Source organism: Enoplosus armatus, chromosome 13, assembly GCF_043641665.1.
Source record: "Enoplosus armatus isolate fEnoArm2 chromosome 13, fEnoArm2.hap1, whole genome shotgun sequence".
NCBI classification, from domain to species: Eukaryota; Metazoa; Chordata; class Actinopteri; order Centrarchiformes; family Enoplosidae; genus Enoplosus; species Enoplosus armatus.
Window position 1 is genome coordinate 7618913 of NC_092192.1, and position 72089 is coordinate 7691001.

General features: G+C 40.9%; 2 protein-coding genes across 7 annotated transcripts in view; both read right to left on the reverse strand.

The window, feature by feature from the left end:
• Positions 1 to 7938: 7938 nt before the first annotated feature.
• fnip1 (folliculin interacting protein 1) lies at positions 7939 to 46131 on the reverse strand. The gene is made up of 19 exons (XM_070917620.1): positions 46040 to 46131; positions 31913 to 32042; positions 31588 to 31605; positions 28026 to 28157; positions 27728 to 27828; positions 27301 to 27375; positions 26844 to 26938; positions 25697 to 25780; positions 23212 to 23283; positions 21418 to 21553; positions 20238 to 20439; positions 19632 to 19717; positions 14697 to 14843; positions 12464 to 12633; positions 9734 to 11438; positions 9423 to 9588; positions 8845 to 9045; positions 8596 to 8711; positions 7939 to 8191 (listed from the first exon to the last, which is right to left on the reverse strand). Exons 1-19 carry the CDS (start codon positions 46129 to 46131, stop codon positions 8113 to 8115), a joined length of 3807 nt encoding a protein of 1268 aa, XP_070773721.1. The 3' UTR covers positions 7939 to 8112.
• Positions 46132 to 53753: 7622 nt separating this feature from the next.
• acsl6 (acyl-CoA synthetase long chain family member 6) overlaps positions 53754 to 72089 on the reverse strand; it is a 21946-nt gene continuing 3610 nt past the window's right edge. For 3 of the 6 annotated variants that reach the window (XM_070917395.1, XM_070917396.1, XM_070917398.1), the window contains exons 4-20: positions 71198 to 71299; positions 70691 to 70790; positions 69755 to 69933; positions 68194 to 68226; positions 67445 to 67496; positions 64566 to 64639; positions 64306 to 64383; positions 60328 to 60462; positions 59684 to 59818; positions 58805 to 58900; positions 57918 to 57990; positions 55900 to 55988; positions 55416 to 55532; positions 55100 to 55243; positions 54816 to 54917; positions 54643 to 54714; positions 53754 to 54064 (exon numbers count right to left, since the gene is read on the reverse strand). In XM_070917395.1, coding sequence (XP_070773496.1) covers positions 53924 to 54064; positions 54643 to 54714; positions 54816 to 54917; positions 55100 to 55243; positions 55416 to 55532; positions 55900 to 55988; positions 57918 to 57990; positions 58805 to 58900; positions 59684 to 59818; positions 60328 to 60462; positions 64306 to 64383; positions 64566 to 64639; positions 67445 to 67496; positions 68194 to 68226; positions 69755 to 69933; positions 70691 to 70790; positions 71198 to 71299 — 1722 coding nt within the window. In that variant the 3' untranslated portion in view covers positions 53754 to 53923. The remainder of the gene's footprint in view (positions 54065 to 54642; positions 54715 to 54815; positions 54918 to 55099; positions 55244 to 55415; positions 55533 to 55899; positions 55989 to 57917; positions 57991 to 58804; positions 58901 to 59683; positions 59819 to 60327; positions 60463 to 64305; positions 64384 to 64565; positions 64640 to 67444; positions 67497 to 68193; positions 68227 to 69754; positions 69934 to 70690; positions 70791 to 71197; positions 71300 to 72089) is intronic. The other 3 variants (XM_070917399.1, XM_070917394.1, XM_070917393.1) reach the window with 3 other exon arrangements.

Below are 72089 nucleotides of genomic sequence, written 5' to 3' on the forward strand. Positions count from 1 at the left end.
GTTGAGCTGCGTCAGCACTGAGCAAACCACCGTCTATGGTAACTTCTGCAGAAACACACAGAGCCTCTTCTTTGCATACACTCCAAGAATACAGCATCGACCACACACTGGTCTGCATCTCCTCCTCTGTTCTGTTCATAGCGGCTCGACTGCTTGCTCAGAAAGCAAGAAGTCACCACTTAAGTCTGTGTTTCCCGTCCTCTCCCTCACTTGCCCCTTCCCTAGGGAGCCTGTGGCTTTGTGATGCCTGGAATTCCCATAAATGTCCGATCTGTACCGGGCGCAGCCAAAACTCCCATAAATCACCCGGCGTGATTTGTTGATCTGTTACCACCAGGGCGTCTGGGTGGCACCGAGAAAGGTAGGCAGGGAGGGAAGAGCTTGACGGAAAACCCAAGAAACTGGGAAAGGTTGACGAGGCATAAAACCTGCGGCAGGAGAGATTACCAACTGAGCCAAACATCTGAACGGGAGACAGACGTACCGACGTACCGACAGCACATCCAGGAAATTTAGCTGACAATGTCAACCACAAGGACTTTCAATGAAGGACGAGTGTGAAAACAATACACCTGATTTCACCAAAAATCGTAACTATGTTCGACTTCCTGGTATATTAATACTTATATTATAATTATAATAATAATAATAATAATAATAATAATAATAGGGCTGCAACTAACTGCTGATTACTTTCTTGATTAATCAATTGCTTGTTTTACCTACAAAATGTTGGAAAATAGTTTTAAGATGTCCATCATAATTTCCTTGAGGGCAACGTAACTTACTCAAATTGGTTGTTTTATCCAATCAATAGTTCAACGCTTAAAGATATTCAGTTTAGTGTCATATGTCACGAAGAACAGCAGCAAATCAGTCATTTTTACAAAATAGTTTCTGTCAATCGACTTATCGATTAGTTGAGTAAAAAATATAGCTTGTTTTCCTAAGTATTGAGACCACATTGATTATTAACCCAACGAACCCTAACTCCAAGGCTTATAATAGACTCAAACACAATCAAATTTGGCATGTTTACGCACGAAAAAACATTGCACTTGATACTAAAGCCATTAACTACATCAGTGGTTGAATAGCAGCATCCTTGAAATCTGGGAGAGGTCCCTAAACGTCAGTGTGAGAAGCAAACTCATGTATCGCCTTGTGCCTCCTCCCTCATAACAGGTTCATCTCTAACAGGCCTGAGCTGAGTACTCAACTCAGCCACTCAGATATCTATATGTATCTGAATCTGTAAGCCACATTTCTGCACTGATGAATGAGTCCAGACTCATTAGCAAAAAACATAGTATTTGGTGGTCTGGCAAAACGCAATGCAACCAATGTAAATATGTAAATAAAACACAGGAGGAACAAGAGTACAAGTACACCCACGCTCAAACACAAGCTAACAGCTCCCATCTGGGTTTTGGATGATTGTTAATGGAGGATATGAATACTAAAAGAAACTTCAAGGAGAACTTTCTCATATTTGTCATTGTATATTCTTCTCACACCGAGGCAAAACGGTGAGTCAGTTTTGTTTTATTGAGCAATTGTTTGCTGTTGTGGTTGATTGAGGGTCTGACTTATCAGCGGGGAGAGGTTTAATGATTTTGTCTGGATGCATGATGGTTGGTTACCTAATGCTTGGTGAGAGCCACCATTTATGTCTTAATAGTTACAGACTAATCAATTAATCTCGATTGATAGGCTGTAGGCCCCAACGTGGCTTTTTATAACTGAAAACAAAGAGACATTAACACACTGTCTTCTTGTTCAGGTCGGGTTCTGGCCATAGTTTCAGGTGTGTACTTCAGGTACAGTGTGTTTTACCAAATACACGTACAGGAGCTGATTTGCAGTACTGGTACAGAACTCTTATCCTGAAAAGAAGCATTTTATCTGTGACAAATACTCACAAAACACAAGTAGCCCCACCCCTAAACATTATGAAGAACTGCACAGAAACATTTCTCCTTATTTGTCTTCAGCTCAGCCTTATTAATGATGCTGGTTTTAAAGTTTGAAGAAGGGACAGAGAGACAGAGAGCATCCCTGAAAAAAGGGTGACTCATCCATTGCATTTGGGAGGATAAGGCTAAATTTAGCCACTTTATCAAAGTGCTAGCTATCATGTGCTTGATTACCAAATCACAGACCCACTTCACTGCTGTGACTGTGGCATATATTTGTGGACTAAACAGGGTTATTATGGTTTGTTCAAGTGTGCACAAAAGCCCTCTATGAAGGTGTGAAAGAGGCTTTCTACCGACCATGCACCCACAAACAAACAGAGGATCAGAGCCATAAAAAGGGAGCTTTTCAAAAGCGTTATGCAAAGCTGAAGGCTAGCTGTTTTTTTAAAAAGCATTTTTTGTACTCTGATAGTGCTTTGAAAAGTGCTTGCACTTCAAAACTATTACCAGCAGCTGAACATGGAAGGGAGTACGGCGGCGTGAGCTATTTTTGGGCAGAGAGCGTAACTAAAGCAATGACAAGCCAGCTGTGTTTCCACAGCTTCATGTAGGGAGGAGGCAGAGGAGGGGAGGAGGAGGAGGAAGAGGAGGAGGGATGAGAAAGCAGCAGTGATTAAATTTAACTGGCCTCATTCAAGCTAAAGTTTACACAAACTATCTCCTGGGCTTAGGCAGAAGCCCTCTGATGGGAAGCTGTGACGTTGTGTTTTGTTTGGTAAGATGTATTTGCAGGCCCAGAATGCAGTGCAGTAAAAAAAAAAAAAAAAAAGAGTTATCCCAAACGTAACCATGTCAACAGTTCTTGGCTTGAACCCCTCCTTATACAGAAGTTTCTCTCTTGACTAAAGATGATAAAACTACCCTGAATGTCACAAATATTTTGATGGGGACCCCTGACACCCTCCAAAGGACCCAGTGCGGTCCCTGCACCCCTGTTTGGGTACCACAGAAGCCTCTGATACATTTTGTCCTGTATGCTTTTACTTCACTCAAGACTTTCCCATTTGAGTGTTATTCCTGCGTTGCACAGACAGCCAACCGCTCTACATTAAGTAAACGTTGCCTAACTGTTGTATTTGATCTGATAAGGACTTGTAGCTAACAGGCTTTATTACACTTCCAGACTGTTAGTTAAGTCATGTACAGTGTGTACTAATTAGCATGTGACTGTATGGAAAAGTCCCATTTAAACAAATTACTGTTAACTCATTTCAGTCACACTCCACTGACAGCTGAGTGTCGTTTTCCTACAGCGAGTTGAAGCAACAGTTTGATTTTGGCTAACATTAGCAAGGCGATGCTAATTAAAGAAACATTAGTTTTGTTTACCTCTGCTGTCCGCAGCGAGGGCGGTTTCTTCAAAGCCAGTTTGAAAGACGTTTCCATGGCTCCGGTCATTTTCATAACTTCGGCTCAAATCCACCTCAGGACGTTTACTTCCTCCTCAGGTAACCTCGCTTTCACGTCTCCTAGTTGCTCGTTTAGCCGACCCGAGCTGAAACAGACTCACATCCCCGTGGATCTTGTCCCCGCCGAGCCGAGCATGGATGGAGTTCACTCCAAAACCAGGAGCTCCGTCTTCTCCAGGAGAGAGAGAGAGAGAGAAAAAAAAAACTTCACTTTTAACTACTGCGCGTCCGCAAAAGAGTAGATACCGCCAAAGTGTGACAGAAAGTTAAGTCTGTGGGACCCGTTGTCTTGAGTTCTGTACATCTTTGATAAAGGAAATATCCACCTCGGTAGCTAGCGTCCGTCAGATCCAGGAGTTCAGATTTAGATCCCTCCTCCTCCAGATCTGAGTGCGGAGAGTTGACGACATCTGTCTGCACTGAGACGATGCTGCGTTCACATGCTGTCGGAAATAAGGGAATTTATGATAGTTGTGACACATGAATGACTCTTGAGTGGTAGCTGAATACTGTGCGTGATTGGACTTGCGTGTTTTATGCACGTTATGAAATATTGCTTCATCGCTCAAAATTGCAACAATTCAATGTTAACGTACTTTTTTTTTGCTAATGTGGTAAATCGCCAAAGGGAAACATTTTGATTTAAAGGAAATAACAAAAAAAGTTACTTTTGTAGGTATGGTCCGTGTACTGTATATGAATACTTATAAAGACATAGATTTTAATTAATAATGTAAGGCAGCAGTCTATTTGGACTTTGTGTAGTGGCATTGTTTTTCTTATGTGCTCAGCTATTTAACTTACAGCACTTAAGGATATTTTCCTGGTTTGACCTTTAGCTATTACAAAGAAAATGCTGCTGTTGCTGCACTGGAGTTTTCTATGTCAGTTATTTAAGTCGGTGGAAAACAACAACAGATCATTCATTTTTTTGTTCAGTTCGCTGATGCAATCATGAAATAAACAACAAGACATAAAGCTTAACTTTTTCCAAACTAGTGGCCACAAGGGACGATTACGGAATTGCTAAAAAAAAAAAAAAAAGTGCTGTAACAGTAGCACAAGTAGCCTGTAGAAGAGTCATATATGTCAGTTTCAAAGCAGTATCTATCTAAAGTTAACATTAGCTAGTATTAGCCACCATAATCAGTATGATGTATTGAATTGAGCAAGAGTGCATTTTATTGCTTATGAATGTAATTTTTCATTTGTAATGTGCTATTATTTTTTTTCCAAAAGTAACATAATGTATCTTTAATGACGTTGACTACTTTAATAGTTTTAGAGATCGAGTGTACGAGCTTTCTGGTGTGTCCTTGAATGCAACACGGATCTTCCCCCTGACTTCTGTCACTCCTGAAGTCACATAAACGGACGATTGCTGCTCAAAATGCGAAATAATCAGATTACTGATGTGCATTTAAAAGCATCAGCTCACTCAAGACTTTCACGACTTCTAGGTTTAGAGGAAAATAAAACGCCACGCCCTGCTTTTGACTTTTTATTTTATAGTTAAACTTGTTCTGTAAAAGCACAACCTGCAGAACCATAGCCAGCTCTGATGTGAACTTAGATTCAACGCTTAACTTCACCACCAGTTTGTTTTGTGTCATCTTGTTTTTCTGTTCGCCTCCTAAAATAGCTATTCGCGTGAAGAGAGTGGGATTACAGCGATGTTCTCACTGACAGGAGACTCACTCACATTTGATTGCAGTGTATTTGCTTTCAACCGGGACACTCCTTCCTCCTTTATTGCATAACTGCGGTGTGTGCGTGTGCTTGTTTCGTTTTACCTCCTGTGCCGCGAGTGTAGGGCGGGGTGGAGTCACAGCCCAGTTTCAAGGGTGGTAAATTCAAAGGTAAGGTAAAATGTGTCATCCAGATGTTGACCACTAGAAGTCAAACCACCTCCAATCTAAACAAAGGTGCAATTCTTGTAGACTGATTTATTACTACTTTCCAGTCTTGTTTAAATAATGAGGCAATTTTATATAGCAATGGATAAATTAAAACGGATAAACTATTTCGCATATAAAATTAAAATGTGTACATTTTGGAGGCAAAGAAAAAAGGAAAATAAGACTTGCCAAAGGGGATCACCCCAAAACACTTGTGATAATTATACAATGTTGAGATAGTTTATTCAGTGTTTGTGGGAAAAGAGAGAAGAAACCACAGCTGCTTATCTGAGATTTGAAGAAACACAAACCTGGAGGCCATTAATGCAAAGTCTTCTAAACAAGTACAAACCAGAATATGTCGTCATATCTACCATGGAGTATCTGGGTAATACTAATGTGTGTGCATGCTGTCAGTACAGAACTACAGAGGGGTTTTGGTTTCGTCATCAGTTCCTGGATCTGAATTATAGCTCTTGGATCTCTGGTTTTTCAGTTTTGGGAAAACGATTATATACTCACACGTTTGATTCTGTGACAGAAAACATACACATAAATTCTTAACATCGGCATCTTTATTGCACAACATTCCCATAAAATTGGGAAAAAATAATCTGAGGAGACAATTCTTAAAAGACATTCTGTACAAATACATGGAAATAAACCGAGTATGTACAGTTTACGCGAACCGTTAACACATACCATGGGCAACTAAATAATTTATTTATATACAAAGAGGGAAAAGCAGATACAAATTCAAACCTTTTAAACATAATGGCTGTGTTGTACAAAATGTAGGCTGATACAGCGGAGCATCTTCAATACAGTAACAAGCATGTATGTATATATATATATATATATATATATCAATTTTACCAGCAAAATGAGCTCTCCAGAAGCCTGTGATGCATTCATGCCACATCTCCATTAAGACTTGGGTCATATACAGGGTGCAATTTGAGTTTAGAGAAAGAAACAAACACTGTTCTCAGGGTTACACTGCCAGTTACTCCTGCTTTTTGTAGCAATATAAGCCCTTCTCAGCATACAGTGAAGCCTGAGACACGTTCCACTCTTTAAGTAAGATTTGTAGACATTTGGGAAAGCTACTTTCTGAAAATCACTCAGGTGAGTATTTATTGAGCTGGCTGCTGGCTAAATTAAACTGTGTCCCTCTGCCTGTAATTCCCTTGACATGGAGATGAATTTGCTTGGCAAAAAGCACAGCACAGTTGTAGCGTACTGTGCATATACTGTTTATTTAAAAAATCTTCTTTTGACTGTGTTTTCACTGATTGGGGTATTTTTAACTCACCCTATTTTATCTGCGATCAAACAAAAAAAAGTATAGATTAATTTCCAATGCTGTCAACTAATGACAACAAAAAGTAATAATGAAAAACAATGAAATAATGTCCCATCAGCCCCGCTGCAGGTTGCACTTTATGCCCAAAATCAGAAGCTGTGGAAGCAACTCGCATCCTGCTTATATGGCAAAACAACCAAAATCATTTATCTGTCAATGTCATGGAAAATCAAAGAAAAAACAAAAGAAAAAAAACGGTGCTACTTTAGTTTTGTATTTTGCGTGTTTTTGTGAGTATAACATGTTTGAAAATAGTGTGTGTGTTCCTCTAGTCCTCTCTCTGCAGCAAACGTTGCCGTAAACATCGTATAAAGGTGGGGAAGTTATAAAAGTGTGAAAATATTTCAGCATTTTGGTTTTAAAATATACACAGATGATGCACGTTTTAGCTTTTCCACAGTAGAAAGGGACCCTCCCTTAATCACATTCTGAGGCAAAAAATACGTTTTTTTTCTTCCATGTTTTTGTGTAACGATCATCCTAAGGAATTTAACAGCCTTCCCTTTTTCAAAGAACACAGCATAGAGTCTGCACACAGTTGACGCTGACATTCCTCTGATTAAAAATAGCTTAAAAAGTATACCTCAGGGTTTTCTATGGGGCATCTGTAAATGTGCGAGTCATCCACTGCCCATATGAAGATCTGAGGTAGTGCTGTACCTTTGATACGAATGTCAAAGCCACTTAGCCATTTCAAAACCAGTTTGTAGAACAATAAATCACGGTGTGCATCGATTACCACCATATGGCCAGAAAATAGGCTTTTAAGTCAGGTGTGCATTGCAATTCGACAAAAAAAAAAAAAGTTGTCATTGACATATATCAGGGAAATTTGGCTTGTAAACAAATACATGAAGATAAACGAAATAACATAATTGGCAAGAGATTGATAATGTTCTCAATGATATTTACCTCAAAGTAATGTTTAAAAATGTCCATCTGTTTCCTTTAAATTTCGTACAACTGGGTTTAAGATTGTACAGAGAAAAAAAAAAGCAGTAGAAGAAACTTGTTATTATACTGTAGATATTTTAAAGTTTCATCAACTGGAAAAATGAATAAAGTCTTTGGCTTCTGCGTCCAAAAATAAAAAGAGTCCTGTTTTAAAAGAAACATTCAAACAACAGGAGCAGGTCATTTCAGGGATGCTTCAGTCATCCAGAGCCTCACTCCATGTGTGGGACTGTGGTCTCTAGTTCCCCCCTGTGGTGCAACATCAGCATCGCAACAAATTCAGCAGCAGTGGTTGTGAGGGGGTGGCGCTGGCGGTGGCTGTGGTCCGTGAAGACGTGCACTGCTCAGGCACAGCTCAAGCAAAGATCCCACTTGACCCAGAAAACCATGTCAGGGGTCAGGTGCAGAGCGTGGACGGCCATGTTTTGGGGCCAGAGAGGCACCACCCAGGTCTGACTGGTTTCTTCAGGTAGCTCGCTGCTTGGGACCTCAGTGCTGTTACAGTCTCATAGCAGGATCTGGGCCACGTAGGGGGAGTGAGTGCTAGCCACTGCGGCCAACAGGGGAAGGTCGCTGGACTCAATTCTGCAAAGATACCAGAGCAAAGATCAGGATATGATAAGATCCAAGTGCCCCACTTAAAATTACAGGAAAAACAGACATTATGAACATTTCAATGCCATTTTTCTTTGGCCATAAACCGTGATGCAATGAACATTGTGATTTTACTTGACAATGAATGTAACCTTGTGAGCTACAGATCTGAATTTGATTGGATCCACTCGTCTACAGACTTACCTGGCAAATTTATTTTAGTTTCAAGTTTGCATTTTTTTGCAGTTGTTTTTATATTGAACATATTATATTTTTTACAGATCAGCTTCTAATTGGTCAAAAACTCCACAGGGTACCCTTTAAATAACGAAATCCTAATTTTAACATGCAGCTTTACAGCACCAGTGAGTTAAGAACAAAGGTTAACTGCTTACCCTAAGACCATGCCCAGTTCTTTCACATGGACTCTTGTCTGGCCCTTCAAATACTCAGCAAGCATCTTACTCTTAAAGTAGATTTCCTGCAGGCGGTCCTCAAGGTGCATTATACACTAAGAGGGGAGGAGAGAGACAGAAACATTGTTGGTAAAGCACAAGAATCAAAATGGTGTTAATCAGCATCTTGGCTAGAAAAACCTATGAAACCTATTCTACTTGTAGTGGAAAGACAGAGGTGTAACATACAAAGTTGGGTGAGAGGTTGAGTTTGTAGAGCTGGTGAGTGGACTGCAATAAGCTGGAAACCAGGCTGGACACCAGGACTTCCTTCCCCAGCTTGTTGACGTCTGTGGCTCGTCTCTGACTGCTGGCCACCTGCACTGTCCACTTGTCTGTGTCTGCTATAATGCAGACGGCCTCTGCTATGGGCTCATCCAATACTGGATGCTACAGAGGACAAGAACAGTCATTTAAACCGGTGAAACACAAAACAAAAGAAAAGGGAGCGATTCCTCATGCATGCCTCAAACTTGTTTTACTTGTTTTACAATGAGACATGTTTAAAATGTTAAAATGTGAATTATGGACAGGAAATATTCACAATTATCGTTGATCTACTTTCAGCGGTATTGTCTCATCATGATGTGATCATATTGTTTTATTGTTCTAAAAAATTCTGTTCCTCAGATAAACAATTTAAAGAAAATAGTCATTAGTTATAGAGGGGTTTGGTTATTTTATTTATTTATTATTTATTTCATTTTTGACAATGAAAAAGTAGGAATAGAAAAGAAAGAATAGGTCCAAACACTTGAGTCCTTTACCTGAACAGCATGGGTTAATTCAGCCATGAGGCTCTGCCGTAGCTTCTCTTCGCTGGGCAACCCATGCAGTACAAAGTCTGGCACGTAGGTGGGGCAGTAGCCTCCAAACAGAGACCGGCCAAAATTGGCAATGCTTGGCTTTGAGAAGTTCTCCACCAACTTTGACCTATAAATCAAAACATAAGATGTGATATATTTATTTTTTTGTTTTCAAGTGATGAGGACATATTGTTATTCTCAATTATTCCCTGACTGTTTGGGGACAGGAAGAGAAGTGTGTCTATAAATGAATGTATGTGTCCTCTACTCACCCAGGGAAGGGCACCAGCACTTCCTCCTGCCAGTCCTCTGTCTCCTCACTCTCACTGTCCCCCAGCGCACTGTCTGAGCTCTCGTTGCGCGGTATCTCCCAGTCATTGACGGGCACCGCTTTGCACTTTTGGTCCTCTTTGCTGTTGCTGCTTCCATCCTGGGGGACGGGGACTGACAACAGAAGACCCTTGTCCTGCGCAGCAGAACAGCCCCTGCAGCAGCAGGTGTCGGAGGAATCTGTAGACCCACACCTGCACCTCCTCTGGACATCCAACAAAATATCTCTCTTCCTGCTGGAACCTACCTCTCCACTACCTGAACCTAAACAGAGACCTAAACCCTGACCCCTGACTGCACCCTGGAAGCCGTGACAACCCAAATCACCAGGCCGGGGGACTCCCGAGGGGTCCAGCAAGTCTTTGTGCATACTGTCCGTGCTGTTGGCCTCCTGTTGTTTGGCCACATCGTCTATAGTCCTAGTCTCCACAGGGTTCTCCAGGCTGAAATACTCATCAAAATCATCCACAGAGTTTGAGCTCCACTTGGGCATCTTACTGGACACCCGCTGCAGGGCAGGAGCCACCTTAGTCTGTTTGGTTTGGTCCTCTGATGCACTGGTGTTGCTGGTCTTTGAATCTGCTCCTCTCTGCTGGTGAAGTGGATGTTTGTCCTTGAGGTGTTTCATGTGCTTTTTGATTTCCTCCACTTTCCTTCTGCGACTCTCTGTGTCTGACTCAGGAGACATTGAGTCTCCAATGAGGAAAGTGACTTTTGTTGCCGGCTCCTCCTCTTCTGTTAGAGTCAAAGTCATAGGCCCCGTCACTATGTTTCCTGGTATCACTGGTACTGGCACTGCAGCAGCCAGGTTCTTATCTGGGGGCTTCTTCTCTAGAGGGATCCCCAAAGGTCGAGGGGCCAGCAACTTGGTGGGCTGCTTCCCCATGCCTGCATCCATCCCAGCCTCCCAGCTTTTACCCTCTGTGGTGACAGGAGTTGGGGATGGACTTGATGCGAGGGTTGTGGGTATTGATGGGACAATAAGTTTCAGGTCACCTTTGGTCTCTGTATCCAGCACACAGACCTGCTCCCTGGGGGAGGCAGAGCCAACACGCAGCACCGTCTCCAGTCGGGTCTCTGTTGCCAGAGGGCTGCTAGACTCCCTGCGCAGCTCGCCGGGTTCATTTGCTTCTGCAGTCCTGATAACGGGGTGGTTACCCTGGCTGTGTCCCGTCTGAAGCACACTGCTCCTGGACCCTTGACTCTCACTGCTGTCCTCCTCGTCTTCCTCATCCGCCTCATCCTCATCTTCCTCCTTGGGTGTGTCCTCGGTGCCATGCTCCACCTCTGTGTCTGTGTATGTGCTGCTCTGGAGGCTGTTGTCTGAAGGGTAGCTGCTGTCCTCTGCCTCAGTCTGCCGGCTGTGGGCCCCTTGGGACAAGTAGTCCCCGTTGGGTTTATGGACGGTAACCAGGACATAGTCCGACTCCTCCACCTCTCCTTTCCTTAGGGAGGTGGTGATGAGGGAGCCAGGCATGACTATGGCCTCATCCTCAGCGCTGTCCAGCATGTGGGTCTCCAGCAGCTCGGAGCAGCGGATGAAGTAGGTGAGGACATAGAGGAGTCTCTGGACCAGCTCCTGTCTGCGACCGACCACCACTGTCCTTGACAGCCGCACCGGTGACCCAATGGACCCATAGAGGTCGCCTATGAAAAAAAGAAAACAACCATTAGCATCGCTGAACAGGTCTTTAGATACCATCAGTTTCTTTTAACAGGTAATGTCTATCTAATCATTTATAAGATCTGGAAATAAAATGTTTCATATCTCAGTTGGGTGAGAAATAATGTTGGATATAAAGATGTGATAGAGATAGAATTACACATCCCCAAACTGATAAAGGTAATTATTCGTTATAAATACCCCATTCTTCTTTTCAAGACTATAACATCTGTACTTGCTGATAATACCAATCTTGTTTATCTCTTCTTTTCTTCTATTTCTTCCATCTTTTTTCATAAGTCAAATCCTCTGGTATGCAGTTCTCAGCTATGAGCACTAGGTGTCACCATGAACTCACTTTGTATACCTTTCCCATGTCACTTGAGGTGAAAGTGTGGAATACACAGCATACTCTTAAAGATGTATGTGTATTTATAGGACATCACTACCTTTTAATATGCGCCCATAAATCAACTACAGCTACTTACACATCAGCAAACTATTTCCACAGAGAAGCATCTTATGGACTTCCACTAATACAACGTGATCCACTGGAAGACAACGTGTTGTTTGCACTTCTCATCCTCCAGGGACACACATGGACAGTTTAACAGCATAGATGTGGGAAAAAGTAGCCAATTCATATCCAGTTTTCACACTGCTGCAGTATTATTACACCTTAATTTGAAAATTGCATATCTATCACACCTGAAACGCTACCTTCATGTGAAATGCTGCTACAGATATTATTTAAATCTGACTAGAGGGATTGCATTGCACCTATGACACACAAACAGTTAATACAGATTCTAGACTTAATGGAGTTGCATGTAGAGAAGAAAGTCTAGTCCTAACTTGTCTTCGCGCTGTAATGACTAACAATGGAAGCTTCACCCAAGATGAAGACCAAACACAGGTGTTTTATTTTACACCCCAGCCACCCAGGTGCTTTGACAGAAAAGGTGCATCTAACTCACTGTGTATGTGTGTTTGTGTTTGACTGCCTCACCTAGCTGTGCCCACAGCGGGTTGTAGGGGTGCGTCTTTGCCAGCATGTCGACGCTCTTGGAGGAGTGTTTCTCAAGGAAGATCTTGATTGGAGGCTGCCCATTGGGCATGACGGTGGGCACCCAGGCCAGATGATTGGTCAGGATGGCTGTCAATAACGCGGGGAGGAATCTGGAATATCAGACATGGGTTGGTCAGCAGAGCATAGAGGAGAATCCAAACATGTACTTCCTAGCTGGTTGCACTCTATCAGAAATGACTGTTTCTCAGTTTCCCTCCTGACCTTGTTTGGTAAGGTCAGATATTCTCTCACTTCACGGAAAACTTTGGTTTTCTTGCTGAACTGGACAGCACATTCACACATCCGCTGTTAGTAACACAAACAGACGTATGCAGATACACACAGATTCTATTAGCATGATTCACTTCTCGGTCCTGACCACAAGCATCTACTTCCCTTCCTGTCTCATGACTCAACACGGTCATGGTAGTCAAATTCAATCACGTGCGAGAACACAGATGCGACTGCGGCAGTCATCTAAACCATCAGTCATGGGAATACTGACGGGATTCCTCAGAAAAGACATGATGTGATACAGTAAGAACCAACGGTTGCCAGGGAGACACAATGCTTCATTCGCGAGTCAACATCACACAGAAGTCATTACATGGTAGTCATCCTAACCAGCGCTGGTGGAAATAGTGACTTCAACAGAGAAGCGATGCTGATAAAGAAACACCAATGGTTGCCTAGGAGACGCAGTTTCTATTCAAGGTCAACATTTAGAGAGCGTGCAGGGATTTAGAGAACATGAGAAACTACATTGGACCATGTAGTATGGTACAGATGTTTAAAAAAAAGAAATACACCATTTCTGATTCTGGTATTCCTCAATCTTCATCATCTTCAAAAATGTCCAATTTCCAAACAATGTGGGCAGCACCAAGATGTCTTTCTACATTGATTTTCTGTTGGTCATGTTTAAATTTCCTCTCTGTTCTTTTGACTCTTCAGCTATGTTGGCTGCGGTTGATTACGTTAAAACATATTGCACACTACTGTCATAATCATCAATTTAAGTAATTTATCCATCAAAAATACCAAATATTCTCTGGTACCAGCTTGTGAGGATTTCTTACTTTTCTGTATTTTATATATAATTTATATTTTATATACACTGGGTGCCCATGCAAAAGAAAGTGAACTGCTGCTATAAATAAAGATTGCATGAAAAAATACCTTGGTTATTAACTGTTTTTCACACAAAAGATAAAGGCAGGTTTAACTTGTAATGGGCATACACTAAATGACTGATCAGTTAATAATAATTCATTGTCAGAGTAATAAGTTAGTAAAGAAAAATCGTAGTTGCAGCCCGAGTATTTACCAGGAGCATGAAAGCTTCCAACATGCAGTGCATGTGTTAATCAGTGATCAAGATTAGAAAAACATCTTTTAAACATGTTGGACATTATTCCTGCTCTTTAACGTCAACTTGATGTAATAATTCAGTTCAGTGGACTGAATGCTACTTGAATCAAGTGTACTGAATACGGGTGCTATGTTCAATAAAAGCCTTGCTACCAATTCATACGTACAATTAGCAGTGGTTTGACGTGGCTTTGTAACGGCAACAATAAGCAATTAGAGACTGGCAGGGATCGTCTCATTCACAGCTCCCTCTGAGGCAGACAAATAAATGCAAAGGGGGTGAAACATTCACTGTGTGTGTGTGTGTGTGTGTGTGTGTGTGTGTGTGTGTGTGTGTGTGTGAGGGTAATAAAGGGAGAGATAGACCACATAATGTGTGTATGTGGGAGATGGAATGAATAGTGTGTGTGAACCTGCATCTGATTCTCTGTTGATGCGCTAGTCCAGGAAGTACAAGCAAAAAAAAAAAGAGGTGGAAAAACTATGCATGCGAAACATTTTTTAATGTCTGAGTGTGCATGTCTTTCAGCTTTGTATCTGTGAGCTTGCTTGATTCCTGTCTGCTTTCTTAATGCTTTCCAGCTCAGATAAGATCAATAGGGGTGAACAGTCTGGTTACCACAATAGTGGGTTTGCTGTGCCCATACAACTGCTGAAAACCACTATGTGATATGATGTTTGAAAATGCATTCTGATATAGTTCCCTTGATCCCCGTTTGGGATACAACCCCTTAAACTCCTGCATTTATAGAAATTCAGTGACTGGTGGCAGACCAGGTGTGAGTACAAGCAGGCACTCAACTGGTTCTTGGAGGCCTGCTCCATCAGCAGGGAGAGCTCCCTCATGAAGTGGCCGCAGAGCTGGTTCTTCTCCGACGCTCCAGACATCATAGTCAACCAGACGGGCTCAGCCACGCGGGGCATGGTGTAGAGGTCGCAGATGGTCATTCTGGAGATGAGGTACGGCGAGGGAGTGAGCGATGAAAGAGAGAGAGGGCATGGAGAGAGCGAATGAAAGGGACGGAGGGGGAAAAGAGAGAAAACAGACAGAGAGAGAACAGACACGTTATTGTCTCTCGGGGTAAACAAAAGAGATCTCAGTTCACAGAGCTTCGCTGTCTGCACTGAGGCCATGGGAGACCCTGGTTGTGTGTGTTTGTAACAGTCCGACGAACTTGCGCGCACTCACACACAACCCTGTCTCTTGCTCTGTACAGTGTGTGTGTGTGTGTGTGTGTGTGTGTGTGCGCGCTTGTGTGTATATCTATCTGTATGTGGCTCAGTTGGGGCATTTGTCCATTGAGAAGGACTGGAGTTTCCATGGAACGTGGGGCTTGTTGGTGAGCATGTCTCGGCTGGGGGCCAAGCTTTGACACAGGGGCAGTGGGGAATCTCTGCAGCCAGAGGAATGTGGAGAATCAGGCGTTTTTTAGTCAGAGCTGAAATATGGACTGCAGCTGCCAGAATCTTGGTTTAAAAACGCGAAACTGTACAGATAATCAAAGAAGAAGAGGTGTCAGTTTTTAGAGGATGAGGTGTTTCTGATGGTTTACTCTGCAAACACAGCTAATCCAATATCTTAGCCAGGCTAATTTAAAAGTAAAGTGTAATAAACCTAACCAGCTGCTATCACACCAGGTGATCTGTCACAAGACTTTGCAGGTCCTACTGATAAGGAATAAAAACTCAGTGTTGTTTTCCAAGCTTGATTTAGTCTTACAGGAAACTGCGGGAGATCTCGGACTGTAAACAAGGTTAATTCTGCAGTAAACTCACAACCTCTTTGAACCCAGTGACAGAGGAGATGCAGACAGACTGCATGCTGAGAGAAAGCACAGGTGTCACACAGTAAAAGTGACCTCAAGAATTCCAGTACTCAAGCTATTTTAGGTTGATGTATTTTTCCTAGTCTTTTATTAGCGGTTTAGAAGAAGAAGAACTGTGTGCGAAAAGAAGAACTGATGAATTAAACTGCATTGCAATACAGTTGTTGCAAGTACTTCTTTTTTGACTAAGCTGTTTAGTGTTGTAACCCTACACCTGTCCTCTCAAGATTAAAACACAATGACAGTTAGGAGGAGTTCACTGTGGTACTGTACAAGGATGCCAATTCTGAGAAAATTGCTTGATCGACTGTCCTTTAAACTCTGTTAAAAAAAACAAAACAGCTATATGTGCTTTATGACGTATAAATAAGTATTTAGTTTGAAAAAAATTAAATAGTCAACAAGAACAAGTGCATAAGAAACTTACAATAGACTCCAATATGACTTTTGCATTGAGTGATCACTGCATTAGATCATCTGAGCTTCACTGATCAAACTCTTGACAGGGTTTAATTAATTACTGATGAAACATTAATAAACATAGCACAAAGTGGCCATAGCGGGGTAAGCCAGAATGGACTTGATGTCACTTGTAACTCAAGCAAAACATGTCTCCGACTCTCTTTACATCTCGCTGTCAGCAGGGCAGCAGGGATGATCCGTCATTTGGACTGCAGCATCAAATAAGCTAATAATGCTTTATTCATTCCTGTGTTATAAACGAGTTGACTTATCTGTGGCCTTTTTAAGCCCCACTTGACCCTGCTGTGTGGTGTACATTCACCTACTGAAAGCCCCCCAGCGGAAAGGGGACTGAGGCAGAGCCAGCGCTAGAAGAGCAAGAGATCTGGTCTCAGCCTCTCTGCAGCAGCTGTTCAGGTGAACTTTAAAGAGTGTGGCTGTGATGAGCCAGATTTAAATTACAATTCAAACATTTCTGACCTCATCTATGGCTTTTGACTATACTATGTTCTATGTTTTCCTAAGACAATTTTAAGAGTCTCGCACATATTGCAATTATAGATGCACAGTTATGGTCATTTAATTATTCTGGTTCCAATTACTAATCAAACTGTAATAATTAGGGGTAAAACTGCATTTTTAGCATCAGTTCATATATTAACACCTTCATGCAAGCAACAATGTACTTTATGAGTCAAAATAAATGTGTCTCTATTACCAATTTACCACTCACATTCAGATGTGTAGTGTAAAATTAAAATTGCCACATGGTGCTTTTACCCAAGGTGCTTCAGGGAAGGATAAGTGCACTATTTTTATGTATGTGTGGTAAAATGGGAATTAGACTCCTGAGCCTGGTGTGTTGAGTGGTTTTGCTTCTCTCAGTGCTCCTGCTTTTACTCTTGTAACCCCAGCATAGGCTGGTGCCACTTTTATGTACTCATGCCTCTGCTAAGTGCGCAGCTTATCTTTGCCAGCATGCGTGAGTATTTGTGCGTGCCCACCCTCCATCTACGTCAAAGCAGCAACAAGCAAAGGCATTTCTTCCAGTTTCCTTCTGTAATGTTCCATGAAGTCTTTGCTCTTAATGGCAAAGGTGGCTACACCTATATTTAGCTGCTGTCTAAAGGTGAGATTTTACAGATATTTTGTTTGTCCCGGGCAATAGCCTTCCTCCTGCTGGCACTCGCATATTATTTACTATTCTGGTGCTAGTGGCCAGTGTCTGAGGTAGATAGGGTTGCCACTCAGGAGGCTTGGGTTGCCGTGGCTGGCTGCCAACAGGCATATGACTGCTGCAATGAGGGGACCTCAGACAGGCAACTGCCTGCCAGTGTGTGTGTGTGTGTGTGGCAAGTGAAATTAGTGGAGACAGGCATGCCTGCACACACACATAAAATACGTATGTGTGTTTTATGAGTACTAAACTGTCATACAGTACTGACAAGCATGTCCCACCCATACACACATGCACACAAAAACCTAATCAGTACAAATTTATGATTTCATATTTCACGTCATCACAAATAAAGATTAAATACAACTGTAGGGCAGAAGTGGGGCAGAGTTGAGCAGTAACTGGTAAAACTTTGGTCAAAGAAGCTTCCCTAAAACACAACCAAAATCAAGAACTCCCAGCATGCACTGCAGTTACAATGCAACATCTATGGTTTGCTCAAGACAGGTAGGGAACAGTGTGTTCCTCCTTTCTTTTACCAAACATATTTCAACATCTCTTATTGGGCTTATAATGCATGCTATTAATTATCTTAATTAACAATTAATTCATTTAAGGAACAGCAAAAGAACATGAGGAAGGACAGAGACTGTTAGCATCACGCTATCCTCACACATAAACCACAGTGTGTATTCGTTAATTATTGATTGCTGCGACACCTCAGCACACTGCATCAGTAACTGGAGCAGAATTAAAGAATCCCTTCACTTCACCTCTGTTACCTTCAGATCCCACAAATTCACCTTGTTACACAGACACTAAATGCTTATTGACAGTTATCATGTAGCTTATGCTAACACAGCCATCTTGGTCTTCTATTATTCTAGCTATGAAAAGCAGCATTTCATTCAATTGTTTAAATTAATAGTTCTAACAAAGTTGCATTTTAGAACACATGTATGGTAGCTACGCAATGTAATGTCACCTTTCCCATGTGAACATTATTTGAACATTATTAAATGCAAAAAAACTCTTGATGCTTCTCCTGTCTGCAAACCACAGCAGCTGGTGAATATCAAAAAACGCAGTTTACTGCCTGCTTGATATGGTTTTGGAAAAGAAACTCTAAATGATGCCTGGTAACTCTCTAGCTTAACAAACTATGAGTGGAATGAATGGCATGTGCAAAATACTTCTCAGGTCATCAAAGCTGCCCAAATGTTAGTGCCATAACATGAGTAACACAGGATAAGTATGGGCACTTGGTGACCTACTTTAAGGAACACTAAGAGTTTGCTACTGGTGCATGTAATTGTAATTCAACAAGACTAGGCTTTGGATAAAATGTATCTGAAGCAGTTTAGATATGAGAGAATACAATTCTAACAAATCCTACTTTGGAAAAAGTAAAAAACTAAAAAGGTTAAAAGAAGAAGTTGTTTGGAAGATGTGACACTGGTTGTGGTTTTCCTCTATAGAGTGTGATAAGCTTCATTTCATGCCTATTTTTCTCCCTTCCTTCCCCAGTGCAGCAGCTACCTGCCTTCTAGACAAAGCAATACTTTACCTCTCCTTATCTTTCTATCACACCTGCCTTTCCTGCATCCTATCCTGCCTACACTCCCTCCCTACCAGGAAACAAAATCCTGCAAACCACATAGTTTGTAAATGTCTCATGATGTGCAGGGAGGATGGATATTGACAAAATGAAAGATACATGCTGCAGAGCATGCTCTTGTGTCAGGTTTTATGGTGCAGAGATCTATAAAGTAAATACATCTTGTAAGTGTAGCATCTTTCCTGGAAACAGGATGTTTAAATGTCACATTTTTCCTGAGTCTCCATGATGTGCAGACCTTGCTATGCACCCAGGGAGATAACAAGCATTTGGCCACATTACATAATGTTGGCTTCAGTGAACTGAGTGTTTAAGAGTTGCTAATAAACATGCACTAAAAAGACATTCTGGCTTAAACTATGAGTGATTGTGTTTGGCTGATTTTGTCCCATGTAAAACATCACGTTCTAAATTAAGCTATATTGCCATATTGCAGGATAATCTCAGTTATAAAGGGTTAGGGTTGATCTGATGTTTCCCTATTGTAGGCATAAACACTCCCGAGAGAGTCAACTATTTTGTCAGGTGCTTTCAACAAAAGTATCAGTGTTTGCGTTATGTTTGCACATTTGGTCATAAAAGAAATAAGGAAAGAATAAATTATATAAGATTATTGTCTGTGTCATAGTGATTGAATGTGAGCTGTTGCCCAACCTGAACTCGTTGAGTCCGTCCACCATTCGGCTGTAAGCCAGGGCCCTCTGGCTGGCATCAGCTGACCGCCGACTCATCTTCATGGCCTTGAGAGTGACACAACACACATGCGCTTTGAGATATTTGGCACTCAAGCTGACAAACAAAGTTACAGGAAAGGTGGAGCAAGGAATCTGTGAAGGGAGACGAGAGGGAGGGGGCCTAGAAGGGAAGCTCATCCAGAGCTCCGACAGTGCCAACAACAGACACCAGTAAACAGAGCCGCAGATATACAAGGTATGACCATTGACCAGCCAATCTGACAGCAACTCCACTTATTACAACAGCAAAGGGTGTAAGGTTTGCATTTGGGTACTATTCATATCTCACTGATAAATGGATTTCACTGACAGGCTGATCCCTACAGTGTTAATCAGGGAGGTGATCAAGAATATAAACGCAGGAAAATTGTCATCTCCCATTGAGAAGCATAAAAAGAAACAAATCTCTCACACATCAAAACAATAATCTTTGGAGGAAATAATCAAAAAAGGGGATTCAAGAAGTCTTGAATGCCAAATACAACATGCAATTGCTCTATAGTCAGAGTCAAACACATTAATTCACCTGTTCGATGGCGCTCTTGAGTTTGTTCATGTGGCTTTCAAAGAGAGGGAAGTGGGAGAAAAAGAAATCCTGGAAGCGGGTGTTCTCCTCAGAGTTGGGGGACAGCGTGAAGATGACCCCGATGGCAATCTTCTTCTTCCGAGCCACGCCGAGGCTTGGCCCGCCGCTTTCATCAGACATGTTGAAGCTCTCCTCGACTGACCTGATAAGGACAGGGCACACAGGGAGTCAACTTCAGAGCAGAGGCAGACCTGATTCAGCTTCCAGAGGCTGAAATATTATGTGTGCAGCTGCTTGAATTTCCAAATGTTTACTTGACATGTATTGACATCTGAATCCTGGTACTTTTGGCCATGAAGATCAATAAAGTTATCTTACCTTCTATATTACCTCACATAACTAGTTAGAATAGTGTTTAGGTCTACTTTGCCATGTGTCTTTCTTGTACTTTACATTTTGCGGCAAGTTAATACTGTTAACTACTGCTTGAGTAAATATTCTACATACAGCAAACATTTTTACTCGTTTCAACAGGTGAGCAGAAAAGGATACTTAGGCACGTCTGTTAAGCAAAGAAAACAAGTTAAGAGACTTTTAATCCTAGTCTTTTTTACTGTTGCAGCTGGTAAACAAGATGCTTTGGTGCTGCTGAACTGGAGCGCCTGGAAGATTAGAGCACTCAGAGGACGACAGCTGCGTTTACAGTGACAGGCCAACAAAGCATCCTGTCTAGTCACAGCACCGTGAGAGAGAGAGAGAGTGTGTGTGTGTGTGTGTGTGTGTGTGTGTGTGTGTGTGTGTGTGTGTGTGTGTGTGTGTGTGTGTGTGTGTGTTTGTGAGCGCAGTTATTAGTGTGTGTCATTTTCCCAGCTGCCTGCTGGATTCTGAGGAAGTCCTAGCAGGATAAACTTTACAAAAGCCTGACAGAGGCCCTAAACAGGGAAGAAAAATGGAAGGGGGTTATCGTTTGGGAAAGACTGTCAAGAGTGTGTTTGGAAAGACCACGGATCTTAAACACTTGTCACCTTTGAAAGACTTGACTCTCTATAGTTGTTCTTCACTGCATGTACAGTCAATATGTGCAAGTTTCTTTATTTGTTCATAGGTATAAAATGCATTTGAATATGTACCTTGCACAGAGGTGTGTGTGTGTGTGTGTGTGCATGTATGACCATCTCACCATCGGGGGAAGACGCCGTTTTCCAGGCTGGTGGTTTGGCTGCGGAGCCATCGCCGCTGGTAACTGGACGCACAGCTGCTGGTCAGGGAGGAGCCAGGAGACGGGAAGGGAGTGATCAACAGGCTGCTCAGAGAAGCTAAAGGGACAGACGCAGGGATGGAGAGAAAGATTGGAGGAGAGGAATTAAGAGAGCAAGAATGAGGAGAAGGAGAACAGAAGGGAATAGGGAACAGATGGAGGGAATGGTGGGTGACAGAAGAGAAAAAGGACAAGAGTGAGTCAGACAACAAGTGCATAGGGTTACTCATTCTGAACGACACTTTGTGTACACACACACACACACACACACACACACACACACACAGAAATCTAGAGGACAATAAATGTTCTCACTACGACAAAGAACTTGAAAAGGGCAAAGAAATACAGCACACAAAACACAAAGATACATAAAAAACATCCAAACACACACACACACACACACACAAACACACACCTCTTTCCTCTTTTCTAAAACACAGCCCCTAATTACTAGATAGCTTTCATATGAGATCTAATGTCAGCTAGCCTGCTAACAGTTACATGCTGCAGTTGGACAACCTGGCTTTACACCAGACTGGCATGATAATGACAGCGTACCACACACACACACACACACAGAATACAAGCACAGGGTTATTTACAGCCTAGGCAGCAGGCTCTGATCAATGGTCACATGAACCATTTAGACGGTGTGTGATCTTGTGTGTGTGTGTGTGTGTGAAGAGATAAAGAGAGATAACTCCACAAAGCGAGTGAATGAGTGGGTATGACGTCTAAAGAGAAAACTTTGCTAGAGAGTTGGAGAGGTAGCATAAGAGTGATAGTAAAAAATGAGAGAGGTAGACGGGAGGAGGGGAGTGTATGTATTTGTGTGTCAGAGTTAGATAAAACGCTCTCCAGCCCAACCACAGTGGGGATGTGGAGAGAGATGAGAGGACGAGGCTTGAATTAGAAGCTCATTTACTAGTAGCAGGTTTTGAGAGCTGCTATATTTAATCCTCTGCATGTGACCCGGGTTTGAGCAGAAAGCACAATTCCTCTCATACCAGTCATGCCAGTGGGGCATGGTGGTGTTTGTAGAGGCGGGTAGGGGGCAGAGCAGAGGGGGACAGGGGGACTGGGGTCAGTTTTCATTGCACAAGGTTTTCCAGACCCGAGAGGCCATGTAAACACATCCACACCGTCTTCCACCCGTGTGTCATCGTTTTAGGTGAAAATACTTTTAAATACTTACTCTCTTACCCTGCTTCTCTCACCTTCTGAACTCTTTCTTTCCATACACACCACAATCAGCTGTGAGAGGGTGCACCTATGGGTCGTTTTAATGAATGGAAAACAGTGCGCATGTGCGTCTGCATACCACATTAGTGATGTTGCAGCTTAAACACTACTAGCAAAATAACCAGTGCTTGTGTAACTGTTCGCTCTTGACCTTGAACAGGGAAGTTAAAGCAGGGCAACTATTTTGACCCAGGAAGTGCTTTACTCATTAGGTGGCTCACGCATGTTTTGGCCCATCCGGACGATGAGAGCCAGAGATCAAAAGCATTTGTGGGAACCTGTGATGTGTTTGGGGTGAAAAGGAGGAGACACAAAACTCTCTGAGGTGTAATAATTTCCTCACTTACACTTGATCTTCTCTGTTACTTGACAAGAATGAATGTGAACCCAATTTAAAGCTCAACTGTGGGGCTGAAAGCTGTGTTGAGTGTAGGTCAATCCAGGCTTTGGCTCCTAGTCTCATTAACCTACCTGACCTGGCGATGCCACTGTCCCTCTCGTCGTAAAGCCCTCGGCCAGGCATGTCCATGGGGTGGCTGTGGCCTGGAGAAAGGAAGGAGGAAGATGGAGAGAAGTGAAGTGAAGGGTTGGGTTAAGGGTACTCTACAAACAAATACAAAGAGTGATGCTTTTGGATGCTTCACATCCTCCGCATCCATGTCTGAGCCATAGCAAGAAAATCTCAATTTGTCCCCAAAGAATTTAAAAATTATTGGGACTCGCAACCAGGAAAAAAAGTTTCTTGTTCTTGCCTAGCCAGTGACTGCATCACCATGTGTAATGGTTCATTAAGTACATACAGTAAAGATTAGGTCAAAAATGTTTGATATGGCTGTTAATGTAGCAGAATTAAAAACAAAATACACAAGGCCTGATGGCTTATTCAAAACAACCATACAACTCCTACATGTGAGGTCACCACAATAAAGGCTCCTAACTGTTACTGATTATCATGGTGTTGGTGCCACCTTTGTTTTGTGACAACCAAAAAAAAGGAAGTGTCACAAGCAAAACAAATACAGCAAAAAGCACTACTGTTGTAATAGGCTGTTGCTCACCGACTCCCACTCGTCACTTTCTACAGCTGCTACAGCTTTGATGTAACTTTCTACATCAGACACCATGATATGGATGTCACGAGCCCGTTAGCTTGTTCTCAAATGTCCTTCTCGTCAACACTTCGGGATAAAATGGGAAAAATGTCAATGCTTCTCACAGCAGAGAGGTGTGAAAACCATGAAATTTCAGCATTCCAGTGTGGAGTTGAGATGATTAATGAGCAAGTCAACAGCTTTGAGCTTTTTTTTGCAAAGCATCTGAGTGTTTGAGTGTGTGTGTGTGTATGTGCGATCCTGTGGCACATTGTGCATTATGACCATACCAACATGCATAACTGACAGAGCGGCATGCCATGCCAACCTAAGGCTGCCCTGAACAGGATTGTGGGTAGGCAGCATGGCACAGGGAGAGGCTCTTTCTTTAAAATTCACCACTTCACTACAGCAAGGGCAGAGGATTTACCCCCCATGAGAGAGAGAGAGGGAGGGAGGGAGGAATAACCACTGAATACTTCCGACAAAGGAGCTCTCTGATCAGCATGATATAATGAATGAGAGGAACTTGAGTTTAATGTACTACCGTTCATTAGATTCAGCTATCTGGATTGTTCGGTCAAGTAAATGCACACATAAATTTTCCTGCAAGAAAACACCAAGCTGATCAAAAAGCTAATCAGGAGAGAATTCAGGTCATTGCTTTACAGTACAGATGATACATGGGCAATGAAGTGGGTGTTATATTATGTGTATGAAAACAAATGTGGATATCATAAGAACAGAGTTTTAGCGTGTGTCACTGCTGGTGATGGATGTCTAAGGATTCCCCACTGTGCCCACCCATACTCTGCACAGCACTTTAGGAAGTGGGATTGGGACTGAAATATTACTGATTTAAGAGTGGAGAAAGTCGAATATTAGGTAACTCTTTCCTTTCCTTCAACAACTACTGCCAAAGTGCCCTTGAACACGGCGTTTCACCACCAGCTGCTCAGGTGGAGCGGCCCAGTGGCCCACAGCAGACTGTAACTGTATGGATGTGAGCGAGGGTGAATGTGAACATGCATGCTCAGGCAATTTTTACTGCATCATTAAAGGTTCATAGGGAAGAAAACAAAAGCTTACAATACAAAAGTCCACTAAAAATTGGCAGAATACTGAAGATGTTGTCATAGTTGATGGTTAAAAACACACATAGAGCCTAAAATCATTGCCCAAGTATCACGGTCACTGTCAATGACAAGTTAGTGAAAGTTTGTGAGTGAAGAACACGAAGAGAAGGAACTGAAAAAACTTTATCTAGAACTACAGCCACCGACACCAGTGAGAACCCATGCACACCGTTCAGGCCTGGGTCAGATAGTGCTGGCAGACATTTTTTATGATTTGTTTGAGATAGCTTTATGGCTGACGGTTGAGGTTGTCTTATTTGAGACTTCCATTAGCAAAACAAAGGAACAGAAGTTGTTTGAAGCCATACATATCCCCCTTTGATTTACTAAGTGGCAGTATAGTGAACCAGCACTTGTAAACAAGTCACATGCAGCTCATTTAATGGTGGGGATGTCTTAAAGCAGTTATATGTTCAAATGTTCTCAAGCCAGATTAACTAATTTAAGTGAAGACATTATCTTGTTTTTGAAGAACATACCAAACATATCTGATGGGAACCACCTCAAAGAATTGTCTCTGTAGCTTCTATCTGACCCAAGTTATTTGCAGACGTGCTATGATATTGCATGCCATGACTACTGCTACCACTTCTAGAGCAAGGATCATCACACAGGCATGCAGCCACTGAGAGTCAAGGTCTGTACAACCACTACAACCACAACTACAGCCTGCCTACACACACGCATGCAACTGGCACACATCAGTCATGGCCAGTTTTAAGCGCCAACCTGAAAAGAAAGATGCGCTCTTGATGAGGCGCAGAGGGCCCTGTTCAGAGAAGGCCCGTCGAGGGCTGCAGAGCTGAGAAAATCCTGCGCAGCACAAACAAAAACATGGAAAAGAAGAAAGGGAGGAAGAGGGGGAAAAAACATGGACCATGGTTAGTGAATGAGTAAGGAGGAAAGCTGGATGCCTCCTGTCCTCTGACCATCTCATAGTAAACAATAGAGTAACAGGAGCTTTTTAGTCTGGAATGAAATAATGACCATCATCTGGTAGGTCAGTCAGACAGACAAACAAGAAGGCTGGTTATCACTCACAGAAAACACACCTCATCAAACTAATAAATTATGACAGGCTTTACATCTCTGATGTGTAAAACTTGAACATTTTTGTCTTTTCTGTGAGGATGACAGAAAAAAGGATAGAATTTGCCAACAGTTCTTTATATTATTCTTTAATATTCTTCTTTCTATTGGGAGCAGGTCATACTCTAAGCCAGACATTGTAGGGTGTTTGAGTGTTACCACAAGCAACGGGTATATCATGAGTTTCAGGGAAGCACCAGATGAATCACAGCAGAGATATGCTGCTACAAGTGTTTGATAGGATATCAGTTGATTCTGTTAATTTGCTAAGAAAACTTGTGCTTGCAGGACTAGTCTGAAAGGTGCAGGGGAGCAGTAAGGGAGAGCTGTTGGCAGAGTCTATAGAGCCTGGTTTGTATTCAAACAGGAATGTTAAAAGGGTCAGAAAGAGAGAAGTAAAATCAGCTGCTTCCTCACAGCTCTACCAACGCACTTCAAGTGTGTAAACTAAACAAAAAGGAGTAATTCAAGTTGCACTTAAGCTGTAAATACTAACAATATTTCACACAGTCAAGTATTCCTCCATTAAGTTGTTTGGGGGTTATTCTCTCTTGCACTGACAGTTACTGAGGCAACATAAGAACCTAAAGATTGACTGAATATGTAGTCTTACATGTTCAAAAAGTGCTTTCAAGAAGAACTACACTGAGTTTCTAACGATGATCAAAACAAAAACAACATTTCACCCATTTTCTACTTACAACTCACAAGTGAACTGAAAGGAAACAGGTGGACTGTCATTGGTGGCTTAAGAAGGTTTGGTGTGGCACTGGGTTTCTGTGGTTACCTATGTTCCCAAGGAGACTGCTGGCCCCGGTGTTTTGATCCGGCCTTAGAGTGTTGTTGCTGTCCTGTCCAATGAACTCCAGGCTGTCCTGTAACCTGCAGGAGAGGAAACAGAAAAAACACGAATAAAAGTTAGGCTTATGTGGAAGATTTTAAAACATGTACCATGATTATACATTGCGTAGACTGTATGTACATAGGAAAAATAAAGTGTTTTTTTTTTTTACTTGATTGAAAAAGTTGACTTCAATTATGACAGACAGTGTATGTAGGAGAATATAGAGGAAAAACTAAACAAGTAAATACAGAGAGACAGAAAACAGACTGAAAGACATTGAGAGGACAGATGACAGACAGCGTGACAATGTCCTCGGGGTGAGAGCGTATCTCCATGTGCTGGCGTAGGAATCAGAGGGAGAAGTGGGTGTGTATGTGTTGATAAGCGCATGTGTCCTTACGTGTTGAGGCTGCCGTACACACTGCCCCCCGTCCTGGCGGTGAAGACCTTACTCAGCATCAGCTGAGGTGGCGATCTGATATGACGATAGTGCAGGGACAAAGATCATCAGCATGTGTGCTCAACTTATGTGCTTGTGCACGTTTGTGTGTCTTTAACATCCAACCTAATTTGTCTCTTCTACCTCATCAATTCACAACTTTCCATTTTCTTTCTATCTTTCGTTGCTTGTCTCCTTCCCTTCTTCCTTCACTTACTGTGCTTACACCACAATTGAACAAATTAAAACAAGATCATCCCAAAATAAAGTACTAAAAGCCATGTAAAATGTATTATTCTCCACTACAGATGTTTCATATTAATTTGAAAAAAAACCTTCATGGTCAAAGGATGTGTCTTATTTTCATGCCAGTATCAGCTGTTCTTACCTGATGTGGTGGATCTTTAGCGTGGAACCTTTGTAGCTCATAGCCACTGAGCCAAACATCATTTCTCCCAGCATTACCACATCGGACGAACACCTTGAACCCTGGTGAGGAGAGGAGGAGCGCAATTTTTTTCATGTTGTTACCCTTAAAGAGCAGTGAACTCCAGAGCTGTGCTGTCTAACAAGGTTACAACTACTGGACATGGACGTATACACAGGTAATTTACAGGTGTATATGTGAGTGTTTTGCAGAGGAGTAAAGACGTACAATATGCAGGCAAGTCACAAATATGCGTTACCTGGAAGCGCAGGCCCTGCTCCTTGGTTTCCTTGGTTTCGGAGGTGCAGGAGGAGGACGAGCTGTCCAGGGAACTGCTGCTGCCTCCTGTAGGACGGAGCTGGCAGCATTTCCCGAACATCTTCACCTGGCCCTCAGTACTCTATGGGGTAAAAACAAAAAAGTATTAAAGGCCAAATATCATGAACACAGGCTCATTTAACCCTGCAGAAGTATTAAGTTGCACCAGAAAATCACAATACACTTACATACACTATAGATGTGAGCTTACAGAGTTTGACTTAGTGATGAAAAACACTTTCTACTGCTTTGTTCGCAGAAATTAAGGATGTAAACAACCTTTAGCAGCCTTTGAAAACATAAACAACTGATAGAGTACAAAGCATACCAGACACATCAATCATTTCATCAGCCAGGTCAAGTTTCTTTCCTTTCAAATATAGAAAAGCCCACAAAATGCTCTCCTTTTGACAAATTCAGCAGCAATGGCTTTTTGGTTTTTATTTACTTCTCATACTTGGAAATAATTAGGGACTAAATAACAAAACAAAAACAACAAAAATGAGCTGGAACCCTTAGCTATTTTGTGCACGGCAACATGAACATCACCAAGACAGATTGCAGACATTTATACGTTTTGTTCTTAAAAGGTTTGTGCCCATTAATGTGGGAACAGCCCGTACACGTGGGAATAGATAACAAAGTCATGAGGATTTTATTGGAGTGGGATTTCAGTTATGGAGGCCTTTGCTAACATAAACATAATGAGAGAAACTGACTGAGACCACATTTCAGCTGTAAAAAGTCACATTTTCTGTCTAATTTCACCCTGATGCCCCGACATTTTAGTCCCAAAAATAAAAAGTCACTGGCCCATATCAAGTAAACTTCTAAGTGTAAAAACTTAAATCAAGTTGAATTGTTCTGGTCAAAACCCATAGAAACCTAATTCAGAAGCACTCATGTAAACAGCAAATTGAAAGCAATGCGAGCTCAATCAGCCTGTGTCATGTGCCTTCTTAACTTGGCAGCCTATTCAAGAGGAATGCATTTGGGAGGGTGGGGAGCGGAGGGGGAGGGTGTGTGTGTGTGTGTGTGTGTGTGCTTGTGTGTTTTTAGCTAGGCTCTGGTAATGGCTCACTTGACACCACTGTCCCTTCCAATGTAAGAGAGGAAGAGAAGGGAAAAACGAGAGGGAGACAAAGAGAAACAGAATGAGATGAGGAGAGAAGGAAGAAAGATTATTGTTTTTGCTTCATTCTGCTGTTTTAAAGTACATTAGTAGACATTGTAGATATGTATGCAACTTGCTGTGTACATTGTTTATTCTATTTCATTATATAGTAGCACACACACATACTCAAATGAAGCCATGCTGATTCTGAGCGAGTGTGTGTTTGAGTGTGTACATGGGTGTGTGTGTGTGTGTGTGTGTGCGTCCGCTGCAGTGCAGTATGAGGTGTGTACACAGAGGCCAGCAGCATGTGACTGCCAGTCATATGACTCTTTCGAGAACTCGTGATCGAGCAGCACTGCAATCATTCCCTCCCTCCCTCTCTCCACCACTACTCCAACTTCATCCCTCTGTATTTCCTGCAGCTTTCTTTTTCTCCTTTAATACATCTATTTCTTTCCTGGACCAGATCTGTCTTCTTCTCTGGCTCTGTCTTTCCTTACATTTTAATTTACTTTCTTTGCTTTATTCTTAACTCTTTCTGACCCATCCCATGCATCTCTGTCCATCCCGTGTTTCTCTATTCCTCATTCTCTCTGACCCTCTGTGCTTTGCTCCTGCTGTTTATCTCTCTAAAATAAATTCCTCTGAGTTGACAGAAAAAAAACAACAACAACAAAATAAAACAGCCATCATGTGATAGAAGTCACACAGCAGCTGGCAAAGCCCTAACAATGCAGAATGCACCAAAAATATTGGCAACACTCACACACACCGCAATGACTCGTCTAACATTTCTCTATACATTATCTTGTGGTTTTGTAAGAGCTCACAGCAAACAAATTCACATACACAAACTGCATAACTCTTCTTATTGCGGGTCTATATCTGTCACCCATCCAATCCAAATGTAGGGCTTCAGTAAATCCACATGTTTGAGCTAAGAAAGTTGAGCAAACAGACAATCCAATTTTCAATGTCAGGGTGTCATAAGAGGGAGTGTATGACTGTGTGTTTCTGTGTGATAGCAAGGTTATGGACATGATAATGAGCCAGATGGACAGACGAGAGAAGGTGAGGCAGTACAGAGAACAGACAGAGCCAAAACCTGGTCTGCAGAAAAAGAGACAGGAAGAAAAAAAATAGGTAAAACAGGCAGGTGAGAAGGAGGCGGAAGAGGCATGGTGAGAGACAAAAACAGACCAGAGGGACAGGAAGCTTAAGAAACTACGAGACACTACGAAGAGAGGTGGAGCATGGCAGGGAGAAAAAGGAACAAAAACAAAGAAGGGGGCTGAGGTAGAGAGAGATCTAGACAGGTAAAGAGAGATTAAAGGAGAGGGGTAGAAAGAATTTAAAGAATGAAAGAGAGTGAAATTGGTAGATAGAGACAGAGTAGAAAGAAAGGCAAGACAGGTAAAGATAGAGTTCTAAAGGTAGAGTGTGATTTATAAAAGATTACAGAGATCATGTAGGAAAGACCAAGATAAATTTATAAAAGCAGAAGACAGTAATCAAGATATTAGAAGAGAGACAGTATTAAGAAAGACAGAGAGGGGGGACAGCAGATTTAGAGAAGGAAGACACAGAATGGGAGGGAAATTTAGAGAGGGTGAGTCCAGAGCAGAGACAGACGAAGACAGACAGACAGAAAGACAGACAGAGTGACAAGGCTGTCATGTGAGGATGAAAGAATGCTGCTTACACATGGGCTGTCAGCTGAGGCTATTATTATTGGAGATAAGAGCACCAGAACAAACCGGTCAGGGTCAGACAGAAACACACAGAAGCCTTATGAAAATATTAGACGTGTTATTCAAAAGGAAAAAGAGCGGTGACCGTGCGTCACCATTTGTTGGAAAAATCAGCTGGCAGTGTGGGACAGGCCACACACCCAGAGCTGGCAGTCTAAAAGCATAATTGATGTGTTTGAAAGCTATTGTTGCACACACCCTGATAAAGACTGCTGCGCTGTAGTAAAACACGTCTTATCATCGTGTCTCACTGGCTGAAATGGGTGTGTTGACAATTAACCAATGCTGAGTTTCATGCACTTACTGACACACGCAAATAGACTACCTGTTTGACGTGGGAAATTAATCATAAGACTTTTCAGCATTCATGGAGTCAAAAGGAGACTGGGCCTTTTGTTTTAGAAACTGCAGAGAAAATAAATCTTTCGATATTAACGTGTATTCATTCAACTGTTTTATATAAATTACTGGGTTTTTTTTTAAACAGTTGAATAAAATTGTGAATCCTACAAATCTATAGAAACATTTTAATACTAATAGCATCCTGGTCAAATGGGACAAAATATTTTCCATGATTCACTAATGCCCTTTTATAAAGAAATAAGAAATAAGTAAATAAACAAAACAAAAAAAACACATCCACAAACAGATCTCTTGATCCCTCGGTCAGACGCTGTTCACTGTGGGACAGTGAGACGTCCTGCAGGATAAGCAGGATAAGGTTGTGTCTTCTGAACATCATGACCTCTGTTGCATGTCACGCCCCTGTTCTCTGCGACTCTCTCTCTACTCTTATCTTTGCTCATCTATTCTGTCTGTGAGCTTTGGAGGTCAAAGTTTCTGCAGATTACAGAATGCCAAATTTAAGATTGAATTGAACACCAGCGGTACCTGTGACTGAATAGTGAGATATAATAAATAGGCAGGATAAGAAAAGGGGAAACCAAACATGTGACTCACGGTGATGGGGGTTTCCTCCGTGCCCCTCTTCTTGGCGTTGGAGTCAAAGAGGACATTTCTGCCGCGCCTCTCACAGTCCTGGTACACTATCAGCCTGATCTGACTGGGCTCCAGCTGGGGGGTCGGCCAGCTAGATGGATGCAAGAATGGGCAGAGGAGAGAGGGATCAAAAGGAGGGACAGAGTGAAGACGGAGAAAGCAAAGTAATGTAGAAAAAGACAGATGGGGGTATAAGAGGATGGAAGGTGGTAGGGTGAGAAAAAAAATGTATGATTCGAACAATTAAACAGACCTGCAGAGATCAGTGAGACGAAACAGAACCAATGAGAAAAATGAAAAAACATCTCACATATTCTTTAAACATTCACGCATTTCTCAGAGTGTTTCTTCCAGGAAAATTTGCACATTAGAGACAATGAGGTCATGCTTCAGTGACAAAACACTTCCAAAACAATCTGCTGCAGCATACTATTGAATGAAGCAGTGGGGCAACAATACACTGTAAATACCAATTCTCAGAACAATCCGACACAGTTCATTACTTGGTCTTACCAACACAGGAACTAATTTTTGATACAGAACACTACACTACATCCAAGGCAAATATTTGAGTCACTTTCCAGTCATTAAACATTACTAACAGGGAAAAGGTCTACAAGGGTATATAAAGGTATCTGCTAGATGTCCATATGGCCGGAATACTGGCTATGCTTTAAGCAGTGATGGAAAAAGTAGAAATCATGTTCTAGCAAGCTTAAAAATATCTGTTTAAGCCGTCATCCCTCCCAGTGGGCACGGCAGAGTCCAAGTCATAGCTACCATTCATCCATCGTCCCAAGGCAACCTACTACCCACCTACCACTACAGATTTACAGTCAGATAACAAGCAGCCAGCATCCAGACACTCAGTCAGCTGATTTCATTCAATATAGTCAAGAAATGTAACGCAATACTTTTTCTTTACTAACCCAGAGAACATTTGCATACTCTTAACATACTGTATATTGTTTGCAGCTCCTCCCTGCTTTACATTCATACAGTTACACATGTGACAGTCACCCAGTATAACCAGCCTGCAGCTCCACTAGATGAGTTGAGTCACCATTGATACTTTGCTCAAGGCAATGCGCCTTATTTAACATGCAATTGTAGAGTGTAGAGCCCCTGTATCATCCATTGTCCCTCCTGAGGCTGTTCTCAACTAAATAGCTACATTTTTAAAATCGTCTTTTAGCCATTTAACCAACTTATGTTGATTGAAATTCAAATATCTGTCAAATTGTATCTTTGCAGGCGAATGCACTCATGCAGATCTCTTAATTAATGGGCCTGGAAACTGAATCAGCTTCTTGCTATGAGCGATGGGATCATACATAGCACACAATTTTCTGCCAAAGTGCGGACAGTTTTGGGGGGTTTTTCCACATAAGAGATTTGTGTATTTGTGTTTTTATCATTGCTCTTCTCACTAGTTTGAACTGCGCAGGGCTCAGTTGGAAAAAGGAGATGTCCCTGCTCTTAATGCAATTCGAGATGAGCCATTGAGGATTAAAAATAATGGATAAGATTTGAAGCCATTTTGGAGATTTTGGAAACACTGTCCAACAGTTAAGTAACAGTTAAGCCGTTTCAACTGGCAGCCTCTGCTCCATGGCTGTTGCTAGGTAACATGTGGTTTCATTCAGCTCATTTTATTATTGCTGGTCATCTCAGGTAATATTGTGTATAGCATATTTACTATAGTATTGTGGGCACTAGCAGCCCTTCACGGGGCCCTGGCAGTCCCCTCTGCTTCTGGGGAAACTCTGTCCCCTGGTTGATTTAGTAGGGGCCATAAAGATGACAGGGGATTGGACCAACAAATAGACAGTCGAGGATTCCTGTCTGATTTGACAGAGAGAAGGGTCAGGCAGATGGACACAGAGCTGGACCTAAATATAGCCTTTTATTGGGGAGCGGGGAGCGTCATTAAACACAAGTGTTTATAGTAAATGGGTAGGTGGGGAGGGGTGGAAAAGGAACAGTTAAGTCCATTTCACATGCCAACAAAACAGCACACACACAAGCCCACGTTCAAACACAGCATTTCAGTTGTTGGTCAGTGAGCCTTGACAGGGCAGGGAATACCTTTGTGTTGATGTATGGCTCAGTGTGTGTGTGAGAGAGAAAGTCTATGTGTACATTCCAATGCATGTGAGCTACTATTTACACACAACACCGGTGTCAAAGTATGACCAGCATTCCTGGAGGCGAAATGATTCAGTCTTGCAGAGGGGGGAGGGAGTCATGTGCCGCAGCCTGCTGCAGTGTTAAGTTGTCAAACCAAAGTCATTTATCAGATGGGGCTTTGAGAAGCAATCATTCAAGATTCACTTTTTTTGGGGACTCATACTGGCAACACTGCACAATGAGCTGCCTCACCACTTCTTCGTGGAAACATCTCCAGCATTCAATCCTGTATCCTTTGTTTTAACTTGCCAGAGGCGCCGCCTACCAATATGGACCAAAACCACCATCTGAATTTAGATTAGGCTTTGTGGGCATTCAACAGGAGGAGCCACATTTCACTGCATGCATGCTGCTGCCCCCCTCCTTTCAGACAAAAGATACACATAAATGTCAAAATGTATTTTTATATCCAGTCAACCTTTGGTAACATTAGCTAATCTCATTGGCAGAGTCAACACTTCCTGAGGTGGCCTCACAGTAGATGTCTACCACTGCTATTACATCACAACAGGAAATGTTAACCTACTATTGACAAGTGGCTTTTGGCATCAAAAAACATAATAGAAGAGGTGTAGGGTTGCCGTAAGACCAAGCCAATGCAGCAGGATAACACCACCTCCATTGTGTCTGCAACGGATTCAGCAGACAGACACCTCTGACTCTCTCAGACACACATTCAGAATAATATTCACTTCATGTCTTCCTGTAGCTAGTAACACTGGCTCCATCTGTTCAGGAGGCTCCGATAGGCCCTTGTGGACCGAGCCCAAGTATTACCGACCTCTTAGGCATGTAACAAGTTCCCACAAACTAACCAAAAACATGCACCATTTGCTGACACTGAGATTTATAATCCAGGGCACTGGTGGAGACCTGGCATGCAGGTTCTTTCTGCATAGTTCAAAGGTTATTGGTATTCCAGCCACAGGTTGTTTGGAAGGTTTTCTGACACTATTCTACTACTGTCACCACTGTGAGAAACTTCCAATGCTCTTTTGCCATGGTTCGGACATTCAGATTTGTCCAAACTTGGGGTTTTAACTGGGTTTAATTTATTTTAGACCAACACAGAGATGTGTTTGCAAATGATTTAATCACTCAACCCATATCATCCAACCAGTGCTTGCAAGTTGAATGTGATTAAGATGCTACTTGGCTGGTGAATGGCTGCTCTATCGTCATTCTTCTGCTCTTTTGTTAAAACCTGTGGTTAATGGAAGTTAATGTTTGATCACTTTACATAAAACAAAAAACATCCTCCGTTTTCTCCTCCTGGCTCCTGTCCGAGGGGAGACCCAACCTCTTACCCAGTCTGAGCGCTAAGTGGGTGACGTAATGCCTGCCTGGCCTACATAATGAGCTCAAATTGCATTTTATGGGGCTGGGTCGTTGTTCAGCTCCTGGACTTGTGTAAGATTACACATCAGGCAGTCGTTTTAGTCTGTCACATACCTCCTTGCAATTGGACCACTGCTTCATGAGTGCTTTATTTATACATTTTACTTCGCTGTTGGTTTTCAGGTGGTTTTGTGCATCATTGTATGTTTTGGTTGACATTACTCTCTTCCATTGAGAAAAAAAGAAATTCTGAAAGGCAATATTTGCAACTATCATTAACTGATTTAACCTTTTTAAGCCAATAGTTGCTGTTCTAATACAACTTTGAATGAACAAAATATGAAGCTGCGCGATCCCATTCACTTTCTGGCCAAATATGGGTTCTAGATTTACAAAAATGAGATGATGTGTTGTTTTCAGATCAGCCCAGAGGAGATCTGCATAATTTGACACCAAGTTCACTGCTCCCTTTGTTTTAAACATAACAAGGGAGAAAAAAAACTGAGCGAGAGACGCAAGGAAGAAGCCATAAACACAGGACAGAAAGCTACAAAGATAGCAAAAAAGTCCTTTTATAAGCAACAGCAGGGTGAAAAAAAAGTGAGGAAAAGACAAAGAGGAAAAATAAAGATAGGGTTCACAACATGGGCAGGATACATAGACAAAGAACAAACACTGAGAACAACAAAAGAAAATAGGAATGTTGTATGAGAAAATGCAGCTAGCACTGAAGATGGATGGAGAGAAAAACTAGAATCAAGCTTAGCTAATGAGAGAAAAGGTTATAGAAAACAGATGCAAGAACATTTGAGAAAAGCATGTAAAAAGAAAGACAAGGCAGAATGAGAGCAAAGGAGGAAGTATCCCATCAGTGAGCTTGTGACAGTCACAGCGCTGACAGAAGAGAGAGGGGAGTCATTCATAAAAGCGGCACATGACTTCATGACTGTTACATACTTGTACTGTTTTGACCTCAATTGTTTGAACAAAAACTGACTGAAAGTCTCACATACACATACATACAGGTATTCATTTCCTTGAACAACCTGTTGATCTCAAAAGAAAATAAGTTTTATTTAGGTTACATTTCAAAATGCCAAGACGACAACAAGCAGGCCTTTAATGTCTTTAAATGATTCACCTTCTTGAACAAAACTTGTCAAATCTGAGATCACAGATATGTAAAACAGATACTCTTTGAACTCCACCCAAACACATATTCCAAACACTTTTACAAAAAACAAAACAAAAGGCATGCTTTACCACAAACCCATTAATCTCTATTACATAACAATGACCTCAAATGATAGAATCAATCTTTGTCATCACCACAACGACTCACGCTTAAAACTACAGCCCTGCAATCTCAAACTGCAACTGTTGTCCAGCTGGAAACAGCCACAGGTTGCCAACAGTTAGGCGGAAGACAAAACTGAAAAGAAACGACAACACAAACATTGTTCTCAAACCTCCTTTGACCAACACTACCATGCCCACTTGGGTGCATGTACGCCTGGTTAAATATTACCGACTCCTACCTGGGCATCATTGCGAGTCTGCCAGTCTTTCCCCAGCCCTTTCCCTCTCTCTCTATTCCTCTCTCTTCTCTCCTCTCCTCTCCCAGCCAAAGCAGGGTCTAAGAATAGCGGTGAACTAAATTCACACAACAACATGAGACTGTCAGGTGATCGCAGGAGCACTGTGTGTGCTGGACAGTACAGAGGCAGCAACAGCAGCGAGCCCGGACTGCTGACTGCCAGAAAGCACTGTGATAAGAGAGTGACAGAGGGGATTTGTTTGTGTGTTGTTTCTTAATCCCGCTCTATTGTTCCTCTCTCCCTTGTGTTCCCTATCCCCTTCTTTCTATCTTTCTGTCTTCAATAGATTTAAAACACTTAAATATGCTTAAATTTACAATTCAGCCTCTTAACAAAGAAGTGTTAGAAGAAAAGAAACCAGACTTGTGTAAGTGAAAGCTTCCCAGATGTTAATTCCTCTTTAATTCTTCCTTTACAAATAAAAGGCCAGTGGTTAGTTTTGTGACATGTGGCAGTTTTTTGAAGTCTGTAGCAAAGTAGGAAAGTGAGCAGTAAGTCAGTGGGGAGAACTGAAACTTTTGCCAATCACAGATCTGCCACAAAATCTCAATGGGCTATCATGCAAGTTCCTAAACTCTAGTGACAGTGGGGTAAGGTCCAAAGTTTTATCATTTGAACAGTACAGGGGCTTAGAAATAAATTATTCTACCATGAGGTAGAATAAAAAAGGGGCACATGAATAATTTCAGATAAAAAAAAGAAATGTGGAATTTTCATTCCTTGAAGCCTTAAAGCTGATAAACATTCCTCTCTCCAACCCCTTATCATCCAGGGTAAGGAGGCATGTATCATAAATTTATCTCCCAGATATTTGAACATACCAATTTAAAATCTGTCCAGGCTTAATTAATGACCTCAATAAAATAAAATAAAAAATTACTGGGACTAAAGCCAACTGTTATAATAATTTAAAATATCAATATTTCAATATCTAATCCTATCAATTAACTGCCAAATGTTGCTTATATATACTGAATATTTTATGTTTCTGACCTTTAGTTGATGTTCTTCTCCAGAAAGCATATGCACTTTGATAACTACTATTTACTAACACCCACAACGCCTTATTTGCGCATTCAAATTCATTCAAATGAATTTGGTGTCATTTCAAATTGGTTCGGACTTGATTTTTGGAAAAAGTGACAGCCCAACACAGCAAGTTTCCTTGACTGCAGTGAGTCTGACATCAGCCTACTTACTGACCTCAAAGAGCCCTCGCTCTTTCTCCACTGCCACTGGAACGTCTGTGCCAATGTGCGTGTGTGTTAGTGTTTGTCAGGGACAGAGAGACAGTTGCATAAATATCCCCTCAGTCCAAGCTGTGTGACGTTCTTCCGGCTGTGTGTGACAGAGGTTTCTGTTTGGTTCAGCAGCTTGTCCTCCAGCCACGACACCATATTTTTAAAGACATTTTTGTGCCATTTCTGCTGCAGACAACAGCCGATGCTCAATGCCATCATAAAAAAAACAAAAACAAAAAAAAGATTTGGACTGTACACCGATTATATAAATGACTGTACCTTGTCAAACTGTCTGATGTATCACAGGTTTAATACACATGTATGAGTCCAGCCACTGTTAATTGCAAGCTGTCGTGCTACTTTCCCATGATGGAAGTGCACTACTACTACTTGATATGAATCAATGAGTGACATAGAAGAGCAGTAATCACATCTAACCTTTTAGATATCTCTAGCTTCATAGGCGCATCTTCTGCACGTACATTCTCAGAAATGCATAGACACGCCAATACTTCCCAATGTGGAGATTGGTGTACCGGTGTAATGCTATATGGCCTGAAAATTAACCCACAATAGAGCGAACACTCCTTTGCTGCTGGAGAGGCCAAGGACCATATTCTACATGGTCAAACAGAATACAGGTTATATCTCTTGTCACATAGACACGAGTGCTGCACTTCTTTGAACTAACCATTGTCTTGCTCCGGCTAAGATCTAGTAAACTGTAACTCCCTCAAGGAGCAGGCCCACATGGCCTGAAAGCACCTGACTACCTGCATACCTGCCAGTTTCTCTGCAGGTTATGTTCCATTAAGGACTTCTGCATTCCAGCAATCACATGATTCTGAGTGTGTGAAGATGCTGCAACGCCCAGAGGTCAATGCACTCACAGCCACAACACATTCAAACATCGACTGGTTGACTGATTCATATTAGCCAGAGGAATCAATCTGTACATTTTCAGAGTCAAAGGGAGTCCATGTCACAGTGGTTGTTGTAGACAATAGACAAAAACAAATGTTATTCCATATCATATAGATGCTAGGTTAAGAAATAAGAACCAAGAGTGTATATTTCGACAAATACCTAAGATTTACATGAACACAATATAAAAGAAAATAAAAGTATGTTTGTTTTTGCTGTTACTCCCAGCATAATGTCCTTTACAGGTCCTGAAACAAGCTATACTTGCACATTCTTACAATGTAAAGTTTGTCTTTACACTGTATATGTGTGTGTTATTCAATGACTGTGTGTACACTATGGCTCACTCCTGTGTCACAACGTCTTCTGAATCAGCAACACATGACAGAAAGGGAGTGATGAGAGTGTATGACTGAGTCTCACAGAGAATCACATGAACATATCGTCAAGCTGAGCAGCTGTCATGGAAGCTATGTGGAAATCAAGGCGTTTGGTCAATTTTGCTTTCAAGGTGAAAAGCAGATCTGCGTCCATAATGTGACAACTGCAACAAGAATTACACATGAAATGAATTTCCTCTTTGCTCTATTTAGTAATCAAAGGTACAGAAAGTGTCATATGATAGACATGATTAATTGCTCAGCCTTAAAGCAAAGTGATTATACTGTCAGTCAGCACATCCTGCCTCACTGTCAAACCACCTCCCCCACCTTCCTCCCGTCAGTTCTCTCTTTCTCCCTCTCTCATCTACGAGGCTGAAAGTAGGCTAATTAGGTGATGTGACTTTTTGGTTTGACTTTCAGGATCCCAGCAGACGAACTAATCACACTGCTGGTTATCTGTGGACATTCAATGCCATGTCACTAAGTCTGCTCTGTGCTGATAAGGCTTTTATGATTTACTAATCAAGGTTGCATGTAAGAATGTTTATTCTTAAAATGTACCTTTAAGGTTAAAGAAAAAGATGCCATATTCCTTTGGATGGAAGTTATCATCCAAATCACCTCACTATGTTCAGACGACATATTTTTAACATAGGTCATCCAAGTGAAAACAAATAAATGGACCGATACATTAATATTGGGGCAAAAGCTGGGAAAATTACAACTAAATCCACACTGGTGTTCCCAGTTCCCAAATTATGGTCTTACATGTTTCCTCTAACTGTTGGTGCCCCCAATTTTCCCTGAGGGTCATATGTTACTTTGAGGCCAGGATAACCCATAAAGATCACTACAGCAATCAACAGCTCAAATTGCTTTTTGGACATTCAACCAACAGCTCAATTTCATCATTAAACCAATAATCAAATCAGTATGAAAAAAAGAAAATCAATGCCACTATAAAATTAGCCATCTTTTAGATGAATAATTCCCGATCTCAAACAAAACTACTGTACTGGATTGAATCCAGAGTATACAGTATACCCAACTCAAGACATCACTTGTAGAGTAACACAGTCTGCAGTGCGTAGTATGTTCAGCACTGTATCTTTGCTCTTATTGTGAGGTCCTGCTGCCCTTGTATCATGTATCAGTATTAGCTGTGAAACTGTAAACTGATCACCAACAAACACTTGCTGATAGGTGATTTTTGTAATTCTGGAAAATACAGACTTGACATTACATTTGCTTGGTAAGTTATCCATTTTTACAATGTGTTGGTATGTTCATATGTCAGTTTACCACAATCTAGAAAGGCCAAACAGGTAATCAATCACCAACAACCAACTAATAAACCAAGAGGAGCACAATATCCTGCAGTGTGCGTGACACGGGCAGTGCTTGAACTGGTGTCCTCACAAAGTAAGAAGACATGCAGGTCTAACTAGACGTTAAGCCGACATACTAGCACTCACCAGAATGCTACTGCATGTGTGTGAGGTGACCAGTCCTGACAGAACATTGCACAGCAATACTGCCAAACTAATATATCAACACTCTTACACTGATTGCACCGCAATTGTGTATTTCGATATGTGTCTCACATCAGATGGAAGTGCTCTACTACTACTCAATGTGAATCACTGAGTGACATAGAAGAGCAGTAATCACATCTAACCTTTCAGATATCTCTAGCTTCATAGGCGCATCTTCTGCACGTACATTCTCAGAAATGCATAGACACGCTAATATTTCCCAATGTCTGCCTGCTTGTCAAATTTGAAACCTTCCTTGTGGAGATTGGTGTACCGGTGTAATGCTATATGGCCTGAAAATTAACCCACAATAGAGCGAACACTCCTTTGCTGCTGGAGAGGCCAAGAACCATATTCTACATGGTCAAACACAATACAGGTTATACCTCTTGTCACATAGACACGAGTGCTGCACTTCCTTGAACTAACCATTGTTTTGCTCCGGCTAAGATCTAGTAAACAGCAACTCCCTCAAGGAGCTGGCCCACATGGCCGGAAAGCACCTGACTACCTGCATACCTGCTGGTTTCTCTGCAGGTTATGTTCCATTAAGGACTTCTGCATTCCAGTAATCACATGATTCTGAGTGTGTGAAGATGCTGCAACGCGCAGAGGTTAATGCAATCACAGCCACAACACTCTCACTCACCAGAATGCTACTGCATGTGTGTGATGTGTGTGCAGCTTTTACGTAAAACTATATCTTTACCATGACCCTGCAGTTCTGAGAAGCCTGAGTGTGGTCACTTAAAATAGCCCTGATAGGAACCTGATGACAGCCGCTGTCTTTACAGAACCCTGGCAGGCCTGCAGCATTCACACACACACAGAAGAAAGCACCCTTGCAATGCCATATGTACATGAACCCATGACGCTAACATGCTTTAAACATGCACAACCAACAAAAACACTGTGTGAGACACACAGACACACACACCTCTCTCTACTTATCACACTCGTAGGTGTATGCCAGTGACTGAGAACGCAGCCATGTGATAGTCCCACAAACATGACAGCCTGAGATTGATGAAGGCCTCACATGACACACTGAGTTATGAAAGTACACAGTGGAGGAAGGACGCCATGCCAATCAGGAACCCGAGACACTACTTCTCCTGGAAACTTTCAAAGAAAAAGCATCACTACAAATAAATCTGATGTGCTGTAAAAAAAAAAAATCTGTAATATGCAACATCATAAAACGATGGAGGAGGACTCAGATATGTTCCACCCAGAGGTGTTCTGCATGCTCATATCAAATATGATTTGAGTCTATATTCGTTTTAAATTCACCACAAGATTTTGCAACGTTTAAGCTTTATTCCAGACTAATGGCTATTCCATACAAACTTGAAATTGCAATGTGCACCTGAAAACATTAATCAGATAAAAACTATGAGCTATATTTTCACAGTTTCTCATTAAGAAAGACAGTGGTCTGGCTCTAAGAGTCTATACATTAAACAGCAGACTCAAATGTTTTTTCCTAACAATATTAAGGGAGAAATATTCAGTATAAAAATGTAATACAAACCCTTTTTAAAAAACATCTGATTTTGGTTTTGAGGACTTACAAAATGGTGTGTAAAAACAAACAGGCTCCTCACACCCATTGCCTCTCACTTACACACACTTCCTCATTTTTGTATCTCAGCATAGCTATATTGAGTTGTATGGACCAGGTCAAGAGGGAAGTTTCCTCTGCAGGCAGCAATGGCAGGGGGCAGTCTGGCTGTGGGGGAAGGACAAAGCTATTGGCTGACGATCAGGCCTCCGACTGGCTACAGGATGAGCCAGAAGCTCTCAGTGTAATGTACAGTATGCTGTCCCTTGTCAGGTGCTGCAGCCAGGGAAACAGGAGAGGCTTTTTAGGCTTTCCTCCCAGGGTCAGCCAACCTGCTGCACTCTGTGGTATTCTGGAGGGTGCAGTGCTGTGTTGTGACAAACAACAAAACAGCAAAACTTTTTTTTAATCCTTTCTTATTCATCACCTGCTGGAGTTAGTTCTCTGACAGTTTAATAGTTCACCATATAAAGCCAAATCTTTACTGGATTGTTTGTGCCTATATTGATGTTTGGATGTCAACAAACACCAACAAAAACATACATACAGCAGTGCTGTGTAGCAATGCTCAAAAAACACTAAAAGTAATACAAATACAAAATGCACTCAACAAATGTAATATGCTACTCTCCCAGCTCAGGGTCTGCAAATTATTTTGATCATCCCAAATCCACACCATCTCCTATCTATTAGTGACAAGTGAAGATTAGCTAATAATACTGGCCATTCTGATATATTGGTCTAGCTCTACTCAGTAAAATGAGATGTGAGATATTCTAGGAGAGTTAAAGGGTGAGGTTTTCATTATAATCCAGTAATAAAAGCTTACGAGAGCTCTGATTCCAGTGTGCGTGTACTTTTCTATTATTTTCATTAGGGACAGCATTTTTTGGGAGAACCTGCCAGGTGTTCAAGTGTCACAGTCTTACTTGAAATGGATTGCAACACCATACCCAGTCAGTTGGATTCATAATACTGCTCTCTTATATAAGCAGCCCTGAGTGCAAACAAATACAAGGCTGGAAGTTAAGCTGCAGTTTTTAAAACATTAATTCTTAGCTGGAGGGCAGAATACAGTGGACATCATCATCTCTGCAGTCCACATCAGTCAGTCGTCTCCAGTCATACCTTATCCTCTCCTCTGTCCATCCTCTGACCTGCTCAGTTCCTGACCACCCAAACTGTCCCCTCTGTTTTCATGACCCCCCCCCCCCATAATATAATTCTGTAATTCCCTCCTCTTCCTCCTATTATTCTACCTTCTAACTGGATCCACTCATTCTATCCCAGCAATTTTCTCTCAGTCAGGATCCCTTAAACTTAAATGATGTATTCTAGCCTATTCTTGCTACCACCCAAGTGTCCTCTCCATCTATCTCTCTTTCTCCTTGCCTTCAGCTTCTCACAGTTCTGCTCTCTCCAGAGCAATTCATGCCTGATGAATGGGAAGCTCATGCCAGAGGTATGAAGAGCACAGCTGACCACCAAGTTAACAGAAATGCCTGCTGCCTGCCTGTTTGCGCTAAGGATTGAAGCCAGGCAACCACACACACACAGACAGACACAGACACAGACACACACACCCCAAATTTATATCACTGGGTGCAGGGCACCTTTATGGCAATGGAACATGTGCTGGAACAGACATGGGCCAAAGTGCAAGTAGCACCACAAGGAGGTGAGCTTTCAGGGCCCTTGGTAAATTTATCCACCATGGGTGACAGGCTCAGGGCAACATTTTCCAATGCAAGTGTATTTAAAACTAAAAAGAGCACTTTCCCCTTGGTGGCTGACCTGACCCTGACCCAGAATGTGTGTAGGAACATGTACAGGGAAACTGCAAATCAACTCGGGGAGTATAGAGTATCCTACAAGCCAGCTCAAAGATGTATTGCTCAGTCAGGTTGAATTTAGCCTTAACAAGTCTAGTGACATTACCTGTCATGCTTTACCTGCATAGACTTGCATTCTAAACAAAATTAAAAAAACAATTTAGATAATTCTTTACATAATCTACTTTCATTGCATTTACTCCAGGAGCCCCGTCTGCTACAGATGCTCAATATTGTGGTAAGCATGTCAGTATTGGGTAAAAGCTGCTTTACAAAATGTCGCTGCAATCTGGGGTGATATTCAGATTTTTCCTGATGCATCAATATGATCAAAAAGGTCTGGCATGAGAGCTTTAAGAATAAAAATCAAAGAGCAGAGGTAATTCGTGTTCATCTGTGCTAGTGCATGTAAGACACCTGCAACCTATGTAGAGTTTAGTACTACAATGAGGACATACTATGCATTTGTTCCAAGCATCACTGGTGTACACTATATGGTGGCATTTGTCTAGTTTACTCCAGTACAGTGTCCACATATTAACTTTCGTTTGTACATCACTGGTGTAAAGTCAGCGTGTGATGGTATTTTCATAAAACGAAAAACACCCGTATCGGTCGCTTTGAACACAAGTGATTATCGGAAAATGTTAACGTTGTGCGTCCCCAGACTATGGTCTGTCTACGGAGGCTGATGCCCGGTTTTCCGTGGATTAGTCTGTCATCAGTGGCCGACTGAAGTGATCACATGTGCTCTAATACAGAGCACACTATGTCCTCCCCTACTGTCGAAGAGTACAGTACCGTCGCAGGGCTGAGAGAAGCCAGCTGTACTTTGCCTCAAGTTATCGTGGGTATGGCTCGAGATGAGCGACAAAATAGCGTGACTGGACTGTCAGGGCTGCCTCGCTATTTTCTTGCTACCATGCAGACTTAACTGCTGTCACCAAAGAAACACAAAGGGGGGACACGAGGGAGACAAAGGAGAAAGCAGGACACTGCTCAACTTCTAAGCGATGATATGGATTAGCTGGTTATGCCACACTTAAAGAGGGGAGAAAGCGTTTTTTTTTACCAACTTATTGTCACTTTATTATCAACAACACACGGCCTGCAATACTTGTGTAAACGAGAAAAAAAGTGCTAGCTGATGAGGCAAGCCGAGTCCCAAACAAGAGACAGCGCGTGCAGCAGCCCCCGCTATCGTCTGGTAGCTAGCATTAGCATGTTAGCTAACCTTACCAACAGGCACAACACGTATCCCGCGTCTCTCCCTGCACTTTGCTACATCCACTTCAAATTAACAAAACTACACAGCGTTTAACTGTAAAGTGCCTGCGAGTTCAAAAATATTAGCCGCACAAAAACTCTGTCATGCTTCCAGACGCCATATAGAAAAGTCATAAATAACGTTAGCCTACACACGTACGTTACACACAAACCAGAAACATACACACATACACACACACACACACAAAATAGCTACCTGAAAGCTGGGTCCTCTTTGCTACATCTCGGGGGCGGCGACGAAAACGCATTTCTCTTGTTGAAAAGTTTCTGGAAGAGAGTCGGAGGCATTTTGTACCAAAATAAAGTCGGTACAGAACGTCTCTTTTCTTTTCAAATCCAAGAGCAAATCTTGTTCCTTGTAACTGTCTCCATGGGTGTCACAGTCATATGACAGGCATTAGTCACAGGAGCTGCTTGGTAACCCACTACATTTTTCTGATTGGCTGACCGGACGCTACTGCTACTACAAAATACCTGATTGGCTGGTATTTTTGGCCCGGTACCACGTGGTCAGTGGATTCGCTGTGTTGATGTTTTGTCGGGAATCGTGACAGCATGAAATTTATTCACAGAAATCATACAAGTACGACCGCTGAGCTGCTTGCAAGACACTGTCGAAGATCTTTGAAAGACCCTAATGAGAAAATAGTTAAATGCAAATGCAATAACTGCGATAAACAAGAGGGGTATCCAATAAGAATGATTTATTTATGTATTTATTGTACACTCATTTATTTTGGACATTTTCTTTCAGAAATGTGAAAATTTGCGAAAAAGACAGATGAATCACAAATATTAGAAAACCACAAAGTCACACATAAAATAAACTTACATTTAACTTTACATTTAGCTCACATTAAACATCAAGATTAAGCTCTTATGGCATTGACACATATGCCAAAAGAGTAAAGATAAAGAAACACAAACAACATGTATATTTCACATATAGAATTGAGAAAGGACACGAGAAAAGATTTTAAAAAGATTTTTTTTAAAATACAGGTCTGACATCTAGTGGTCATTTCGCACCAGGCACTTGTTTGATATCAGCTATGCAAAATAAAAAGAGGAAATCGAGGGCTGGTTTTTGAGTTGTGAGTGTGTGAAAATAGTACAGTGAAAAGTGCATTTTCATAAACGGATGTATTCAAAGCACCAATTATGTGGCTCAGCCACTAAAAGCTAACAGCCTTCTGAACCAAAAAAAGCACATCCGCCTCAGTTTGTACAATAAGCTATGTGATAAAAAAGTATTTCATTTTTCTATATTAGACATTAAACAGTCTCATACACTTGTTGTTTTGAAGTACATCGAGAATACTCTTTTACAGGATTTTTCACATACACACCTCTTTAAGCAAGATTATGGGAGAAAGCCCAAATCTTTACATACAATATTTTGTCTTCAGATGTCACAGGACAGAGGCTCTGTGTGCTTAGGAGCTGTGAGAGGAAATAAAGGTGCACCTCTGAGTTTGACACACCTTTCTCTCATCCTCTGAAAAAATGCATTCCTGTCACTGTCGTTGACAAAGTCAAAGAACTTGGCTTTCTCCGGGCTACTTTCTACAGGCCTTTTCAGGGTCACCGTCAGTCGTAACGTTTCTTCGTTAAAATGCAACTCACCCGCTCTGGATGTGTCTGCGACAGGCTTCATCTGCTCAGCCGGGCTGGACGTCTGCACCGGCTCACTGGTGTTGTGAATGGTTAATTTGGTGGCTGGGGTGTGTTTTGCTTCAAAGGTCTCAGCAATGACGGGGCTTTTGAACCATACCTTCTTCTTGCACAAAATGGGCCTTCTGTTAGTGAGCTGAGGGAGCAAAATTATATTTGACCATGACCATAATCCCTCTTACTTTTGATTTAAACAAAAATAAAATGAAATACTTAATATTTTAGATTACAAGTAAGAGATAGCCAGGGAACCTTCTTACTTTTAGTGGGGTTTTCCACTTGTAGGCCTTGTCTACATATTGAGGATTGAAAACACAAAATTACTGATTAAGAATAACATTCATTGTTGATTATTATTTGATTCATTATGAGATTGTACAGTTTTGATCTCACTTAATGAGTCTTTACCTGATTTACATGGATCCGTATGTATTTTGGTCTCAGCTTCAGGTCCTATGTGCTTGCTTCAAAGTGAAAAGAAAGTGACTGAACCAGTATTGGTCATATACACGTTGAGCATGCAGCTACACTAAATCTTTCTGCGTTGGTGGTTTGATTCCCCCCAATTCAAAAGTATCAGCACTCAAGATATCAGACATTTTGGAAAATGAATCTACCAAATGGTGGACAAACTCACTTGGTCTCACAGTGCTTTTCAGCGAGAATCGCGGAGGCATCTGCAGACAGAGGTTTAATTCTTATCAGACAATTGCCGACCGTTTAAGATACAAAACAACACTCGGACATCAGATTATATCATACTCGTTTTTTCTGTTGTTAGAGTAACAATTTGTCCCTGCAAAATGACAATTGTTTTTATAGGATTTTAACAATTGTGAAAGGCCCAAGCATCATCAAACTCACAAAAAACATACTGTAAATAACACTGTAAGGAATTTTTAAATTTCATTAATAAGTTTAAGATTTGAATCCTATTATGACTAGCAATATCATACCTTAAGTTACTCCAAAAATAAAAACCTTGAAATTGTTTTAGCTTCAAATAATTACTGGATGGGTTCTAAATATTCCACAAAATTAAGTATATTAACCAAATTTCTTGTGACACCTAGTTTGCTGTCTTATTAAACAAGAGGAAGTGTGTGTGGGATTTTTTCAAACCATTACCGATGATGGTAGAAAGGTTGGGGGGGTGATACATGTGGATGCTCTCAGCGTGGCTCACATCCAGCAAGGTGGAGTTTTTTATGTGAAGATGGAGACCCAGCAGGTCCTCCTTAATGGGGAAAGTCAATGTTTCCACTTTGAAGAGAAGAGATAAAAAAAATAAAAAAAAAATAGAATAGAATAGCCTCATATTCTGGTTGTGGATTTACAAAAAAGCACACACACCATAGCTCTCTTTTCTGAAGATCTCCGGAGAGGGAAGACTGCTGGAGGTCGTAAAGGCAGAGGAGTAACAGTCCTCCTCATCGTCGTCAGAGCTGAAAGTTGTGTCCGACTCCGTGCTAGAAGAAGATGTGATGCTCTCTGGAGTCACTGCCAAGTTTTGCTCTTCTTCTTTAACTCGCATTTCACCACCTTTAAAAGCCTCTATGTCCGTAGTCATCTGAATGGTTGGGTGACCAGCTGGTGACACTTGGTGGCCAGATTTTTTATTCGCTGGTGCAGCAGGCGAGATGGCTTTGCCTCTCAAGAGTAGCACAGATTTGTAGTGGACAGGCTTAATGCCAGTCTGTGTGTGTGTAAAGGATAAGCATGGGAAATGAGAAGAAAGTAAAACATAAAACAAATTTGAGAAACCTCTGCAAAGACTTGAAATTCAAGTTATAGCATCCCAGAAAGACGAGAGCAGCTGTGTGAAATCCACATACAAGAAAAAGTAGTAAAGTACAGAAACTTAAGCCATATTAATGCTCTCTTTCCTCATACTATGCCCATAGAAGGAGTGTGGCTTATGCATGTCAGTGTCATTATTATGAAGAAGAATAGATATCAGAGTTGGTTATCCATACACATAAATATATATTTACTAATCAGGATACCCACCAACATTGGGTTGGTTGGTTTGCCAGTGGGGACATTCATCTCCTCCACCTCAGATTCCTCTGGAAATGCTTCATAACGCTTGTTGGGCAGAAGTCTCCTGCACTCTGGAGGTTTTGAAGAAGACATGTAAAGGATAGTAGCAAGAAGCAGCTAATGAATTTACCTGCATTTCACAGGACATTAATATCTACTAGATAGATTCCTCCTAAAGCACTGACTGCATTAAAGTAGGTTTAGGATTTTAAATAGTTAAAAACTTCAACGAGACACATGCGTGAATGCTCAGTAACAAAGTGACGTTGATCATTTAATTTGCAATTACAATACCTGTATAGAACTAAAGTTACTGGGCATAACATGGACTAATATGCTGAAGCTGATGTGTGTGTTTGGATGTTTCTTTCTTACTGTCTCGCCTGCTCAGGCCCGTTTTCACGGGTGTATCTCGTTTGTTTGGTAGTCCACTGTCGCGACCGAGTCCTAATCGGCACTTGTATCGACCCATTTCTGAATGAAATTGACGTCCAAATTGCGGTTGATGATCAGTTAGTACAAAACAAACGCTATGCCAACGTCAGAGGAATTACTGCTAACATTTTAACCTAACGCTAAATGTGGGATATCATTTCGTAAAGACTGAGAGAGTAACGGTTAAAAAAATCAGATGCTGAAAATACTTTTCCTCTCTGTGCAATGTGCGGTGCTTAGCAACCGAGCACACCTGCAGGGTCAATCTGACAATTACCTGCTGATGATGACTATTTAAATCCGTGTAAAGGGAAATACCCACTCCTATCTATACATTTTATTTATTTTGAAAGTTTCCAACGGAAGTCTTGTTATGCTACCAGCTACGTTTGATGGAGTTTGACAGGTGACATATACTGTACTCACTATGAGCATTTACTGCCCCCAGTGGTCACAGCGAGTAATTACAACACTTAAATTGTAAATGTCAATTTTAGGGATATCAAAAGTGACCACAATTTACGACATTATTACAAATACAACAACAATATCATAACTGGAAATAGGCATATTAATAACATGATATAGAAGTAGTGGAAAGTTACTAAGTACATTTACTAAAGTACTGTAGTACTACCTAAATACCTAAGAACAAGTTTGAGGTAGTTGTACATTACTGGAGTATTACGTTTGATGCTACTTTATACTTCTACTCCACGACATTTCAGAGGGAAATATTGTAGTTTTTACTCTACATTTATCTGACAGTTTGAGTTATGAGTTACTTTTCAGATAAATATATTACATAATAACACATAGCAAGTTTATAAAATACAAAACAGTGTTAAAGACTAAACCAGATGTTCCCGACCTTTTTGGCAAACCCCTTTCAAATTGTTAGCAGTTCCACCAAAGAGTTATTTTCCATTTAAACTTCTCAAATGGTTTCTTTTACACAGTTGTTTGAGGCAAGTATCCAATATTTCACAAAAAAGCGGAGTTAGAAAATAGTCAAACATTTAAAAACACATTTCTGTTGCAGAACTACTCAGATTTGTCTTGTGACCCTTTGATCAGTACTTTTACTCAAGTAAATGATTTGAGTGCTTCTTCCGGAGAGCGGTCCAATTTGTTTTTCATACCAGCATCAAGACAGACGCTAGTACATCCAAGGAAACCTTTCAAAATAAAACCTGTGTGCACTGAATACACCATGAAAAAGAGAAACAAGACACTAGATTAAAATCATTCCAGAATATCTTTTATTTCATTGCCCGTGTCCTACTCCCCACCCTCCCTCATCCCTATTGCTGCACTCAATCATTACAAGGATATGGTGCTGATTCCATTTTACAGCAGAATAGATAAATAAATAAGTACAATTCATCTCACTACACGCAAAAAGAGAGAAAACAAATCCATTCAAACCATTGATTTAATAAATATGCTTACATCTAGCTGTCCTCATTTATGTACATCCACATTGTTTATGCTTTGGGACGGTAATCAACTTAAAAAGCCTATACATTACTTCTATGTGTAAACCCTCCAAAAAAATGTCTTTCTTCTGTTTAAAAGTTGATGGTTGTTCTACTTTCCTTCAGTGAGTGGAATTCATCAGCTCTGCCTACATTACAAAGCCTTGCACTAGCAGCAGTGGCTGTGGGCAGATGCATACAACCTGCTATTAATGGCCACAAAGAAATACTCGTCTTTTTCAAGTCAAATGCTAACGGTCCCAGCATTGCAGGGCAAACTGCATGCATTGCCCTGAGCCCTGGTTTTGCATTATTTCTTTTTCTTTTTCCTGAAATACTCTTTGTGCGAAGATGGATGTAAAGAAAGTTGTGATTGAACCAACTGCAGAGTGTGAACTTTGGTGATTGTTATAGTGGGCCAGTCCTTCATATAAACAAGGAGCATGCATGCTAAACTGCTGATCACAGCCATGAAGCCTTGAATGGGTGAATACGTGACATGAACTGTGATTTGGATGTGGCTCAAACATTCAGATGTTCTTCATGGAACAGTGTGGCAATGATTTGTAAGGCAGGAGCTGCTACTCTCCCTACCATATTATCTTAATTTAGACCTCAAACAGGAGGATGTGTTTTTGGTCTAATTGCACAATGTCTGGATTGAACATAAATTGAATCCTTGTTGAGTCAGATCAGGGAGGATTTATTAGGCTCTGCTTAATGACACTCCTGTCAGCAGCGTGTTCAATCAAATGAAAATCTACTATTTTCCACTGAGGATGAAGTCCATTTCTGTCCCACAAGGTGTCAGCATTATCACAAATCTAGACATCTCCTTGAGCTACACTATACACAAAGACATCACGCTTGCTGTCGTACAACTGTGGATTTTAGGTTGTGTTTGGCTGGTAGGTTTAAACTGATGGAGGAAAGAAGAGAAGCAGATTGAGAGGAAGTAGGAATGGATTGCTCAACATAAAAGTGCTGATGAGTTTCTGGTGCTGGGAACAGAGCATTTGATGGTTTGTTTGGGTGGATAGCAGGTAGCAAAGTACGGAAGATTTAAAATGCCTAAATTAAAACAAATCAAACAAAGACATCAAGTGAAATACATTGTGTATGTATATAAAACCTATGTTAAAAAGACAATTGTTTAGCTTTTTGTTTTTAATAACTGAATTGTTTTTCATTGTGACATGAATTTTTCATGCCACATTAAAATCAAATCACAACACAGCAAACAAAGTAAAGATGGGTAATGCATTTCAGTGTTCTTCAGCTGAGATCAACTTAAATCTGCCAATACTAATCGCAAAGCACTGTCATTAGTTTTTATGAGGAGGTGCAAGGCAGCTTTATCAATTGTCCATGCAAAAATGAAAAACAATCAACTGTTCAATCACAGCTTGGGGGCAGGGTTTATCATCCCTGGCATGAGACTACAAGGTGGATACATTTTGCTGTATAACCTGTATTACCACTACTGATGAAAGCAGAAAGTTTAGTATTTTTAAATTAATAACTTACAGGTACAAAAGTACAGTAGGTCTTACAGTCATTTTCTGAAATTTAGCATTTTGTTGTGTTGTCAGAACAGAAGTGACAGTTGACTGTCAGTAGAAGTAAGGTAATGTCTGTAAAATGAATTCAGCCCATCAGGCAATTCTGCCTTGCGGACATCTATTAGCATTAGCTTATCCTCCTCCATTAAGCCACTCAACGTTTACTGTAAGCTAACAACAACTAACCGTCAACACTTACCATTATTTGATTGTGCCAAGAAGATCCCTCTAAGCACAGTCCATCTCTTAAAATTGCTCAGTCAGTGTCAAATGTAACTAAATGTACAGTGAATATTAATGTTCCTCGTCTGTCGTGGCTGCCACCAGCCCATGTAAGCTCCGCCCACTGGCCCCTAAAGCTGTGATTGGACACTTTATTGTTTTTCATTTTGGCATTGACAATGTGTCTCCATTTCAATAAGGAGAAAGCTCCTTTGCACCTCCTCATGAAAATGAATGGCCATGATTTGTATTTAGTATTGGTAGGTTTACACTGGTCTTTGCTAGGCAACACTGATAGGCACCACTTTTTTGTTTTGCGATTTGTTTTTAATGCGTCATGGAAAAATTAATGTCACAACGAAAAACAATTAATTCAGTTACAGACTAAAAGCTAAAAAAAATTCCTTTTAACATATGCTTTCATGTAATCATGACACAATAAATGCATACATGAAAAGGAAATACACATAACAATGTGCATTGTATTTGACTTTATTTCTTTGCTTTGTTTTTATTTAGGCATTTTAAATCTTCCACAGTAGGACCAGGTTTGGCTTGCTTTCTCAAAGCACGTTAAGCCTAAGGTGTCACATCTTTGTCCCAGGTCAATGGTCAAAGCAGGTCTTAGTGCTAAGATGCTTGAAGGAAAATGAGGTCTGCCGGCCTTCACATGGAGATGCTGCTGTAGAGCTGGTCGATCTTCGCCTTGAAGAACTCCTTCAGCTCCGGTCTCTTGGCCTTTAGCGTCGGAGTCAGGAGGCCGTTTTCAATGGAGAACATCTCGTTGTGGATGTAGATGTTCTTCACCTTTAAAAGGAAAATGGAAAAGAATAGAAAAGATGTTGAATGAGACCAAAATCCTAGAGAGTCTCCCCCAAGTTATTGCAAGCTTCCTTGGTTAAATAACTATAGTAGACAAGAATCCTGGGTAAGTGTAATGTTAGGCAATAATATATTATAGACCTGTAGTATATAGTGTTTTTCTGCTAAAACTTTGCCTATCCAAGAGAACAAGCACCTATGTCAATAACTCACTTTTATTTGTTTTTAATATAATGAGAAAAGATTTGCCAAACACACAGTTGTCTTTCATATTCATACTGATTAAGATGTTTATAATTTGCAGTATAACCGCAGTGTATTTATAAACTGCAGCAACTGGAGTAACTTGTAAATAATTGCAATACTCGAGGCCTCTATAAAGACATAATGACATAACCAAACAAACCTTACTTGAGAGACTGCTGGCACATATACGGTCATACTGTAGCTTTAAGACCAAGGTTATTTTACATATTTTTTAAAGATAATAAGACAAATATAGCTACAACAAAAGGCAGACAAAATATTAGCTGTTTAATATTAGCATATAACTGTCTACCCACCTGCTCAAAAGAGTGGAGGCCACTGGCCTTACCCAGACGCACCAAATCTTCAAGGATTGCCTTCTTTAATTCCTGTTGACGAAAGAAGAAAGTTATCTTCTGTAGAATTCGTCAGTATTTTCAGAAGCTATTCTCAACAGCGTTTGGAAGCGTTTGAGCCACGTGCCACCTACCGTGTTTTTACAGAGGTCCTTGTAGATGCCTAATATGCCTTTTTTCTTGGCCCATTCAGGCATGACTTCAGGGTCAGGAACCACAATTCCCACCAAACAGGACTGGGAAGAGCAAACACAAACATGAGAGGAAAATGGGCACCAGATAGGTGATCATGCATTCTATTTGTCCTGGCTTGAAATGGAGCACAAGAACCATGCCATAGAAATACTTGGAAAGAATTAGATTTATCAAGGTCTATAGGACATTAAGATGATGTGTGTGTGAGTGTTAATATTCTTACCTGCAGACTATCTCCATGAACATAGAGCTGTGCCACAGGTTGACTCCTAATATAGATGTTCTCGATCTTCTCAGGGGAGATGTACTCGCCCTGCGCCAACTTGAAGATGTGCTTCTTCCTGTCAATGATCTTAAGTGTGCCATTCTGCAGAAAAGGAGAATTAGGAGAATAAATGACAAGAAGAAGAAACAGGATGAAAAATCCTGGGAGGTCCTCGTGTAAAAACAACACATTGTTTAAAGCAAATGCTGTATAATATAAAATACTGACTTATTATGCCTAATATTGGAGGCTGATGTGAGCTGTGTGTACGTACAGGTAACCATTTGCCGATGTCTCCACTATGAAGCCAGCCGTCTGCATCCAGCGTCTCAGCCGTCCTTTCCGGGTCTTTGAGGTAGCCCTTAAATACGTTTGGTCCCTTCACACAAACCTAGATGGGAGATTAGAAAAGTGGAAAAGGGTCAAGGTCAGAGGTGAAATATATACAGTGTATCTCCTGTTCAAACACAGGTTTTTAAAAGTCTGAAAAGGTAATACCTTTTTATTCTCATAAAATATGTATTCTCTAGATCCTGTGGCATTGGCTTGGAGCATTGCATGTCAACTCCTAGAAAACGTTTTTGTTCTGGTAATAATTTTTAAATGTCGCTGTTTTAGGCATCTCATATCTGGGCCTTGTGTCTTTATCTCAGCATTTTAAGTAATTTAAGTCAAAGCGGCATTGTAAAACTTTAAATGAGCTTAAAGTTAGCTATGTGTGGACAATGTGATGAATACACACACATTTCGGTGCTTACCTCTCCCTCTCCCTTAGAGGCAAAGTAGTTCTTCTCAGGAACATCCACCAGTTTGATGAGGTTACATGGCAGAGGGGCCCCAACGTGACCTATTCACGGGGTCAGAACAAGCAAAATAATTAAAGACTCAACAAAATAACCTTTTCTTTTTGTAATTTTTTCCCTTTTTGTCACAACTTGAACTGTCCGACCCTAAACCGTAAAAGAACAGAAGCAACAAAGACCAATTATCAAAAATATTCACAGAAATACAAATATCTCATGGAATATCAGAACTGAGCACCAGGGGGTGATGCCAGACCACATTTTGATGTTAGTCAACATGGGGAGTGCTATCTAACTGTCATTTACAGTAATTACTGCCCCTGCTGCAAGCCGCACAACAGGCTGAGGCACATACCATGTACTGGGCGGCATGGTGGCGCAGTGGTTAGCACTGTCGCACAGGAGGTAAAGCTGGTTAGAGCGGGTTGGGGGTTTGATCCCGATCATGTCAAAGTGTCCTTGAGCAAGACACTGAACCCTAAGTTGCTCCTGATGGAGACCAGCACCTTTCATGGCAGCTCGCCGTCAGTGTGTGAATGAGTGAGTGAATGGGTGAATAAGACTGAGCTGTAAAGCGCTTTGGAAACCGTGAAGGTTGAAAAGCGCTATATAAGTGAGATCGTTTACCATTTACTTACTTACTTACTAAACAACTTTTTTACCACTGTATTTACTTCTGCTGCAGTCAATTTCTAATGTTTAATGGAGGTTTCTGACATCATTATTCATTACTTTAGTGATTCAGACAAAAAATACAATTGAGACATTTTTAAGTCATCTTACTCACTGGTTATTTTTGCCAAAGCTGTAAAAACTACTTGTAAAAACGACATGCTACATATAAAGTACAAACGAGAAAAAAAAATGCACTACAAGTAATACTCAGATACTAATAATTCTAATGCTGATATGTTAACAAAATGTTTTACATACAGTATGAAATCTGAAACAAACGTGACTCAAATAACCTCCTCTTTTATCACAGTGAGCAGAATCCATATGTTGACTTTCAAGATTGCTAAAATCTGGTCTCATCACCTTCATCTCTACTTTCCCTACGGGGATTAAGTGGATTTATTTGGTGAATGTAATAAGAGATCAAAGAGCTCACTCTAGTTTAGCTACTGAGCCTATTCAATACAAAAACGAGTTTCGTTAAAACTCTGTCCACACAGGGTAAAGTTATGTATTTGTACAGGTGATGGCGTGCTCACCAGGCTCCCAGGAACATTTAATAAAGGGTAGGCATTTGGTATGTATGTGTGTACATGGTTTGTTGTGTACTAATACTAATAACAATATATGTTTTTATTGTTAACCTTCAAAAGATTTAATTGCTTTTGAATGTGCAGCTGAAATAAGAAAACAAAGGTGATATATTTTGGCTGATATAGACAGCCAATTCTAACACAGATTTTAAGTCCATATAACTGCATAGTGGTGAAGATTACCATTAATGCCAGGGTAAATACAGGCAGTTATAAGAGCTACTTGTCTTTTATACCCACTTGTTGATGTTGGCAATAACCTAAGCAGGCATTATGACAGTTAATAATGTGGCCTAACAGCTCTTTCTTCTCTGTCTGTCCTGACCTGTTTTCCTCAATCTACTGTGTAGGACGGCCTCCCACTCATTCTCACCCTGCTTTTTTTTCCACTGAGTGTGATCTTTAAAACGTTCACTGGGGGTAGAGCTGATAAGGCCCGAGAGTCTGAGCAGTTATGTCATTATCTGAGCGCTGCATAGTGACAATTTTGAACTTTGTGCTTGTGTTCACTTATCAAGTTTACAGACACAATAACCTCAATTTAACAATATTCCAGCATGGGAGTTGTCTATTCTTTAAAATCTTGACCAATCATATCACTTAATCACTTAGACCTTTGAGTGAGCCTGTGCTTAAGTAAACTAGTTCAGAGAGTCGGGCATAGATAAGGATATGTCTTTCTGTTGTATAAACGCTGACGCTTACCTGTGGTCCAGTCTCCAGGTGTGGTGAAGGTGCAGCCAGCTGTGCACTCGGTCTGGCCGTACGCCTCGTACACCTACACACAGACACAGACAGTGTTGAGAGGGCTGTGTGAGGGATTTGAGTGCATCCACATACTATATTTGTGTGTGAATGTGTTGTGCATGTTCTGCATGCTGGTTGTACCTGTTTTTTTTTTTCTTTTTGAGGTCAAATTTGAGTTTTGGACCTTGAGAGTGGGGACATTTTGTCTGATCCTCACTTCTTCAAAGGGCTTTTCAATGGTTCATACTTATTACAGTTAAACCTTCAATAACTGATTTTTTTGGCCGCTTGGGGGCAGCGAAAACAAGTTGTGAGCAAAATATTGACGTATCATCACCTTTTAAGTTGACATCGCAAACTTGTTAGCAAATAATTGCTGATTTACACATCCTGCAGGTTACAGAGTCATTCACTTGGAGGCGTGTTTGTGTCCTTCTGATGAATGTAAGTCCAGTATTCACTCTCTTTTAGAGACAGGGGGTTCAGGGGGGTTTAAGAGCTTTTTCGTTGAAAACAGCTGCCTGCAGCGGCAGAGAGTGAACTCTATTGTTTTGGTTCACTCTGCCCACAGTAGAGTTGCAGGCTGGACAGCTAAACAATGAGCTGAAACTCAATATAAAGCTCTGTAAAGTTTTCAAATTGCCATTTGATACATTGTTATTACAAAAGTATTGATTATAGCCTCTTTAAGCTTAGATCTAGGCTTAGATTAAGGATAGGGTAGGGTTTAGGTTAGCCATGTAGTTGTGATGGTTATGGTTAGGGCCTAGGGAATTCATTCTGTCAATGAGATTCCTCACAAGAATAGAAGTACAAACGTGTGTGTGTGTGTGTGTGTGTCTGACCTGGCATCCCAGAGCTGCTCTGAGAAACCCCAAGACAGTGGGCGAGGTAGGAGCCGCTCCTGTTATAATCATCCTCAGTCTTCCTCCCAGGCTGGCCTGTACAGCAAGGAAAAACACATTATTAATACAGAGGGGTCTTCTTTTATTTACTTTTATTTATTGTCATTTATATTTGATTTTAAAGAATGGGCCCTGACAATCTTTTTTTTTTCTCAATCAGTTTCTTACTATGAGCGACAGGGTCCTACATGAACACACAACTGTGGTTATTTTACATTAGCGTTTTCTGGTTTTCTTTTTTTCTTTTTTTCTCTAGGCTCTTCTTGCTTGATTGAAGTGTTTTGTTGGAAAAAATGTGATGTCATGTTTCTGAGCGCCGATCGGGATTTACCAACATTTGAATCAGAATCTGATTGTTTGACCACGATCAATGAACAAACCACACCCACACAGTCTTGGAGAAGCAGGTTAGCTGTTTTAGTATTAAGTATTAATCTCTTAATAAACAACATTTAAAGTTGTTTTTCTAACTTTTTTAGTCATGAATATTTAATGATGATGAGAGAAATGCTTAGTTTTGAGGGGCTTTACTTGCAAAGAGGTCAAGACAGATACTTTTACACCAGCTTGTTTATATTGGAATTACAAGAATGGGTGAAAATCAGATTATTATTGAAAATGTTATTTGCAGCTCAAACACTCTATAGTAGAATTGTTTTTGTAATCGTTCTTCTTGTTTCTTTTAGGAGCTCTGGTGCATAATAATCTTTTTCTCTTCCCATTTGTCTCTTACCACACCCTACTTTTGCCATAAGCAAGCATCATTTCCCTTAACTTTTAGAACAGTCTAGGAATTATTTCACAGAACCTTCCTTTTACCTGAATCTTACTGAAGAAGATTTTGTCCCAGATGCTGTCACTGCGAATGATCCCACTGCTGACTTCAGCACCTTTTCTCTTTGCAGCAAAGTTGAGCAGCCAACGCTTCAACGGGCTGTTAGCCTGGCTGAAGATCTGCAGAGGAGACAAAGGCAAAATACATGTTTGTTTTGGTCGGGGACAATCCCATCTTCTTCGAGCTGTTAAAAACGTGAATTTATTTAAGTAAATTGCACCAGAATTATCAGAAAGTGTAAAATCAAAGCTCTAACTTCTCCTCTTACATTATTCTCTTTAACAACTCCCTTACAATTTAGAGGTTTTTATTACACAACATGGATTTCTAAGGAAACCAGAAGTTAGTAACCAACAGTTCATTCCATCCCTAAACCGCAGCTACAGTACTGGAGAAAAATAATCTTTACATGACTCATAAAGGTAGTGGTAACCAATTTCAATAGATTTTCAAATCACAAATCCTTGTCAGAGTAGGGAATAGTTTCCTAAACAGTGCCCATTTTCTTTGCTGATTTTTTTTTCTGTAAAAACTCACATTGAACTAAACAAGATAAGTTGCTTCATCAACAGCAGAACAAGCCAACAACAGTTTCTTTAAAAGCCTCTTCTTCGTCTGGTCTTCTCACCTTGTCATACATGCGGTTGAGCAGTCGAGGCACCACAGGGAAAATGGTCGGCCGCAGGGCCTTCATGTCATCTGGGAGGAGGCGGATGTCGCCCTGATAGAACCCGATCCGTCCTCCATGGCAGTACACCACAGACTGCAGACACAGACACACAAATAGTGAGCTTAACCCTAATAGCTATGTGGTATCTTTCACGGGCAGATAGTTTAGTTAGTCCCAACACTGACAAGGGCTAAATTATTCAAGTTTTTAGGTAAAACTCAATTCATCTTCATTCAGTTCAAAGTGCATTAGGGACAAAATAAAGAGAGGAAAAAGAAACCCTTTATATTTATAAAAGTCTGTACATAATCTGGTGGATACTGAGTGCTGAGTGTCTGTATTAATATCACACTCTATTGATTGTGCTACGCTGTATAAGAGATATATTAGGCAATATTAGGCTGATAAACTTACGAGCACTTGTTGGGCATTCATGTGAAACACCAGTTTATGTATCTGTCATCATACTTGAGGGTGAGGGTTCTCATTCCCACAAATCTCATATGATCGCATATGATGTATTAGAAAACTCCCCATTAAGGTGCCAATGATTCCTTGAAACGGAGAAGAGCTAAAGCACACTAGGATCTACACACTCTAATTCATTATATTATAAATGAGCTAAAATAAAGGTTCTAGTGTGTGGAAGCCATTCTTAGTTTCTATCAGTGGTGGAAGAAGTACTCAGATTCTTCACTTGAGTTAATATTTATGGTATAACATGTAAAAATTCTCCATTAAAGTCCTGCATTCAAAATCCTACTTAGAAAAAGTATTTGTTGTGACTCATTTATTCAATATGACAGCATTTTACTGTTGTAGCTGGTCAAGGTGGAGCTAGTTTTTACTACTTTATTTACGGTTTACAGGTGTTTCAGTCCAGTGGTTCCCAACCTGGGGTCAGGCCCCTCCAGTGTTTTTTTATTTCTTTATATAACATTATTATTATAATAGTAATCTAATAGTCCAATTATTTCAAGGTGTCCCAACTGGTTTTTTTTTGTACGGGGGCGAAATCTGATTTTTTTAATGTAAAGTCTTGAACTAGTAACTCCAGCTGTCAGATAATGGTGGAGTAAAAAGTACAATATTTCCCACTGAAATGGAGCGAAGTAGAAGAAGAAAGTAGCATAACATGGAAATACTTATGTACTTAAGCACTGCACTTGAGTAAAAGTACATTACCTTCAACCACCGGTTTCTATATAAGATGCAGCAAAATGTTTAAGCCAGGTGAGTGGTGGACAACTTAGTTGTCTGAAGTGAACTGAAATGAACTGATTGTTTAGCAACAAGGCACTGTATGTGTCGAGGCATGACTTCTGTGTGTTACACTCATACGGGAGAGGAAATACCAGCGATCACAGACGGATTAAAACAAGCTGGGAGCAGAGGAAGTCACACATTAATCATCTAGTCATCAGCCGTGAAATGGAAACTACTCAAAGTGGGGGGATGACTAGAGCTGCTGATTACATTTTAACAGTCCTGATTCAAACCAACCACCAACAAATCAGAAAACCTAGAAAACTGATAAAAACATATTTTAAATGACATTTACTGTATGTTCAGTAAATATACTGAGCTTCAAAGTGTTTTTTTCCCCACACATACACACACGCCACCACACACCCCTTTACAGATCCTTTACTGATTGCAACACTTCCACAGACTGAACGTGGACTGAGGATCAACCCAGCACATGTCCTTTTGTTGTCAGTCAAAGCACCATACGTGACCCTCTTCCTATTCCTGTTTCTCAAGCCATCTGAGGACAAAGAACTTTTTTTCTCTTTGATTGAGACATCACCGGTATCAGAGATGGGGAGGTGTGTTTGTGTATGTGTGTGAGAGAATCTTGAATTTGCTTCTATTGTGTGAACTGAAGCTACTTTCTGGGGAAGTTAGGTGGTTTCCTGTGTCTGAGTCTAACAACGCTGCTGCAGGCATATGAACCAAGCTGGTTCAACCTAATGCAACCCAATTGGCTGCGTGATAGACACATGGCACGTGACGCCTACACGTGGAGGCACATACACGTACTGCATATACTTAATGATCCACTTGGTGAAATAACAATACCTAAGGTTCACAGAGTACTAAAAAGGTGCAGAAAGGCATAGATTCATGTATGGAGAATACAAAGTCTCAGCACAACTTCTTTCAGTTGTTTCAGGTTTAATGTCACATTTTATGACCGATCCTGAATCAGTGATGAACAGCTATCACCCAGAGCTTTTGATTGACAGGGTATGGCTTCCCAGTTTCTCAGTAAAAACAACCTCCACTTACTGCCACTCTGTCTGAGGTCTGGTGGGTAACTGTTCTTTTGCTGTCAACATTTGGTCAAAACTTGGATGGAAGCTGCTGGCGTGAAACTAAAATCCCACAGTGGATGCAAATCTGAAAGCTAAAGAGCTACCAGTATGTGAAGATTAACATTTTAGTTTACATAATCAGTTCTGTTTGTGAAACATTAAACTCTGAACGTCAGAGTGATGGAAATGGAAAATGTAGCATTTTTGAAAATGTGCTCCTCATTTGTTCTCAGCAGGGTGGATTAAAATGGCAGCCACTCCGAGCTGACCAAACTACCAGTGCATCTGGGTATGATGATAAGACTGAAAAAAAAAACAGGAAACGCTAGAACGGGTGCACTGTAAGGTTGTTAACAGCAGAGCTGATGTTTCCTGTGTGCTATGTGATTAGCTATAGTTGTTGAGGTGCTATTATAAACTGTGGTTTGGTGACTAAGCCGACACAAACACCAATAGTCCCTTCAATAATTTGATGCAACCTTTACTGTTTATTTCTTTCTTTGATGTGGATATTCAATTCAATTCAATTTTATTTATAGAGTGTCACAACAAAAGTCATCTCATGACATTTTACAAAAGAAAAAAGCAGGTCTAGACCGTACTCTTTATAATATTATTACAGAGACCCAACAGTTCCCACTGCGCATGTGTGGGTTTTCCTGTATCTCAGGGGAACTATTGTCCCAGAAAGACTAGGAAAATCTTCCAATTTTGTCATCCTTTACTTCTTCAAGGTTTAGTTTGGAAATGCACTGGTGAATGTTGTGGTTTTATAGAATGATTTCAGTCATTCGGTTGACATTTCTACATTCTACAGCTACATTTCTGGAGGAGAAACCTGGTTTCTTGGACATGTAAACTCTTAACAGGGTTTCTAACTGTGTTTTTACAAAATTCTTCAGATAGGGAAAGTATCCCTTTGGCAGCAGTGATGTTGGATGAATGGAATTACTTAAAGCATTGCCTTCTGAGTAAAAATGAAACTGCAAAATCAAGTTGTTTTCCACACTTGAACAGTAGAGTCTTTGTAAAATTCAGACACTGTAAGGACAAATGGTACAGGCTTTCACTACTGTGCCAGTCAGTCCAAAACAGCACAAATACATGTAAATATGCCAGCTTTGGTTAGAAAATATGGTAGCAGGTACAGTAGGTAGAGAACCAGCTGCAGATAAACACAGGTTTTACAATAAATGGGTTCCTGATGATTTCCTGCCTCAACCTGATTTCTCTCAATAACGTGGTTTCTTGTGTGCAAGGTTGAAGGTTCTTACACATGTACGTATACATTTGTTGTGTGTGCGTGTGTTTGTGTGTGTGTGCTTCAGTATGCTAGGAAATGATGCAACATGCACACCAGTTACTATAAAAGGCAGGTATGGCATTCATCATCAGAGTTGGAAAGCAAAACTAAGGAAAAGGGGAGAAAATGGGAGACCAGAGTCCCTCCCTTCCTCTCTTTCTCCTTCCCACACACTAAATAATCTAAAATAAACGCCCACCGCTTATGTCACAATGATCCTTCCTCTGCCCCCCACCAGTCTCCTAACATCTTGAAACTCATAAACACATAACTATCTCATTCCTGTGGTCGAAGATTTCAGTTCAGCCCATTTACCTCAATAAGTCTCTCAAACATGTGAGCCAGTGGCAGGAAGGAAATGAGGCAATCATCTTGGTTGGGGAAAATGACTTTCTACAGGAGACAGAAGAAAGGAAACAATCAGATGATCTTAAAAATGATTTTGCAACACGGCAACTTCACAAATATGAGTTGCAGGGAAAAGACAATAAAAGCAGGCCGATGAATCACTTAGCAAAGTCAGATGCCTTCATTAAATTCAGATTTCCTGGGAAAAAAGAGAGAGGGTCACTCACATCTGTTACTTTGAGGAAGCCTGAGAAATCTGCCACCACGTTCCCATGGGTGAGCATGACTCCCTTTGGGTTTCCTGTGTAAGCAGACAGAAAACACAAACACAACGACATCACAGAGGTGACACTCCCCTCACCTGCCCGAGGACCCCACAGTCATCCAATGGGAGCACAAAAGGAATCTGACATGGAAAAGACAAACCTGTTTTTTTCTGAATTTCACTCACATGTCATGTCTTGCAACCCAGGAAGGATTTGTGTTAACAAAGGAGTTTGCATATTATGTTTTTGTGCTGTTAAATAGTGTACAATCAGGTGTGATAGTCAAAGCAGAGTCATACTGTAGGCTACTGACAGATGGAGCATGAGGCAAGGGGAAGCAAAATATATAATATAATTTAATACAATAGATAGGGTAGTTTTCCAAATTAATAAATAATAATTTTCTCATTTGAACACTTTAAAACCTCCAATAATGCGAACAGCATGAGTACACACACATATATAATGTATATGTGCTGTATATCTGTAGAAAAGACCATTTTTAAAAACATAATACACTACATTTTTGTTTCCAATGCAAATACTAATTGGATCCTGTGAGATATACATTTTTGGTTTAGGGTTAGTACATAATTGAGTAAATATTTTAATTCACTGTGTTTTGAAGCCACCATCATTTCAAGAAAATTAGAAATCTTTTATGTCGCAATTTAAAACAGCTTGTGGGGAAAACAAATGAATGAATCATTGTGTGATTACTGAGTGTGTGGTAATTCCTACAATAGACTAAAATACCGTGTTTTTTCTCAGTTACTGTAATGTCATGGCTCAGTCCTTTCTACATACACACAATAGTTTATAATGACTCTTAAATTAACTGTTCCTCTTTTCAGACATGTCATCTGACTTGACTTGACTGAGTCGTTTTTGGTTCGGAGCCAAATAGTTGTTGCAACAAAGGCGGAGGGAATTCTCGAGAAATGCAAAGTGATGTGTGGAAATTGAACCCTATGTTGGAGTGGCTGCATGTCTCCGTCTGAGCCAGCAGGTCGCATCCTTTTTCAGCGGATCCTTTGAATGTGGTGAGCTGCAGCTGCCGTCTCTTGTAAACTGACACCAGTGTGTCCTCAAATACCCTGGTTTTTGTTCCCTGTTGGTTTCAGCCGCTGTTGCTGCTGCTGTGGGATAAGATCTCCGGAAAAAGCAGCAGCGATTGCCTCACTCACATGCTGGGGGATCCAGAGTGAACATTTATAAAATGAAAAGAGGACAAATTATCCTTTTGCTATTATGTCACTCTGCTGCTGTGAAGAAACTGGATTCATTTACCGTAAATGCCCGTGTTCCCAAAATCAAAATGCAACAGAAATGATCATATACTGAATTTCAGTCTGATTTTTCATATATCAAACTAATATCATTCTTCTGTAAAGAAAACTTCTATGCTTTAAAGCATTTTCAGTATGTATTGCTGTGCAGTCATAGAATTCAGTAAGTGAATGATTACCTTATATATTCTAAGGCACAGTGAACCATGTGAAAACTTTTTTTTATTTTCAGCATGGGTGATCCCAGTTTGAACTGGTCCCTGACCTGAACAGTGTTGGTGACACGCTGTGTCCACTGAGTCACATCAGCTCAACAGCTAGAAAGCAAAGGGCAGGTGACTATTGTTGCAGCCAACCCACGGCATTATCAGTGAATAACTTGATTAGTGTCCCAGCTTGGACTTTATAACTCTGCAGTCCTCTTAATAAAATAAATTAATGCATGTACTACACATGATTGCTTTGGCCTGGAAAGGAATTTCGCTGAAAATGTTATGACTGGAACAGGTTTTGTCGTCAGCAGGTTGTCCTGTCCAACCTGTCAACTAATAATGCAGAAGGGCAGAAATCAAATATAATTGGTATTTTAAATTAGTAGAAGAGAAGTGACAGAGCGCATGCGCAGACTGTGCATGCAGCCTGTTACAGTCGCTCCTGTTTGTTTTCTTATTTTTCTTACTCCTTTATTAACTCCGTATTTTAAAAAAAAATACTGACTTTTGAAGTTGCGCCCTCTCCAAACATGCTGGTGGAGAGAGTTCTGGTACTTTTTTTCACTCTGGAATTACTTTCATTCAGTTTTTGTATAATCCCCCCCCCCCCCCCCCCCCCCGCCCCCCGGCGATCAATAAAGTATTTCCGATTCTGATTGATTCTGATAGAATTCAAAGTGACCCGTCCACAAGTCTGACCTCTGTAGCTGTTTTATATGCATTCACACAATGTTGGTTAACTCGGTTTCATAACTTGTAAATGCATAAATAACAGGGAGAACAAAGAGTACATTTGATTATGAGTAAGACAGCATGTTACTGTCTGACTAGAATTTAAGTGGGCGGTATCAGGTCAGGGAACTCAGCCCTTTGAGTACATGTCAGTGCAGAAGACAACAAGCTGAAAACATTTTTGTTTGGACTGACGTCAGTGATGGAAACCTTGTTAAAGGTGTGGTTGTCTGCTAATTATACTGGGGTATTGTGTTCCGTGGCTTGTGGTGGAGCAGTAGGGCAAGTATTTTGCTGTTTTTCTTTATTTTGCATAGAGATCCTCACAGAGAAGCAGTTTATACTTAACAGACCAAATCTAATGTTGTGTTTTATTGTTTTAATCTATTTAATCTTTTTCTCTTATTTGTCATTAAAAGATGGACATGTGTTATTGGCTCTGCTGATAACAGGTTGTAAAATGACAAAATGTAATAGCATAACGGTAACAAGAATAAAGAGATAGCACTGTTAGCAAGTTAGCTGCATTGCCCATGTTTTGTGTGTGAATTTCTCAGCACCGAACACAAATAAGGCATGTTAATCACACAGTTTACACAGTTATTACCTGTGGTTCCACTGGTGAAACACACAATGGACAGGTCGTCTGGTGCTGGAGGCTGTGGAGGAAAGATTGTATCGGTCAGAGCACGAGATTGACATGCACCTTGTCAAGAGATGAACTTCTTGCAGCATTCACGACAGCAACCTGCACCACCACACATCACAATACAATAAGGAGTGTTGAATGTTCATATACGTAGAGTTGTATTTAAAGTCACTGGCATCGTACCAGCAGTAGTACGAGCAATGTTCACATGTAAATTGCCAAAAAGCTGTCACCTAGACTGTTTAAAGTAAATACTAGCTTAGCTGTACCCAGAGGGTTGAGGCTGAATTATCAGTGTTCAGTGTTTAATATACTATCAATCTATAAAAAGCCAAAAAGATGTGACTCATCTTCATTTACTGTCAAAAGTCTAAGAGTCTACATCCATGCTAGCAGCTCAGTGAGGCTGTACTTCAAGGCACAACTGTGCTTTGACCTAAATGCTATAAGTGCATGCTAACATGCTGATCTTTAGAGTTCCTCATCTGAGTTAAGCATGTTAGCATGCAAACATTTCCTAATTAGCGTTTAACACAGAGTATGATTCATGAATCTTATGGTAATGCAGCTAACAGTTGAGATATTTCAGTCTGGACCAAAGTGGGCGACTGACAGACCGACATTTCCAGAGCCAAGCTGCTAGCAATGCTGAAAATGTTGTACATCTCTATCTGCATGTATACTGTAGTTGGATTTTGAATACTTACTACAGGTTTTCTGTAGTGCTCTCTTCCCAGAGCCTGTAAGAAAAAACATGAAAATAACTATTACAAGTGGACACTTGATATGCATAAATTACATTAAAATGATATTATTATACATAGCTTTAGTGTTATTTCCCATGACTCCTTGAATAGTGAGTGTATTCTGAGTATGAGTCAATCTTGATCAGAGCACGTGTGTTACGATATCATCTGTTTACCAAAGGCCAAACATCTCAGGCCCTATGTTGATAGAAGGCAAACATTTCGATGTTGATGGAAGGCAAACATGCTTAGAAAGCCATTTCTAGAAGTATAAAGTTGTCCCCTGCATTTGTGTATGCTTTGTTGCTGAATTTGTGGGTCAGAGTTCACCAGCATTTGTGATAAGTCCTCTCATTTCTTTTAAGCCACGTGGTAAACCAGATGAGCTGGCTGTGTATCACATTGGCACAGTTCATAAATCAAGGTTGATCATCACAGAAAAATGACAGTTATGTACACATGTGACTGCCATCTACTTTCCTGTGATTGTCTTGGCTTTGTGCCACTTACTGGAATATCCTCGTTGTGCTATAAAAACCCTTGTGCATCTAATTTAAGCATACAAAATGTTTTTGTCTTTATGATGCATTCAGAAAGACAAGGGAAGAAATCTGCATCTATTGGCCTTTACGATAGACACACAGCGATGATGTGCTGGACCGGTTTCACGTGTCTGTTTGTTGTGATTGAGCGAATGAAGCTCACAATCCTTACTCCATTCCTCACTTACAGGAATCAAAAGAGCAGTGAGATTACTTTAAATTCCTACATCAGACATGGAGGCATAGCAACACATGATTATTGTACTTTGTGTTGTCTGCGTGTGATTGCCAAATGCCACATTTGTCAGATTCTGTGTAGCCAGACAGGAGCAGATAAACATCTCACTTAACACGCCAAACAAACCACTTACTTTTTGATCGAGTGCTGACAAAATCTAAACACCAGTTTTGTTTTGACTGGCTGTTTTGCATAGTTGAGACTCTCGACTTTTAACAGACTATAGAAAAGTATGTCGTCGCTGCGGCCATCACTGTGGTGACACAGCTAAATTAAAACTCAGTTTCACTGACCATCAAAGCACCGATGTTTGTGTTAATCACGGTCACCAGTCTGAAAGTGGTTTTGACATCTACTCTATGAGAAAACGTGAGAAAATGTTTGCCCAATATCCACCAGATGGATGTGAAAATTCTGTGCTCACCAGCACAAGTTTTATTAGATCTAATTTGCTAGTCTATGATTATCAATCAACAAACTTCCAATCCATGATTTTCAAAGTTAAAGCACGAAGAAGGCAATATACTCTGTACAGAAGCTATTAAAAACACATCATGTAACAACATTTTAGAAGATTTAATTAATTTAATTCAGACCACTTTGAGTATTTTCTGGCCTATGCAAAGGAGCTGTAACCATTTGACGTATGTATATATTTTTCAAAATATATGTTAAATTACTTGCACTGAGTTAATATCCCCACCAGATAGCTTTGTAGTGACTTTTTTCCTACATGTCATACCTCGACTTCCTGCATGGCCTGCACGTGGACGCCGCAGCCCTTGGCGTGCTCGACGAGGGCGGAGTCAAAGTCATCCATCAAGATGATTCTTCGCAGGCCCGGAGTCTCCTTCCGCTCCACGTTATCCAGAAGCACCTGAGCCTTCTCTACTTTGTCACAGATGACCGTGGAGATGTCGGCTGAAATGACACAAGCACACAAGAGCATTCGCACCCTTGTGTGAATATCAGCAGAATAAGAAACGAAAAAGAACAAAACAAGACAAAAAGACACAGATGTGGAGAGGGGATTCATTCAAACTTCTGATTCATGAGGGTTTTAAGAGATATTTTAGATATCCAAAGCCTCAAAATAATCTAGTTAATCAGTTCTTGTGTTTATAATTTTGGGCAGCATTTAAAATCTCGAATGACATATCAAGTTCAGTTCAGCTCAAAGATTCGTAGTCTCTGACAGCCGCCGATCACACTGCTGTGAGTGTTGAGTTCATTCCATTTCTGGTTCAAACACTTCAGTTCAGTACAAAACTGTTTATAAGGTTAATAGCTCAGCAGCCACGTACTTCCAGCAGAGTAACCACATCATGACTGATTCTACAGCTTTTTCAGTCTTTCAATAAGCTTTCATCCAGGAAGTAACACACTGTGTGAGCTGACAACAGTGCTCTCAGTCGCCAGTGAGGGGAGCTCCACTGCTAGAAGCTACTGTTAAGCTACTGCTTGAGTCAGCCACACTGGGATGTAAATTATTTAGCTGCAGGCTTAATGGTTTTTTCCTTCAATGAGGAGATGATTGTTTATCATATTTACATCTCAAACTCAAAACTTAGGAGACATTATCCCTCCTGAATACTGTTCTGTGTGTGTGTGTGTGTGTGTTAGTGGGGCTGCCAGTTAGCATTTGTATGAGTTGTTTGTGTGATGTGTGTGTTCTCACCAGTGTTAATGATGAACCGTATGGCGTCTGGGCCCAGTGTGTCATAAAGGGGAACCACCACCATGGAGTAGGTGTAGCAAGCTAGTTCTGAGATTATCCACTAAAGTCGCACACAAGCCAGGGGTCAAAGGTTAGGGGTTAGAGTTCAATCATCCATGAGACATCATACTTGAAAATTAAAACACACACAGCATAACCACTGTATACAGGTAAATTGCTCCTATATTTATGTTAGATTTTAGATCATGCTTATATCTATTATCGTTTTAAGGCAATACATTTTTAGTTTTTACATTTTTCAAGACAGAAAAGGTCTGCCTGTAAAAATTAGAGACAGTTAATGTGTTGTGTTTACATCAGTCGCTTGTGTGAATGAAACCATCTGTAAAATGGTTTACATGTATCTCGTCTAAGCCAGCGGGTGTAATGCAGTGAAGAAACAGAGTCAAAAGAGACAGAGCGAGAGAGACAGCAGGAAAACAGATTGAGACGAAGAGTGAGAGTCACCTCTGGCCTGTTCTGGGCGAACACTCCTATGAACTGGTTGGGGTTGGGCTGGCAGCCCTGGTGCAGGAGGCCTGAGCCCAGATGCTCAGCCCGGGCAGTCACCTGTGCATTGGGAAGACGGGACAACAGATGATCAGGCCAGGTGTAACAAAACCAAACAAATACAGAGCTAGTCTTCAAAGAGAGAGAGATTACTTAATGTAAGATTACAAACTCTATATGAACAATATATATCTTCCCTTCCTTCTGCTCTTCAGTTTCTTGGGAAACAGTTATAGTAAGAAGCAGGAATGCTCCTTAGTGTTCAGTGTTTGGCTTAGTGTGGTACAATTTAGTAACTATTCAGATAAATAAAGGGACTTCTGGTAATGACTTGGAAAAAAGGGAAATGTGTGTGTGTTAGTCGTAGTGTGTTGTTTATTTTTTTTTCCATGCTTCAGCTAAAAAAAAACCCCAATAACAATCAAAGGTCATCTGCTCAAATTCAAGCCCATTTTGGAAAAATCCATGGTTTTCATCTCTGGAGAAATGCATGACCATCTATGATGTAAACTTGTTGCATTGCCAAAATCTCATTTCTCAAGTTACCATGATTGTGAAAGACATCAGAGCAGACAGGGTTTAGCTCAGACAGAAAAGAAAGTTGCATAACAACATTCACGTTTCAGTGGAAGCCTTGCTAATTATTTATTTTTCAACCAGGACTCACCTGGCTTTCCTGGGAATTAGTGTTGTTCATGAATGAACAAAAAAACCTTCCACCATCATTCTCGGGAAAAAATAACATGACGTCATGGATTAATGTTGAAGGTTGCCTTAGGCATCGTTTATTGTTGATTTCTACATCACTAAATAAAATTCCCCTCTAACCGCCAAAACATGTCAGGTTAGC

Coding starts and splice junctions, on each gene's coding strand:
- fnip1 (XM_070917620.1), bottom strand. CDS start 46,131: ATGCCTCCGACTCTCTTCCAGAAACTTTTCAACAAGAGAAATGCGTTT. Junction 19,718..20,237: donor TCAAGAGCGCCATCGAACAG/GTGAATTAATGT, acceptor GTCACTCTCAAG/GCCATGAAGATGAGTCGGCG. Junction 14,844..19,631: donor GACGGACTCAACGAGTTCAG/GTTGGGCAACAG, acceptor CCTCATCTCCAG/AATGACCATCTGCGACCTCT.